The sequence below is a fragment of the Pantherophis guttatus genome, chromosome 3, assembly GCF_059756535.1.
Source record: "Pantherophis guttatus breed Tessera chromosome 3, ASM5975653v1, whole genome shotgun sequence".
Lineage (NCBI taxonomy): Eukaryota > Metazoa > Chordata > Lepidosauria > Squamata > Colubridae > Pantherophis > Pantherophis guttatus.
Window position 1 is genome coordinate 180,033,768 of NC_142065.1, and position 72,089 is coordinate 180,105,856.

Sequence of the window (72,089 nt, forward strand, 5' to 3'; positions counted from 1 at the left end):
TATGGTTATTTGGTATATTCCGTATCTACATGTGATGGTTTGCTGTTAAACCCCGGCAGTTCTGCTCTATGCAATACAATAATATTGACAATAATTGCGCAGTGGCAATTTCTTTGTATCAGCTTGCATATAATATGATCAGACCAATCTGCCCTGTATAAGTGTTCTGGGAATTTTGGTCCCAGTATATCTGGAGAGCCCCATATTAAGGAAGGTGGCTCAGCCTGAAAATCAAAAACATCTGCAAATAAAACATTTTATGTAAATGGAAGTGCGACTTCAATGATGATTACTGGCAATTCTAGAAACTCTAATCTCAACACATGTGGAAGGTGCCAGATGAGAGTGGAAATTGGGGGACATTAGGAAGATTCCAACTCAGAAAGTAGATTAGAATTCTTCCTTGTGTATTAAGTTCTGCAGAAGCAGACGGATTGGATATTTTCAAATGAGTAAATCCTCTGTGGATTCCTAAAGTAGAATAATAATTTCCTTACACATTTAAAGAAAGCAGGAGTTTACTGGATGGCTAAAATAATGTTTAGAGTTTAAAAATCACAGTCGTTACTAGAAGACATAATGAAATGGATAAAATGCATTACTTCTCTTGTTTTAGAAAAAAGACAACTGAATGGTATAGAAATAAGCAGGTTTATTAGGAGTTTTACTAAAACAGGAAGATGATTACAATATCTTTATTGTGCTTCACATCTACACAAACCATAACATCATTTTATCTGTTGAACAATATGTATTTTATCAACAAAGCCAGCCTTGGGTTAAAACTAAAAGAAGCATTAGTTAGAACTTCTTCAATACAATAGTTTAAATATTTTTATTCTAATATTTTACTAGATAACAGTGCTCATCATATATTTAGACTGTTTTATCTTAACAAGTCCACTGAACTTTATGGAATTTACATCTGAGTAGATCTGCAGTTGTAATTTTAGCTAATATATGATACTGACTATAGTTTATTTCTGTTTCTATAAGGCATAATGAATGTACCACTGGATAAAGAGACATATCGTTTTATATCCTTTACTCAATTAATTTCCCATATGATATAAAAGCAATGATTTCGCATGCAGAGCATTTAAAAGCATTGGGCTGTGATGGCGCAGTGGTTAGAATGTAGTATTGCAGGCTAACTTGCCCACGCACCAGGAGTTCAATCCTGACATGCTCAAGGTTGATTTAATCTTCCATTCTTCTGAGGTCGGTAATATGAGGACCCAGATTGTTGGGGGCAATATGCTGACATTTGTAAATCACTCAGACAGTGATGTATAGGGCAGTATATAAGTCTAAATGCTATTGCTATTGCTAAAAGACGTGCTTTTAAAGTGTATTGACATGAGCAAAGCACTCTCTTTCAAAGCATTAAAGCAAGCACATCCTTTGGAAGAGTTGAATCAATAGAAGAGAATATCTGCAGCTCAGGACTGAACTGTGAGCACTTGGTGCTTTCTGAGGTTAGTTGTTTGATTTGAGACATTTCTTTACCCAACTTGTAATGCTCAAAGAGCAGCAAGGATTCTGCAAGAGTTGAACCAACATACAAGATCAATCCTTCCACTGTACAGTTAATGCTCCCTCTAGGAACATCAGCAAAGCAAATCAGATACACAGATAACTAGGAAAAGCATAAACTTTCCAAAAGACACAGTTGCTTTACTACTACAAGGAATGGTTCTTCTCTCATACCAACATTCTTTGTGAATCACTTCTTTCAAATACTTTGCACAGGCCTATGGATTTGTTTTGTTTTAAACTGGACCAGAGGTATTTAGAGAGTTAAGTTTCGTTTGGCAGTTAAGGCATCAGGCTAGAAACTGATACACGGTAAGTTCTAGTCCCAACTTAGAAACAAAGCCAGATAAGTTATCTGAACAACTCATGTGCCTAGGGAGGAGGCAGTGGTAAACCATATGCAAAATCATGCCCAAAAACGGCAGGAACTAGCCCAGGTAGTTACCAGGAGTCAACACTGACTCTTAAGAGTGTGCATGCATGCATATGAGCATGCACCCCACCCCCACAAGACACTGCGTTTCTCAGTAAATTGATACAAGCACAACTGGAATAAGCAGCAACACCCAACACCTGACATTTTCTAGATGGGTTTATATTCTGGTGAAATGTAAAATTTGTTACTACTGGTTCCGTGGGCGTGGCTTGGTGGGGGGTTAATGTGACTGGGTGGGCATGGCCAACTTTTTTTTTTACTTTTAAAAGCATTTTTTCTACGTTGTAAAAAAAATGCTTTTAAAAGGCTCTGACAATCCCAGATGAGCTGCCCGATCATCAGAGGCTTTTTTTTTTACTTTAAAAAAAATGCTTTTAAAAGTTTTTTAAAAAAGCCTCTGATGATCGTGCGGCTCAGCTGGGCATGGAGGTGGGAGCCAGGGATTTTTGCTACCAGTTCTCTGAATCACCCGTCACCATCACCACAGGATCAGGTCATCCAGTCTGAACCGGGAGCATTTCACCCCTGTTTATACTCTAATTTTCAGAGGGAGTTCTACCACCTTTGAAGAATATTGTGGGGAAATGCAAGTTGAAAGAATCTTGAACAATTTTAGAGGTGACAAAGCAATTGCCCATCCTAAGCACAGAAGTATTTGTTAAATATCTGAACAAAAATATTTATTTATTATTTATTTATTAATTAATTTTATTTCTATACCGCCCTTCTCCCGAAGGACTCAGGGCGGTGTACAGCCTAATTAAAAACACAAAGACAGACAATATTTAAAAATTTAAATTATTAAATAGTAGGCCCAATTTATAAAACCCCGAATTTAAAAACCCAATTTAAAACCAATTAAATTTAATTACTGGTAGTTGATGAATTAAATGTTTAATCTGCCAAAAACATTTAAAATTTAAGCTTTACTTATCAAATTCATTTATGTATAACCCACCTTTATTATTTTTACAAATAACTCAAGGTGGTGAACATATCCAACACACTTTCCTTCTCTTATTTCCCCCACAACAACAACCCTGTGAGGTGAATTGGGCTGCAAGAGAATGACTAGCCCAAGGTCGCCTAACTAGCTTTTATGGTTAAGGCGGGACTTGAACTCATGGCCTCTTGCTTTCTAGCCCAGTCCCCCGCATATAATTATTCCCTACAATATGCATAGAGGTCAGACTTCAATATTTCCTATTACCATACTTTCAGGAAAACCACTTTAATGTAAATGAGATTGTACTGACTCTGAGAAGCCAACTATCATATTAATGTCTTTGACATTCCGAAGAGATAAATTTGGCTTAGTTGGCCTGAATTCATCAGCAAAGCTGCTACTGCATTAATTATGCTATGTGTTAATATTTAAGAAACTAAGTCTTTTATATATTCCCATGTTGGAAACATTTTAATATATGGTAATAACTAAATTAATATTATACCATGCCTCTATAGAAAAGCTTCTAAATACAGAATACAGAAACTTATGGTAGTTATGCTGAAATAAGTTTTTGATTCAGCCAGTCCTGGTTAGCCACTATTGCAACATGTCAGTGACCAATCATCTATAGGGAGGCAAGCGGAAGGGAATATCCAGCATTATATAGCCCAGTATTTGCTTATTAACCAGCTTGACTGGAATTGAGGGGACTTGCTAATCAATCCGTAAACCACATTGACGTACTATTGTCCCACAATGATAACTCCTGTGCCACCTTAAAATGCCACAGTGTAAATGTCTGTTTCCTACTAGGAAGCTATTTTATATAAAAAAAATATGAGGATAGTTGTAACCAAATTAAGCACATTTCGATTTCACTGCTTTGAGCACTGTATCCCATTTACTGTTCTTATGTTCCAACTGCTCTTTCCTAAATTTGTTCTGGAATAAATCATTTGGATCTTCATCCTCTGCCTCAGACATTATTTCCATCTTTTGTGCAACTAGTTTAAGGAGATTGTGCTGTTTTTCCACCAGAGTTGCAATGTCCTTAAGCCTGGAGACCAAAACATACATTTGTTATAGGACAAGTTGGTAAGTTATACAAGCTACACCAGGATTGACAATGAGGACATCAGAACTGCATGCAAAACCTTATATTTTGGTCACACCCTCTGAATCCCTCTAAAACTTGTTTGCTACTATTTAAATTTAAAATGAAATAAAATGAAATAAAATGAAATAAAATGAAATAAAATGAAATAAAATGAAATAAAATGAAAAGATATTTATTTTTTTGTCTTAATTCCACTGACATCACTCAGAAAACCTAAAGAAAGTGTACATTTTAATACATGAGATTATATTATGGATGATATAATAAATAAATATTAAGATATATTAAATATGAAAAGATGATTAAGATACTTAATCTTTTCTGAAGATGACTTTAAATTATTTTGACAATAAGATTTCCTTTTGTGGACTTCTGGTTTGATGTCGTGGTGGGAACCGACTGGAAAATAGCGGGCTCTGATGAGTCCGCAAAATCCAGATGGACAAACTACTGGCAGGTGGCTTTCGAGCCATAGCCATCTTGTAGGGACGGTGAAGAAAGGAGAGGCGTTTCATGGACCGCGAGGAATTGGCAATTTCCTTGCTGGAACAGAAACAGCTTTTCTGATTGGCAGCGGAGGGGGGGGGCAGCCATCTTCTAGTGGCCACCTTGAAGCTGGGACAACTGGACCCAATAATTGATCTGGAGCAGTGTTTGGACAGAGTGATGGAACTGGGTGAGATAATTGCCAATTTATACTTAAAGGAAAAATTGAAACCAGAGTTTTAAAAGAAATTCCTGAGCTTGGATTAGTGGCTATCTGGCACTTGGGGAAAAAAACACACATACGGGGAAAAAAGCGGGAACTGTAATACAAAAAGCCCAAGAAGAAGTTCTATACTTGGAAAATTGGGGAAAGCAAAACATTTTAAAAGGAAAAAAAGTTACTTTGGGGAGAAAATAGCATTTTGTATGAGTACTTTAAAATCCCTGGATACTTCGACAATTAGCTGGTTTTAACAGACTATTTTGTATGGAATAAGAAATGGAGAGTGCCATCTATTGGAGGAAAGGAAAAGTACTGTAATACTTTATTTAAATAGACAAAAAAGAAGTAGTAATAGCTGGAAGGCCCGACCTTGGACATATAGAAGAAGATAATTTGGACATTGTGAGAACATTTAAGGAGTGATTGGGTTTTGCATTTGGTTTTCCCTTCTCTCTTGGAAGACAGCCTTCTAATTCGATTTGATTATTTCTGGAGTTGGATTAGTAATAATTTAGGAGAACATTCTACTTCTGAATAAAAGAGGAATAATTGAAGCAGAAAGGAAGAAAAGAGGAGAAATAAGAAAATTAAATAGACTCTAAAACTTTGGCTAATTGTGAAGAGATATAATTGGGGATGTTTTAATATTTTTTTTAATTGTTATAAAATGGAGTTGCAGATGTATGAAGAGCTACTTCTGATGTTTAAAAATGTGCATGAATCTTTAATAGGTAACAAAGAAACAGAAAATTCATTGAAATATATAAAAAAGAAAAGTGAAGAGGATTTGGAAGAGAGAAATTTAAATGAGATACAAGAAGTTAAGAACATAGAAGAGAAAGTATTAAAAAATAAGAATCAAGTAGACAATATCACAGATATTTTGTGTAATGTAGAAAGGGGAGAGAGGAAAGAGGGGAAATCTCTCCTAAAAAAACAAACAGTTAAAAGGGAAAAAGGGAAATATTTGGAAGAGACAAAGGAAAGTCTTGGTGAGGAATGCTGAAACAGTACAACAAAAAGAGATAAAAGAAATTCAGAAGATAAAATGTAACACAAAAAATAAAAAAATAGAATTGAGAAGTTAGAGCATGATAAAAGGCTGAGCAAAAAATTATTTAAATGGGGGATTCTAAAAAGATTGAGAGATGATGGATTGAGAAGTTAGAGCGTGATAAAAGGCTGAGCAAAAATTATTTAAAAGGGGGATTCTAAAAAGATTGAGAGATGATGGATAAAGGTGAATAATGCTATTGGAAGGAAAAAATGATAATGGGGTAAATATTAGTAAATATATATAACAAGGTAGATTAGTAAATGGGAATGGGAAAGTAGATAATATAATAATATTAGTAATTTTGATAGTTTCTTAAATTAGAGGGCAATTTAAAATGTATTTGTAAGAGAGAAGAATTATAGGGCACACTGTGATGTTATTTATGTGAAAGAATTGAACATGAAATAATAAATGTAGTATATAAAGAGAATAATAATGTTAAAACTGGAATAACAAAGTCATGAAAGCGATTATTTTGTAAAGATGAATGAATAGAATTTGTTTAAGATAAAACTCAGTGGATAAGAATGTGAAAACAAGTAATTTAATAACATTACTAATTTTGATAACAATGCAAATTAGGATGGAAATTTAAAATGCTAATGATTGAGAGATGCTTCAGGAAATGAAGAAATATGGTAAATAACTGGTGTAATTGCAAGAGAGGAGAAATATAGGGCGTAAAGTAATGTTATTTATATGTAAAAATTGAAAATGATAAAGAATTATGGAAAGAGAATAATATGGCAGAAGCTGAAATAATAAGATATGGCAAAAAATGCCATATGGATAAAGAATTATATAAAAGAGATGAATATTGAAAAAAGGGGAAGATTAGAATATATTAAAATTATGATTATGTATAAGATATATAAGATGTGACTCGGTCAATGCTCTGTTCATAAAATATGTATGATGAGAGAAAAATTGTAATAAAACTTGTTTTTTTAAAAAAAGATTTCCTTTTGCAGAAAAATTTTACTTTTGATTAAAGAAATATTTACACCAATTCAAAGTAACAACAGATGAAAAGAAATTGTACATTAATTGTTTTAAAAGTATTTGATTTGAAACAACATTTTGTAATTCAAGGGTTATGACCATGAGCATTTTATGGCTTATTCCCCCGGAGAAGGGAATTTTTCTTCCTTTTTTCTACATTCTCTTCATATTTTGGAATATTTTTGTACTATGATAAAAATTGATGTTTTTCAACCAATGCAGACTAACGATAATGGAGAACATCAGCTCCATTTTTCTTGGATACTATATTGAAGTTGGTATTTACTAAAAGTTAACCCTATACAGTACATGATATGGTGACTAATAACACTTTCTTTACATTAGGTCGTTCTTTTTTGTTTCAAGTCAAATTTGAATCCATGCTGTTTGTAACAAACCCAGTTTGTCACTTGATCACTGTCTTCTCAATACATGAATAACAAAGGCCCTTCAATTTATATATTTCATAATATATAAATATTATTTTGAAAATTGAAAACATTAGAAATTTTATATGTTGTAAGATTGACTTGATTGTAGTGAGGAACATAGCCCAAGATGCATGTCAGACTCTTTCACTACCTCCAGGTTTCTTAGAAATATACTATGAAAATTATTGAAAAATGGTTCAGTAAATGCTTGCTTCTGCCTACAGTAAAAATAAAGTCCACAGTCATTTGTATTGTTTTAATAATACTATTGAAAATAAAATACTGTCCTGCAAATAAAAATACTGTCCTGCAAATAAAATCCTTAGCCTGCGAAATCATAATTGATTTCCTACTAATAGAAACTTCATTACTTTATTTCCTTAGCATAGAACTAACAAATACCTGTACTTCTGTTTCAATACTTCTAGTTCTAATGTTGTATCAGCACTCTGTGTATCAGCTGCTGTATTATCCCATCCAAAGCAATACTGGAACACAGTCTATAATAAAAAATAGGAATTAATAGAAATGATAAAATTCTTATAACTTAATAAATTAATTAATAAACTTAATATTTAAGTTTAAATACACAGAAATTTAAAAAAAATCTTTGAAGCTTGTAAAGTGTATTAAATAGACTATTTTATTTATTCTTTATTCACCTGAATAAAGCACCTGAACACAGGACAAGAAGCAATGAATGGAAAGTAATTAAGGAGACAATCAACCTAGAAGACGAAATTTCCTGACAGTTAGAACAATTAATCAGTGGAACAATTTGCTCCCAGAAGTTGTAGATACTCAACACTGGAGGTGTTTTTAAGAAGATATTGGACATTTGCTTATAATGATTGAGCAGGAGGTTGGACTAGAAGACCTCTAAGTTCCTTCCAATTCTGTTATTCTGTTATTCTAAAACCAGTTATGAGTCTGGTTTGCAGTGGAGTTATTGTTCTCTGGTTCTCTTGGTGAACTTCAGACATCTCTCCTTTTGGTTTACCTGTTTGCCAGACCTTTCTGCTTCTTAGCTCCTCTGATACTTTGGCAGGAGACTAAAGAAATGCAAAGAGCAAACAGAAGGTACCAGCATCTTTCCTCCTTGCATTCACTGCCAAAACAACAATAAGAAGTAATAGAAAGTAGATCATGAGAGGTCAATTTCTCTTTGCTTTGAGTTTTATTATTAGCTTAGCCCTTGGCAGCCATTACAAAATTGAAAGATTGAAGAAGAATTACATTAGTCTGGCCCTCTCTATTCTTCTCTTCTGGTTTCTGGGGCTTGGAAGATGGATAGAAATCATAAAGTTCAGTCATTTTTGTTTTTAACTTACCATAAAGCCACAATATCTAGGTTTATTAGGATACACAACAATGGATTCTTGATCAACTCTACTGAGAAACCAATATGGTAGTTTTTTTTCCAGGTTTGTATGAAGATTAACCTAAGAGAAATAAATATATCTTTAATAAACTTGCTAAAAGCATAAAACTAAATTATTGTGCCATCAGAACTGGGCTATCCATTCACTTCCTAGATTAATTCTACATGCAATATAGAAAAATTGTTATAAATTTAAGGTAAGGTTGATTATCCTATTTGGATAAAAAACTAAGTTAAGGTTTTCCATCTCCCCTCACAAAAAGATGAATAGAAAAATTGGTAAATTAATCTCTGGTCATGTCATTTCTCATAACAGCATATTAAAAGTTTATGTTTTAAGGATAATGTTTCATATAGTATAAAGCTTTAAAGTAATTAGAAATGCTGACAAAATTTTCAACCCTGGGAAATCCAAGCTTAATCCATATTTGGATTAAGCATTTCAAAGATTAGCTGGGCATCATAACAGGCATTGTTAGAGCACGTAAGTAAAAGGCATATATATAGGCTGGTAGCATGTCAGCAAAAGTGTGTTGGATAGCAACATAATCTTTAGATTGCGTAGAGTAACATTAATGTGCCCAGGAAAAAAATGGACTTTAGTGCAATCTTGTGCAATCCTGACCAAACTATACTCAAACTGACTGATTTGGTTCTTATCATTAGCTGGAGATATTGCACAGGGACTACTAATCTTTAAATCTACTGCTTTACATGAAAACTTCAATTAACAAGAGGAGTGGCAGATGTCATTATCTATTAAATATCTATGGGCAATCTGGCAAAAACTGCAGCATAAGAGACTGAATTGGAATGTGAGTGAAGCCAATGTTAAAGAGCATGAATAGAGCTGTTGAAAAAAGAAAAAAAAGAAAAAACTGAAGAGAGGAAATACTATACTACAATGTGTTTTAGAAATAACAGTGATGTGTTAAAGACTGAAAAAAAATCTGAACTGCATATACCATAGACTGGAATAAATTTCTAGAAAATCAAGCTATAAATGATGTGATATAATTGAGAAATGGCAAAGCTGCAGGTGTAGATAGTATGTCTGAAGGAGTATTGAAATACGCATGTAGTCTCTTGTGCATGACAGGTTTAATCTGGGTGCAAATTGGAAGAATGCTATTATTGTTTCTCTATATAAAATAGCAAGAATGTAGACAAAAGATTAGAATTAGTTATGCCTGGGAAGAATTCTGGTGAAAGGATATGATGGTGGCACTGAATAAAATTCAGGAAGTAGAAGTCAGTTTGTGCAAGGTAGAGCATATATAGACTGCATTTGTACTAGTCATTGAAAAATATATAAAAATGAGAAAGTTTATTATACATTTGTTGATTTAGAGAAAAATCTATGAAAAAAATTATAGGTTACAATTTAACGTTTTATCACAAATATTGATGGTTACTCAATGGGATAAGAATATATGATGGAGGTAAAGTGTGTGGGAATAAATAGAGAGCTTAGTGAATTTTTTAATATTTTTTAATATTTGTACTTGATGTTTTTTCCTATCTGTTCACCGCCCTGAGTCCTCAGGGAGAAGGGCGGTATACAAATTCAAAATAAAATAAAAAAAATAAAAAAATAAAATTGTTCAACACTGAACAGGAAGCAAATAAAAGATTTATGATGTTTCTTGTTTAATACATTTATGATAGAAAAGCATGCTTATATTTGCAGCAATGACATGATGGTTATGGATGTGAATATATGCCAATTATACTCATTAGATGAGAACATCATTTGCAATGAATATTAAGCTAGACTGAAACAACCAGAAAAATTCATCTGAACATTAATGAATCAAATATCAAGTTAATTGTGTTTGACAGGAAAAATGGAATTAAAAAATGCATGTAACTTGCATTACAAGTTTGCTAGAAGTGAAAATGGATGGACAAGTTTTAAGATGGGCAGATGTTGGCAGAAAAGTAGTAGTACTAGTAGTATGTGATCTGTTGCAAATAATAAATTTGTCAAAAGAAATAAAGCTGCAAATATAAGCATGCTTTCACCACTTTGATAAATGGAAACGTGAGTTACATTTGGCAGGGGAAATATAAAAATTGAATTTAGTTGGAGTGGGTTCTTCAGAATGCGATAAAGCAAAGACCAAATGGTTGGATGGATGAAGTCCTCAGGAAGGGAGACATAGAATAGAATAGAATAGAATAGAATAGAATAGAATAGAATAGAATAGAATAGAATAGAATAGAATAGAATAAAATAGAATAGAATAGAATAGAATAGAATAGAATAGAATAGAATAGAATTTTTTATTGGCCAAGTGTGACTGGACACACAAGGAATTTGTCTTGGTGCATATGCTCTCAGTGTACATAAAAGAAAAGATACGTTCATCAAGAATCATAAGGTACAACACTTAGTGATAGACATTGAAAATTTTAAATAACGGAAGGCAATGCCTGAAGCAATATGTGAATATGATGAGAGTAAGAATGATTTTTCAAGGTTTAAAAAGTAAATCTTGAAAAGTGGAAGTTTTTATTTTCTGATAATGCACCTTTAATTTCTTTGGAACACTATTTTTATGTAACATCTATGCTTTGCATAATGTTGCATATTAATAAAGGGCTTAGTGTGATGGGTATGTATGTACATATTCATTCCTGGATTTTAATACATTAAAGTTTCTTTATTTTCCTTATCTTTAGGTTTCTAGAATGTCACATAACTTGTCAGAAGAATAATTCAGGCAATTTCCCAATTATTTTTCAATTTACTTTCCCAGCAGCAAACAGAGAATATGAACTGCTATATATACCGTAATCAATATAAAATCGATCATGCACTGCACAAACCTGCATTGCTATTCTTTTCATTGCAGCGAACTTTTGCACCTCTGCAATGTCACCAACAGCCAAACCAATCTACAAAACGGAAATCAGAATTAGCAAGGATTTTTTTATGCTTTCCAAATATCTCAAGCCTGTTCAGTTAAATCACAGTTTTACTAAAATTAAAACTAAAAAGTCTTACCATCATAACAGGAACCTAACATATATTCTCCCAAAGGTGCTTTTTCAAGAACCAACTGGACTTTCTAGTTTTTCTTTGAAAATGTTTCGCTTCTCATCCAAGAATCTTCTTCAGAGTTGAAGAGTTCAGAGTTCACAGCTTAAGAAGCTTCTTGGATGAGAGGCGAAACATCTTAACAAAGGAAGTCCAGTTGCCTCTTGAAAAAGCACCTTTGGGACAACCATGACCTGGATGACTGAGAATCTCCATAGACATCTAACATATATTCAATAAATCAACATATTCGTTTGCATACAAATCCAGGCAGAGTTTTGTACAATACAAAAAACAAGGATGGCATACAATAGCACTTTAAAAAAATTAATGCAGTAGTTCAAATATAATTAAAATAATGAATTTCTTCGTATCCTAAAAAAAATCAGAAGTACCAAGGGAAATAATCGAAATAATGGATGTCCACCCATCCATTATGAGAAAGAGGTGCAGGTTCAGACACTGACTTAATATTTCTCTTTTAACTTCAAAGGTCACAGCCATCAGAAATAGACTTTATAGTGAATTGATGGTCCAGGTAGAATAAGTAGACCCTTGGATTCCTTCATCTGTAGCCATTAAAAGCTTTTCATCTGCCTAATTCACTGTATCCCCAATAGACTAAATTGAATAAATTTGAAATAAAATGCAAATAGGTGTCAATTCCATTTATAATCAACCTAGATACAATATTTTGAATCACCCAGTTTTTCAAAAACGGTCCCAAGATATAACATGCTACAATAATCCTATATGGAAATTATTAGAAAGCAGCTTTTTCTGGTGCCTCTGCATTGAGTGTGTAAGAGATAATGGGACTTATTATTCAGGTATTTCAGGAATGATAATAAACATTCTCATAATACCACTTGAGCTGTTTCTGGATGGCAGTCATGCAGTTTTGTTGTAATTTGTTCAGTGACTACAAGCATCCTAAATAATACATTAAAGGAAGTACAGGTACAGCCAGCTGTGTGATTTGCCTGCAGAAATTCCCATGTGCCATCTCTTTAAAATTTCTTTAATTAATCTCTTAAGAAATGCAGACAGTGGCTGATATTTGTTACTCAGAATAGCTGCAATGGGCTAAAAGGAGGATTCTTCCCATATTAGGAAAAATACAAGACCTTATTATTTCTGCCTTCAACAAGCCAAAAAGGAAATGTTGCTGATGCCTGTTATTTATTCCTAATAAATTGCAGCAACTGCTCCCTCCACTTTAGCAATGTATTTTCCATAGACAAAAAATAAATAAAATAAAATAAATTTATGCAAGTTCCAAGTAATGCTGTCAACATCTGAACTTTAATATAGTTCATTCTTACCAGCAAGTTCATAAGAAGAATCGGAATAAGCATAGAAAAGATAATGAGAATTATAAAACTCAGGAATGGAAAAGGGAGTTTATCAGCGAGCATTGGTTCAAGGAAAGCCTCACGGTAGTTGTTATCTCCTATCATCATGGAAAATGTTTGCATTACTGAAAGATATGGAGTGCCATAGGTTTGCTAAAAGGAAAAAGAGGAAAGATAGTAATTTATAGTATTCTGTTTTCAGACTCACACATAATTTCCTGGTTTTTCATAGGTGTTCTATGATCTAAAATGTTACTATTCATGTTCTTTTAAATATACCTTTAATTTTCTATTTAACAGACCTAACAGAGATTGCAATAGATTTTTAAATGCCTTCAGTGCTCACATTAAGCAATCCAAAGAAAATTCATGGATATAATTTTTTAATCTGCAAGCATTTATCACTGGTAGGAAACAAGTATATTTTGATTTTTAAACAGTAGGTACATTTAGTTAGATGCCCTCAAAAATAGTCATTTAACCTCTCCTTTTTATGGCTCAGGTTATCTATGCATGTTGAGGCATATCATTTCCAACAAAACAGTGAGCTGTAGTCACCTACAACTTAATTTTCTATTAACAGCTATTTGGTGCCCAGAAACACCGAATTTATTAAGAGAATAAATATGATAATAAAGAGTGATGATTTATTTCTGATTAATTGTAGTTAGCAGAATTTTTAAAATCAGGTGATAGACACTAGTATGTTTATGCATTAAAGTTATTAAAAAACACCTTCATGTTGTCTAAATTCATGCCTCAAACTCATGAAACAGTACTATCATACTCAGTTAATGAAACTTTGATTTTGTTAACAGCCACTCTTCTGTTAACAGAAGCCACCACCTCACATTTTAGTGTATCCATCAAGATCTAGAGAACATCAGCCCCAAGATGCTGTTGTCTTCTTCTGTCACATTTAACTTGGCTTAAGTAATAACAATCCTTTTGACCAACTCAGTTATTTAATAACATTATTTTTTCCTTTAAAATAATTTTGTAAAGTATTTAATATGATATTTCAAACCTGTGAACCAAGAAGAACATAGAAGCTGAGCCCAAATGCTAACATCAAAAAAAAGAAAACAATAACGATCCGTATCAGAGTCCTCAAAATTTCCCAAAACATCACAATATATATTCCATAATTTTCAAATCTGGGAAGAGAAAATACAATATTGAATTTAAAAAGGTGTATATATAATTTTTTTAATCTGTTAATCACATGACACATTTGAGAAGTCCTCTATTTATAAAAATCATTGCTATTTTATTTGTCTTTATAATTCCCCTACTAAGAAATGTTTCTCGATAAGATTCTCATTTTAGTAACTGCTTTTTCATTAATTCTGATTCGGTCCCCATTCTCTTTTATCTTTTATGGGAACAGAATCTGGTCCTCATGGATGGAAACGACAATATGATTGCCTTGTATTAAAATATGTATTGGTTACGGTAACTATTTATGTATACTGTAAATCTCACATTTTCAAACTGAAGAAATATTAAAGAAGAGTTTTCTCCTTTTGTTGTAATATGAGAAACTAAAGTACTTTAGTTGAATGTTAAAAGATTCAGAATAATTAAAGTATTTTTCGTAAAACTGCTGCTGTCATATAGTAATGGGAAAGATAATGGCTAACAATGGCCTCTAATTATACTCACTATTATTTCATTATTAGTTGAGAAAAATGGTAGTTCCTGGAGAACATAAATACAAGTACAGTATGATTTAATAACCTTGTCCTGTTTATGTATGTCTAATAGGCATTGCGGAAAAATAACTGGATTACATAAGTCCTTGAGGTGAATATCTAGAAGTCTTCCCTGTCTTCTTTTGATGAGCTGCACCCAAGAAAATTGGTATCATAGTGAAAAGCCCTCCTGTCCCTTAGGAATCATTTTAATACAACTATGAGTCAAAGGATTGAGATTAACTTTCTCTTTTCCCACTATCCCAAAGGTGCTTTCTCTGAATGAGAAGCAGAATATCTTCAAAAAAACCAAGGAAGTCCAGTTGTCTCTTGAAAAAGCACCATTGGGACAACTATGACCTGGTTGAATGAGAATCTCCATAGACTTTTCCCACTATAATGGGATATTTCTTCAAAACTTGTCTCTACTAAAAAATAGTCTTTCTTTCTTTCTTTCTTTCTTTCTTTCTTTCTTTCTTTCTTTCTTTCTTTCTTTCCTTCCTTCCTTCCTTCCTTCCTTCCTTCCTTCCTTCCTTCTTTCTTTCTTTCATTTCTTCGACTGCATGAAAGGAGAGGCCATACTTAGGAAAAAATTGGATAGCTTCAATAATGAACAGAGTTATTTGATTTGATCTCACACCAATCTGATTTGAATTCAGCAACTTTAGCAACTTAATTTTTGGATATCATATTAGGCTCATAATTTTCTAAAGCTATGATAATTGTATATTCTTGAAATATAAATTACCATTCACTAAAAACAAGACACATTCATTTCTATACTTACAAAAACCTATGAATTTAAATCATTCTACAGTGGCTCAAAACTTAATATAGAATAATTTATTAATTTGTAACTACATTCTTGAGGATTCTAACTTACCTTTGTAAATAGAGCAAGAAGTTTGTCCAAGCCAAGAGTATAGCAATTGCACCACAGTCCCACTGTAAACGAATTGGTAACATCACAAATAAAGATGACACGAAAATGATACTTGTAGTATAAATTGTCCAGTCAAGAAGATTAGAATAATCCAACAAGTAGTTTAATTTCTAAAATATAAAAAAGTTAAGTATTAATATTGTTGAAAATGAAGCAAATCAGATAGCATATTATTATTTCTAAGCAAATCAAGGTTACTAGGAGTCAAAAACTAACTCCAACGAATACATCCACAGGGGAAAAAAAATCATAATGAATAATGATTTTCTTCATAAAAACATTATTTTATGTTTAATTGCACATAAAATAATTCACATAATATTATTAAATAAAAGCCACAACATTAGCCAATACCTGTTGGAATAGTTGTATTATTTCTTTGCAGATACCAAATAAACTCATGATAAAAACTAAAGACATACAAACTTTAATGAAGTTTGAATCCTGAAACGAGAAAAAAAACAAAAACAGGACATGATATTAATGGGTAAATGGAAAACAATTTTCATTTTGCTTTTAATGTATTATATTGATGGGAAAATTGCCCAATATCTTGAGTAATTAGTAATATATAAACTTGAAAGCTGAAGTTTGATGCCAGATGGTAGAAGATTATCTTAACAAATATTGCGGAACTACAGAAATAAAGAATCATGAAAGTATTCCTTAGAAAAATAAAAGTAGGTTAACAATACTCAAATTTCTAAACTAAAACTATTATACTAGTTTTCTATACTATACTATATTAGTATTCCAATATAATCCAATATTATATTCCAATATAATTCCAATATAATAAAACTCCCAGTATCACCCAAAATCCTTACTGGGAGAGAAGAGAGGTTTCTGAGGGCAGAAGGATTTCCCAGCTCCGGCTTCAAGTACAGAGGAAATAAATTATACTTATTACCCTATGAGGGATTCTTTCTTACTTTCTTCAGCTTAGTGAATTAACTCCCTGACTATTATCCAAGTAGGATTTGTATAACATGCAAGCTATGGAAGACAGTAGCCAAAATCCTTAACAAGTTATGTAAATACAGACCCAGGTCTTTAACCAACCTTACTATACATGTTATGTGAACTCAGCTACTTATACAGCACAGTAAATATGCTGTAAGGAACAAAATAACATGCAATGTAAGTTCCACCACTTCTCCCAAAGTGATGTTTTTGTTTTATCCATAATACACAAGCATTATTCGCTCTAAAATTGCTGGGCAACAACATGGACCAATAGATAAGAACATTTGTAGCTCAGGGTTGAAATGAAAGGTCCATGGTGGTCATGGAACTTGCTTGTTTTCTTACAGATTTTTTATTACCAAATTAGGTAACATCATCAATGCTGGTTTAGGTTGGTGGGAGTGGTCTTGGTGACCAACACTGACAAAGTGTCTAACATATAAATGAGAGTAAACCCCACTCCTTATTACCACTGATGTTATTATCTAACTTGGTAATGAATGGGAAAACAACCAAGTTCAAAGAGTACCAAGGATATATGGAACAATGTTGAATAAGCATCGTCTTAGTTATCACTTGTTTTTTGACCTTTCCTCACTTCCATTAAAAACCTTGTTTCTTGAATGTCTGCAAATAGATACAACGAGGAACAGAGGTTCAATCTGTGAGCCTACATAAGGTTACACAATTGTGTGCCTAGGCCTTTATCCCCAATAGACTAAATATTGGTTAGTGTCATCCCAAGTACCACTCCAGACATTGTTGTCAAATTGTCCTTTTTAATTATAAAAGGACAAATCTTAATGGTTAGCAACATAAACTCAATTAATCAAATTTAAATTTAATGACATTTATTTTAGTCTTGATTGCTCCCTAATTTATGCCTATTGTCATTTACTTTTTTTGGAATATGTCTGTTTACTTCATTGAAAGGACAAGTATGGCAGCATATCCCTGATTTAGGATCCAATCAAGACCAAGGTAGCCTCAGGAAAGATCATATTAAAATATTTATTCAGAATTCTAATGATTCTATAGACTTCCCTAGATTCCTAAGATGCATACTGTAAGTAAATGCAGATATTGAAAGGAAACATATTATTTTGACCTATTCCACATGAAAGTCCTGAAATATCTATCTGAAAAGAGGTGGTTTCCATGTCAATAAAATCAATCAATAAATGCAGCAGAATGTACTTTAAAATGTTAATGTTTCTACAGACTTGAAATACTGCTTTACAGTTCTGTTTACTACTACTGTAAAAACTTATGAACTGTTTTTCTAGATCAAATTAAGATCTTTCTTTTCCAGAGTTGTAACAACAATGATTCTTGGAAGATCACAAAATAAATGAAAGCAAATGCATTCATATGTGCTACTTAATCCCAGGTTCCAGTTCATTGCTTTATTGATAAATTCAACTACAAGCCAATGTAATGAATTAAAGCCATACCTTATTATCAAAAGGTCCATATTTAAGTGTTGCATTGAAACAAACATCTGGCTCTAAATGGGTGACCAGGAGGGTAAGAGGTATTAAGCCAAGGGAATACACAGCCAGATTCAAAATATGTGCTCGGAAACCATAGGCCATCCTATAAAGTAAAATTGTATTTAGTATGACTTTCATAATATAAATCGTAGCATTTTCTACTTCAGCAGGAAGAAATGTAAACAAGGAAAGGCTCTGAGAATAAAATCTAAATTGGGACATCTTTTTAATAATTATGTTTATATTTACTATATTTGCAATTGCTAGTTACTAAGGGATATCATAACTGTCATGTGTTCTTTCCATAAATCATAAATTTATAAGTCACCCATCTTACCAACATCAATAATTAAAATAAAATGAAACCTGATTTAAGAGGTCAGATTTCAAAGAACCCGAATTAGAACAAAATGTGAAAGATTTTTTTTTTCAAATGGCTACCTACCATTTCATAAGTAAATATTCTGTACAAACAGGATGACTAAGCAGTTCAACACGGTTGTGACGTACCATGCCCTGGGTAAGATAGGAAAAAATACAGATACGTCATTTTACATCCAACCTATTATTTATATTAAACAATAATATGACTTGGGGTTATTATTAATTGTGGAACAGTTTATAATATTCTTAAAATGTGTACTTTTACATGTATTGGCACAAAGATGAAAGCTATTCTACATCAGCAAATAGATGTATTGTAAGCAGTGGTGGGTTTCTACCGGTTTGCCCCAGTTCGGGCGAACCAGTAATGGCAGTGGTGGGAGGCTATGCCCACCCGCCCGGACATCATCATGGATGCTTTGTGTCTGCACATGCACAGAAGACCATGCATGTGTAAAGCGTGCGCACACACTCACTCACAGTTCCAAACTGGTAGCAAAGGTAAGTGGAACCCACTACTGATTGTAAGGCATGCATTCTGTCACCAGTTAAATATGATTTTAACAATTTAGATTATCAAAATGGATAACTAGAAAATATGTGATTATTTGGGGTGGGGTGAAAGGAAAAGTGAATCTCAAGTCAGTTCTAATGAACTGCAAATTTAAGGATAGTACAGTGGATCCTTACAGAATGTTTCAAATGGTCCTAGATTACACTTTCAGTCTCTACAGAGGGGTCCCCAACCCTGAACCCTGGCTCACTACCAGGCCATGACCTGTTTGGAACTGGCCCACGCAAGCAGAGGTGAGCGCATAAGCACGGATGAATCTTCCATCATGGGAGCAGCGGCCATCTTATGCTCACACGTGAAGCTCCCCTAACCCCCTCCAAACACATGGAACTATCCCTTTCCCCCCTTCCAGATCACCAAGCCAGAAAGGTTGGGGACCTCTGCTCTACAGTATTAGGTATGATTTCACATAAGCATAACTTACATTTAAAGCAAGAAGCGGCTCATAAATTATTCCCTCATTCTCTTTAAATTTCTTCTTAAGTTTCAGTGGACACTGAAGATATCTGAAGTTATATTCAATCTATGCAAATATGAACCAACACAGTTTATTATTTCAATAAATATATTCAGGGTACAAGCATATACACAGTTATGTACACATGCACCTACACATATAATCTTTGATATTATACTTTCAATTCAGGGAAATTAAGGAATTTAAGGTATTTGGGTGTTTTATAAAATGTTGATGCAATATTTACTATTGACAGTATATATTCCATTTTGGACTTTAGTGCTAAACTTAACTTACATTTTGGTGACAATTACATGTCATTTTAAATCATGGTCATATAATAATCCTGTAAACTATTCTTCAAAATTAAACAATTAATTTTAATTAAATCAACATTAGTTAATTAAATTTAATATAATTTCTCCTTAAACTTATTTTTATACCGTATACGGACACATGTACATATGTACATACACATATACACATACATAATATTAGGATCCCTCACTCTGCTTCTCTGTATTAAACACAAAAGAACAGAAAACAGCATGGAAGTACAATGTTTCTGTGGATTTAATTTATAATAAGCTATAGTTTAATGTAATGTGCAAATTCAACTGATTTTTTTCAGTGAATTCCGATTAAATGGTAGTTAAAACACATTATCTAATATATAACAGCTGACTATGTTTCTTGCATAAGAATCATAGGACCATTAGTACATCAAAATGCTTTATTAATTCTAAAACTCCTTAATAGATAAAACTGCTTGCATTTTACTTACACAGAAGTCTTTAGATCCTTTTTCATCAGGTGATTCAATAATGCAATTGTCTAAAACCAACTAAGCAAAAATAGAGAAACATTTTTATGTTTTTTAAAAAATTACTAACAAAGTTATGCCATCATATTATACATCATTCTGAATGATGAAAGCACATAAAAGATTTGTTTTAGGTTCAGAGACATGTGGCAAAGACTATTCTATTTAGAGGACATGTTTAGGATTTCAAAGTTTTATCATGACATTAAGGGCAGCCTTAATCTTTCTCTATTGTTCACAAGGGTAAGATGCACTCCTATTGCCTCCAGAATTTAAACTCCTATTAACACTTAGGATAGCTTTTCCATGGCCAATAGCACAATGATGGAGGCAAGTTTTAATGCACACACTCATCAATGTGTTTCAAAATTTGTTTGATCCTAGTCAACCTAGTCACCAGAAAATGGTGATTTTGAAATTTCTTATTCATGTCAATCTATCTAACAGTATGAATCAGTGGTGAAATCCAAATTTTTTTACTACTGGTTCTGTAGGCATAGCTTGGTGGGCGTCGTGTGGCTTGGTGGCGTGGCAGGGGAAGGATACTGCAAAATCTCATTCCCACCCACTCCAGTGAAAGGATACTTCAAAATCCCCATTCCCTCCCCACTCCTGGGGGAAGGATATTGCAAAATCTCCATTCCCACCCCACTCTGGGGCCAGCCAGAGGTGACATTTACCAATTCTCTGAACTACTCAAAATTTCCACTACCGGTTCTCTGAACTGCTCAAAATTTCTGCTACCAGTTCTCCAGAACCTGTCAGAACCTGCTGGATTTCACCCCTGGTATGAATTCACTGATTGTATCTTAGAATTATGAAAATAAAATAGCCTGATAAATGGATTTGTTCAAAATGGGCATTCTTTCTTCTCTGCCAAGAACATTGTCTGGTGTTTTGGAATCATTCTTCTTTATTTTACTATCAGAAGATTTGGACTTGTACATGTAAAATTAGTTCTTTTTGTAGTGATGTTCAAAACATACTAACAAATGTAGTGACTGATAGAAATAATTATATAAGAAGAAAACAGGCCATATTTAAAGCTTAATACATGGCATAAGGAATATCTATAGGTTGAATCAAAAGAAACATGAAGAGAGATGTACACAAATATACGCTAATTTCACACAATACTACTGTATTATCAGTCTTCTCCAACTTTATGCCCCTTTGGGATTGTAGTTCCAGAGACCCCCAAATTGGATTGTAGCTCCAGATTTCCCCAAACTAGAGGTATAATGGGGTCACAAACTGGAAAAATTAAAAACAACTTTTTTTGTAAATTCAAGGGTTAAACTCAAAAACACCTAGGATTTCATGGACAGAATTCCATGTTGTTTTTTACATAACAATAGAGAAGTAGCTTGACACTGCCTTAATTTTGGGGGGAGTGGGATAACCTCCCAGTTTTGACTTTCTTAAAAGTTACATTACTTGCTAAATATAAACTTACTTTTAAACATTCGGGAAGATATTCAACCATCTCTAGTATTGCACATTTGTTTATAGAAGAATAGTGAGAAAATGTTGTTATAGATTCTTCCCATCTGAAAAAGAAAATAAGTGAAAGGATTCAGAATGGGTATTTGTAGTGATCAAAGAAAAAATATATTGCTGTATCTTCGATAAGGATAAAGTTCATTGAGGTGATTCCATGCAGTTTTCTTAGCAACAGTATAGAAGTAGTTTGCCATTGTCTCTCATCCAAATACTAAGCAGACCCTACCCTGCTTAGCTTCCAAAGCAGACCACTACGTGCCACTACCCAATCAGAACTTCCATGTTTTTAAAAGGATTACTGCAAAAATGTTGATGTTCAGCTCAATTACAGACACTGTCATAACAAAGTAAAAATGAGTAGGCTAGGCAATATTTAGCATGTTATATAATAGCAAGTTCTTGAAGTTCTTGAAGTCAAGTGGTATGTCACAGCTTTATATAGTTATGTAAGCATGACATGTTATTGCTATTACATGTTATGTGGGGAAAATATCTTAAATTAGCTAAAAATTGGCTTTCCACTTCTATATCTAGCACTTTGTGAGTATACTCATTATAAATGTAACAGGAAAGTTAAAAAAACCGATATAGGTATATTAAGCTGACTCAAAAAGAGAAATTAATACTCTGAGTTGCCTGTCTGAACAAGAACTAATGTGCGTTCTTTAAATTGATTTGTATACCAATGGGACTATAGCAACAGCACTTAGACTTATATATGGCTTCATAATGTTTTTACAGCCCTGTTTAAGTGGTTTACAGAGTCAGCATATTGCCCCCAAAATCTTGGTCCTCCTTTTACCCACCTCGGAAGGCTGGAAGGCTGAGTCAACCTTGACCTGGTGAGATTTGAACTGCCGAACTGCAGCTAGCAGTCAGCTGAAGTAGCCTGCAATACTGCACTCTAACCACTGCGTCACCTCGGCTATATTGAAATATAGCACAAAACTCATTTTCTTATAAAATGAAAAATGCTTATTAGTTTATGCTATATTAGACTAACATTAAACCATAAAACACAATGTAGGATTTTGAATTCTACAAATATTTTCCATCAAGATTATAATAATGCCTTCTAAGATTCCTCACTTATCTGGGGGTGGGGGATGTGGTAGGGAGGGAAATATGATAGGCCTTTTCAGTAGGGACATGCCTTCTGTGGAAGAGCTTGTTCCTTTGAGTGGCCTTCTGCAAGTGGAAAAGTTGCAGAGACCATCAGAAATTGACTTGCATTAGCAGCACCAATAGAGTTTAATTTTTATTATAATTTCTGATGTTAACGTAATTTTTATAATTATTGTTTTATTAACTATATTTACTTATAATCACACCAAGAATATGTTAAAAACTGAAATGTGGATAAATTTTATAAATAAATAATTCCTTTCAATTGTCTCTTTTGGAGACTAAATATTTTTCAACCATTTTTCATAGTTTCCAGATGCCTTACCATTTTAGTAGTTCTCATCTGAACTTATTTAATATCCTTTTCAGCTATGGTGCCCAGAAACAGACTAAATACTGCAAGTGATATTCAACAAGGGTAGAGCGGAATGGAAAATTACTGTGCATGATCTAGATTTGATGTTTCAGATGATGAATGCACAGAAGGTAACATTTGTCTTTTTAATACCGTGTTTCCCCGAAAATAAGACCCTGTCTTATATTTTTTTGAACCCAAAATAAGTGCTTGGCCTTATTTTCGGGGAGGTCTTATTATTTTGGGGCGTGTGGAGCAAGATGGGGCTCCTCTTGCCGTCTTACCTGATTTCCAGCTCTGCGTTTAAATATTTTCAGGGAGGGCTGATTTTCAGGGGGAGGCTGATTTTAGTGCATGCGCTCAAAAGTCCAATTGGGCTTATTATCAGGGGATGTCTTATTTTCAGGGAAACAGGGTAGCTGCTTTTAACTGCTGGCTCATGTTTAATTTAACTTTCGCTGCAGTGAATAGAATTTAGCAGAGATAAATATAAAGTTCTGCACTGGGTCAGGAAAAATATCCTAGGTCAGGAAGAAATATAATATCAGGACCTCTGACTTTCAGTAGTAGATGTTCGCTAGTAAATAAAAGTTGTGGTTGACCTCTTGACCACCTTCTCATTTCATGAGGGGAATTAGGTAGGACTGGATTTTACAGAGTGGCTAGTCATTTGTTAGGAGAATCAGCCAATGATACAGGACTGGGAAGAGTGACCAGAACTTTAAAAGAGAGAAAGAGAGAAAACTCCTAAACAGATTTAGGAAGGCTTACCTTTTATGTAAAATGACAGCATTTACAACATCTTTTCGGCCATTGTGTATGGCTTCATGAAGGAAAGAAGCTTCAGCGCTGTTCAGGAGAATTTTGGCATTGTCATCAAGAAGTAATTTCACTGCTTTTGCGTGGCCTTCTCTGGCAGCAAGATGAAGAGCTGTATTCTTTCCCCACATCCACCCCAAGAACAATTCATTAAAATAATGCCATTACTCTATGAAACAAACATCACATGGAATTGAAACTGCTGTAATTTTTTTCCTCTGGTACATCTGTTTCTATCTTTTCCTCTGACAAATTTCAAGCTGCAAGGATATTCATTCATTTTGCTGCTTGGTTGTGCAACAATCCCTCCAGAATGTCCACAATGCAGGGAGGTGGGTCAGAGATTCATTTTGAAACCCATTTTTAAAAATGAAACTCAGAATTATTGATATGATCCGTAGCTTCATTTCTGTGCATACCAAATAGCATTTACTTCTGAGAAATGAACGATTATTCAAACATTTCATTTCTGATAAACAGGAAATTCAATATTCTACTTTACAAAAAGTTAACTACATACCAAAAATATTATGAATATTTGGAAACTGATGTGAAATCTTATTCATAAATATTAAAAGATAGACAAAAATCTCATTGCACTGTTAGGGTGTTGCCAAATCTTATCATAATTAATAACATTTGGTTGATATATATTTGAAGGGTAACCCAATATTCATTCCAAATAGGTATTTCATGCATATTTATATTTGATGGAAATATAAATGGAAAGACAGGCACCAAGAATCTTACTAGCTAAATTGATGAAGGAGGTTTTATCTTACCATATTTCCAAAAATGGAATTGAACATTTATTGAGCCATGGTGGTACAGTGGTTAGAATGCGGTATTGCAGGCTAACTCTACCTACTGCCAGCAGTTCGATCCTAACCAGCTCAAGGTTGACTCAGCCTTCCATCCTTCCAAGGACAATAAAATGAGAACATAGATTGTTGGGGCCAATATGCTGACATTTGTAAACTTCTCAGTAAGAGCTGTAAACCACTATGGGGTGGTATACAAGTTTAAGTGCTATTGCTATATTTATGAGGAATTAGAATTTAACTGAATACCAACCTCTGCAGGCTTCACTTGAAAGTTATTATGTATCTTTTATTAAAATCTTTGCTATTAACATACAGTATAGCAAATAAATTCCCGGTTTACAAGTAGCTAGATATATTTGGGGCATACTGAGTATTATTTTAAGAACTTTCAACAACAATCAGATTTAGAATTGTATATACAACAATGGCAATGTAAGCCTATCGGATTCCTCAAATAATGTATCATTTTCAAAAAGAGGAAAGTTGGAGGGACTCCTGGGGATGCAGACAACTAATAAAATAAAATACTTGGGAATTTGGTTGACCCAAGGTGCTCTTCGGTAAAGGAAGATAATTATGTTCCCCTTTATAATCAGATAGTCAGAGATTTGGAGAGGTGGAAAAATTTACAACTATCTCTTATGGGAAGGATAGCTGCCATCAAAATGTACGTCCTCCCCAAATGGTTGTTTTTGTTCCAAACTGCCCCGGTTAAGTCTGGATAGGGAATTCTTCAACACCTTGAACAGAGTTATTTCTAAATTTATTTGGCAAAGTAAAAAGTCAAGGATTAAGTTTAGGATGATGCAGGAACCTATACATAAGGGGGATTTGGACTCCCAAATTGGAATTTTTACCATCAGGCAGCCATTCTGATATGGGTGAAGGACTGGATCGCCTTGAAAAGGAGGCGGCTATTGGTGGCAGAAGGCCACAGTCTTCAACATGGTTGGCACCACTTTTTATGGCTAGGACAGTCAACCCGACCGAGGTATTTTTGCAATCATTATTTACGTAAGACCCTAGGGGATACCTGGGAAAGACTTAGGAGAAAGTTGTACCTGAAGATACCATGTTGGATTTCGACTCAGGAAGCCCTGGTATACCTGACGTTATCTAAAGGAGAGAAGGTCTTGACCTATGAAGACATTTTGGATACTCAGGGCAGACTGAAGACACGGGAACAACTGAGGTCAGAGCGGTGTAATATAGACTGGTGGGCCTACACCCAAATACATTCAAGGTGGAAGAAAAATCAGGAAAGCGAAGGGATATATCATGGGAAACAAGAATTGGATAAAATATTATTAGGTAATGACAGGAAAGTTTTATCGAGATGCTATTTGTACCTATTATCATTGAAAGTGGGGGAGGAAGTCGTTAAAGACTCCATGATTGCCTGGGGGTGAAATATGGGTTATTCATTGGATTTTCAAAAATGGGAGGAGATTTAAAAATTTAAAATTAACTATGGCATCCTCTTATAAAGAGAATATTTATAAGATGGTTTATAAATGGCACCTACCTCCAGCAAGATTAGCTAAAATGTTCCCCGGGACATCTTCACAGTGCTGGAAATGTGGGCATAGCAATGGAACTTACTTCCACCAATGGTGGACATGTCCGCTGGCAGCTAAATATTGGATGAAAATAAGACGATGGTTGCTTGAAATTACACACTGTAGAGTGGAATTGAAACCGGAAACCTTTTGGTTGGGGGGTTAGACCCGTAAATATTGGATTGACTAAATGGTATCTGATGCTGCACATAATCACTGCAGGGAGACTGGCATTCGCACAAGAAGAATGGAAGAATGAGTATCTACCAACGGACTTACAAATAATTTATAAAATCATGGAATGTGCAGAGTCCGATAGACTTACAAAACTGATCAAGGGTAAAAGAGACTCAGATTTTTATACTAGTTGGAACATATGGTATGATTGGATCCAGAAACGATGGGAAAGTGACAAAGGATAATGCTGGATTATAATTATAGATGATGGTATAATTATGGTAATCAATAAGTATTGGAAATGTAAATTTGTATATAAGAATCTGTAAATATTTTCTATTTTTACTTTCTGATTATTGGTGTATATATACATGGACATTTTGGTGATGTTACACCGTGATAGAAAAACTATTATATATTTGTCTTTGTTTTTCATTTGTTTTTGGTTTTTTTTGAACTATAATACAATTTTTTTTTTTAAAAAAAGAGGAAAGTTGATTTTTCTCTGTTAGTAATGTAAAAATTTGAGGATGTATTAACTCATATGGGTTAGTTATGTCCAGTTTTGGTTTCTTTTGGGAAGAATATAGTAACCTATATAAGTATGTGTTTGGGTACATGCTTTCAAGTTAAAGATGTCAGTGTTATTTTGAATTCTACTGCAAAATCCTGGAATCTGACTATTTTGCAGGAATATTGGTTACAGTATATTGGACTGTAGGAATAGCTAAGAAAATAATATTGTAGAGATTGTAAAAGTACTATTAGCTCTGATATTAATGACTTAATTTAATAAATATACAACATTTCAATTTTGGAAAGCCTACTTTTTCTGATATAAGTAATTTTCATCAATTTAGTATATTAATTTTTCCCAGACACATTATGTGAACACCTAGCTCACTAGACAAGGCTCTAATAGAAATAACTGGAAATAGTGACATAGCCATTCTTGCCAAAAGAATGACAAGCAACTACAATGCTTTGTGTTCAGTTATCCAGAATAAAGGCAAGTGATAGAAAGCACTCCTGTTTCAGTAATGGCTAAATGCACCCTTGCAAGTATGAGATAATAACAATTGAAACACATTCTTTGAGTTCCAATATTATGTAAGAGCCCACTGAACTACATAGTATCTATGTAGTATAATGTTACCATTTTAACTAAAAATTACAGAGACACTTACCCCTTCGTCATTTACTTTATCAGTGGCTTTCATATTTGTGTTCAAAATAATTTGCATTGTACGAGTATATCCACCAAAAGCCGCATGATGCAAAGCTGTCCAGCCTTTATAGTCACTTATGGGGGAAAAAACAGAATAAAATATTCTCACTTTGTTACAACAATTGAATATAAGTCCGTGTGTGTGTGTGTGTGTGTGTGTGTGTGTGTGTGTGTGTGTGAAGAAACATATACTAGTGTATTTTTCGGAGTATAAGACGCACCGGAGTATAAGACGTAACTTAGTTTTTGGGGAGGAAAATAGGGGGGGAAAAATCTGCCTACCCGGTATTCATCTGGCTAGAGTCCTTAGTTTGGTCAGCTTCAGCACATTAGTTTGCTGGTTTTGAGCCTGAGCGCACATTTTATATCACCTGCTTGGGGATATAAAATGATCTTTGGAGAGAAAAGCAATGAGAAAAGCAGGCAAAGCACAGAGATGCTTCACTCGCTAGCGCCTCATTAGGGCTGAAAAAAAGCTTCTAAAGCACAGCTGAGCATGGGGAGCAGCAAATCACTTCACTCGCTAGCGCCTCATTACGGCTGAAAAAAAGCTTCTAAAGAACAGCTGAGCATGGGGAGCAGGCAAATCACTTCACTCGCTAGCGCCTCGTTAGGGCTGAAAAAAGCTTCTAAAGCACAGCTGAGCATGGGGAGCAGCAAATCACTTCCCTCGCTAGCGCCTCATTAGGGCTGAAAAAAGCTTCTAAAGCACAGCTGAGCATGGGGAGCAGCAAATCACTTCACTCGCTAGCGCCTCGTTAGGGCTGAAAAAAAACTTCAAAAAAGCTACATTCGGAGTATAAGACACACCCAAATTTTTAGCCTCTTTTGGGGGGCAGAGTGCATTTTATATTCCGAAAAATACAGTATATACAAGAAGTGGCATGTAATAACATGTAATAATACTTTTAACAACCGCTAAGTGACAGATGATTTTTAACTATGTCCTGAGTCCATGGCACTCAAAAGAGGATGTACTTTCTTTTTCACATGACTGTATTTCCTGAATAATTTGTTCCTTAATAATTCAGATTGTTATAAACATATGCAGGGGTGAAATGCTCCCAGTTCGGACCGGCTCGGGTGAGTAGGTAGCGATGGCGGAGGGCAGTTCGGAGAACCGGTAGCAAAAATCCCTGCGCCCCCCATGCCCAGCTGAGCTGCATGATCATCAGAGGCTTTTTTTCTTTTAAATGCCTCTGATGAGCCAAGCTCTGACGATCCAAGCTCTGACGATCCCAGCTGAGTTGCCTGCCAGTCAGAGGGTTTTTAAAAACCCTCTGACTATCAGGCAACTCAGCTGGGATCGTCAGAGCCTTTTGAAAGCATTTTTTTACATGGTTTTACATTTAAAATGGTTTTAAAAGTAAAAAAAACTTGGCCACGCCTACCCAGTCACATTACCATCACCACCACCAAGCCACGCCCACAGAACCGGTAGTAACAAATTTTAGATTTCACCACTGAACATATTTATATCAAGTATGTACATTTGGGGACCGGATGTATGTCAGCCTTACTTAAGTGTAAAAACCAGGAAGTCAAACCCACAGAAAGATCAGACCTATACTTTATTGAGATAGGCTATAATAACAGAATCTTGCAATTTACCTACCAAAGAAAGAGGGCACCTTTCTTTAGGAGAAACTGGACTACCTTCTCATGTCCATTTTGAGCAGCCAGATGTAAAGGTGTCATCCCCTTCTTGTCTCCTTCATTCAACAGTCTGGTATCTTCCATAGCCTCCAGAAGTCGAAGACACGTGTTGATTCGTCCATAGCTGTATGAAAGACACATGTCCCATTATGAAGGATAAAGTTTGGAATAGAAAATGGCCAATGAGGAAAGATTTTCAGTCTTACCTAGCTGCAAAATGTAATGGAGATTTCTTGTCTCTGCTCTTAGCGTATACAGAAACATTCATTTCAAGAAGGATATTCACAGAAAGGGGTACGCCTTGTTTGCATGCATAATGTAAAGGAGTGCATCCTTCCTGATCCTCCTCAGTTATAAGATCGCGAATATGTTTCATCTGTCAGATATAAAAGTGGTACCTTTTAATAGAATTCTAGAGAAGTTAGAAAGTTATTTTGAACTTATATCCTAACTGATATGTTACTAAAGATCACATGTTCCAGGATATAACAGGCTGATGTTGTATTTATAACATGTTTTCAATGCTTTAGGTTGTTATAAATCAAAGTTCACTTTTAGAATGAATGAATATAATTTAATGATTGAATATTCCAACAGTGTGATTTGCCATAAGGAATTCTGATATTGTTTGCTGCCTTGAATTCGGAATATATATTGAATTCTGAAACTTCCATGGTATAGCTCTAGGGAACACTTTGATTTTTCTGCTGAGAGGTGTTGAAAAGTGATATTCAGTTGAAAAAAATAATTAGAAAAAAAAGCTAAAAACCACAAAAATGTTTGCGATTGAACTTTAGTTTTTATATATAACTGCAATACCAGCAGTATTGCAAATTATATAAATCCATATTATTTCATCCTATGTATTATTTATTTATTTGTATCCCGCCTATTATTTTTACAAATAACTCAGGGCTGCAGACATATCAAACACACGTTCCTCCTCCTATTTTCCCCATACAACAACCTTGTGAGGTGGGTTGGGCTGAAAGAGTGAGTGGCCCAAAGTCACCCAATTGGCTTTCATACTTAAGACAGAACTTGAACTCACGGTCTCCTGCTTTCTAACCTGGTGCCTTAATCACTAGACAAAACTGGGTTTAAATAGGTATGTTAAATTCCATGAAGAAAATAAAAATACAGGTCCTTGACTTATGACCACAATTGAGCCCAGAATTTATATTGCTGAGTGAGAGCTTTGTTAAGTGAGCTTTGCCCTATTTTATGACTTTTCTTGCCACATTTGTTAAGTGAATCACTGTAATTGTTAAATAAGTAACACGGTTATTAATTGAATCTGGCTTCCACATTGTCAAAAAGCTGCAAAAGATGATCACGTGACCCCAGGATGCTAGGATGCAACTGTCATAAATATGAACCAATTGTCAAGCATCCAAATGTAAGTCACGTGACCATGGGAATGCTGCAACGGTCATAAGTGTGAAAATGGTCATGTCACTTTTTTCAGTGCTGTTGTAACTTCGAATGGTCACTAAATGAACTATTGTTAAGTCAAGAACTACCTGTATTAGTTCTTAAAATATTATTAGACAATTGGTTATTAATAGTTCCACAAATTTTCTTTACCTTCAAAAAATCTTCATTCAGATGCTGTAACCCTCCAGGTTGTAGGACAGTTAGATGTAAAAAATTATGCCCAAGGAGATCTTTTAATTCTACATTTGCTCCTAATTTGAAAAAGAGATTTTGATTTCAAAACTACCGACCAACAATTTTAATTGATCTTGCTCATAAAGTGTGTTTTGTTCATTTTGTACCTTTTGAAAGTAACAGATTCACAATTTTCCATGATGCACAGGAAGTTGCAAGGAGTAATGGTGTTCGACCCTCAATGTCAACACTATTAATATTTGCTCCCTGAAATGATAAGTCCATCAAAAGTACAGTAATAGATAGATATTAATGATAACTTAGGGAATTAGACTGTATGTATGTATGTATGTATATGTCAATCTGCAAAATGACTTCAGCTGAAGCCATTCTCTCTCATGCTTACTCCTGCTTCATTTCTTGGTTGTCATTCATGGGGGAAGGGATGGGGAAACTTAGGAATGTGGTGCCTCGACTGCTAGTCAAAACATCTACCAGCCAGCATTTGAACCAAGGCCATGTGAACAGACACCTGTCAGAGCTGAGCGGGAAGCTGTGACAGATTTGATTGGCCCATATAACCTAAAGGACATAGGGGTGGGGTGGGGGGTGGAATTCTATTCTTTTAACTATCCCTGAGCACGGGAGCTATTTAGAGCTAGCTTCACCTTTCTAAATGCCAACATGATGTACTCAACTAAAGGGTTTCTTGAATCTGAGCAAACTATAAGAGTCTTGACTGCCCTGAGTTCATTAATCGGAAGGATGACAGTTTGTATGTATGTATATACACACATTCAAACATATATGTATATACACACACCAGCTTTATTTATATATATTATATCATCATCATCATCATCATCATCATCATCATCATCATCATCATTTTAGCCATTGGCTATCCACTGCAGGAAGAAGGCCTCTTCCACATGTTTCCAATCTATTCGGTCCTGAGCTTTCTTTTGCCAATTGGATCTGCAATACTTGCTGATGTCGTCAATCCATCTTGTTTTAGGTCTCTTTCACAGACACTTTTTATCAAGTGGGATCCATTCTATCACTGCCTTGGTCCACCTGCCATCAGTTCTGTATATATTATATACAGTATTATAAATAAATGTATTTATATATTATGTATTTGTCTATGTGTTTGTGTGAAAATGTTCTTTTTTTGAATGCCATAGTCTATTTCTCTATTTAAATAAATCATAACAGCAGACATGTTAACGAAGGATGACATAATATTGTATTCAAGATGTTTTTACTGACTTCTGTTGTTACTGCTTTGGTCAAACTACTTAATTGGGATACTGTAGCAATATAGTATAGTTTCTTAGAATTGATACACTGGCAGCATTTAACCTGCATTGATACTAGAAAAGGCTATTAGCACCATTGAACTTATATGTTCCTAATATTTGTGTTCCTCTTGTAAATTTACTGTATCAGCTAAACAGGAAATTAATTTTTTAAATCATGCCTTAATGCATGTTACCATGCAAACTTGCAGTAAGTTTAATTCCAATCTTTATTGCTGTTCATTTAAAAATTCAATTAAAGCTAAATGTTTACCTTTGAAATGAGATATTCTGCCAGTTCATAGTGATCAAACAATGCAGCCCTAGCAGGAAAAAAAGGAAGAGCAAACCAAAATGTCAAAATGAGCACATAATAGTGAAATAAAAAGTTATATTTTGTCTCTAATCTACTAGGACGACTCTCACCCTGTCATCACTTCTTTACCCTCCTACCATCGGGAAGGAGATATAGAAGCATAGCCAGCCGCACAAACAGACTGAAGGACAGTTTTTAGCCGTGGGCTGTCAGACTCCTGAATGAGAAATAACATCATAACTATGTAGTATGATGGACTGCAGGGCCGGTGCAATGTGTAACATGTTCACACTGGTGCAATAGGACTGGGTGTTTTGTTAATATGATTTATTGGGTTAGGGATTTTCTGTCTTCACTGTGAGTTGTATTGTGTTGGGAGGGGGTGCACTGAGGGAGCTCAACCAATCTCATTGTACATATGTTGTGCACTGACAATAAAGATTTGAATTGAATTGAATAGTTTTTATCAGTTGTAGTCTCCAATCATGATACACTAAAAGCTCTTCCGAGTATAGAATATATGAACTTCTAACTGTAATATTGTTTCCTTATTGTTGTTCAGCATGATAAAGGAGCTTTTCATGATTACCATAACTGAAATCCATGAGCTGTTTAGTCCCAGTGACTTAATAGTAATACCAGTGTTCCAGGGGTAGGTTGTTTTGTTTTCGTTGTTTACTTTTAAAAGCATTTTTTCTACAACCTTAAGGGGTTGCAGAAAAAAATGCTTTTAGGAGCCTCTGACAATCAGGCAACTCAGCTGGGATTGCAAGAGGCTTTTAAAGGCATTTTTTTTTCTATAACCTCTTCATCCGAAGAGGTTGCTGAAAAAAATGCTTTCAGAAGCCTCTGACGATCAGGCAACTCAGCTAGGATCGCCAGAGGCTTTTAAAGTCATTTTTTTTTTTCTACAACCTCTTCGGACGAAGAGGTTGCAGAAAAAATGCTTTCGGAAACCTCTGACGATCCCAGCTGAGCTGCGCGATCATCAGAGGCTTTTTTTTTTTTACTTTTAAAAGCATTTTTTTCGGCCGAAGAGGTTGTAGAAAAAATGCTTTTAAAAGTAAAAAAAAAAAAGCCTCTGATGAGGAGGGCGGGGTAAGCGAGCGGTGACCGGGCCGGGGACCAGTTCGGGGGCATGGCCAGCCAATGTTATTACTGGTTCTCCGATCTACTACAAATTTTTACTACTGGTTCTTGCGAACCGGTGCGAACCGGGAGCAACCCACCAGTGCAGTGTTCTAAAGATGCCCAATTATTATTATGACTGGTTGCCTAGTTGGCCAGATGTTTAGATTGGATTTGTATCTTTATGCAGCCTTCCAGTCCTTCCCAAGGATCTGGACAGGCAGATGTTATTTGAGGGCCTTAAAAGTATAATTGCAGAATGTAAGCTCTTCCAAGTAAAGTTGCTTTTAAACAATTGACTGATGGTGATTTTATTAAAACTGATGTTGCTCGAGATGGTTTGGAATTACCCCCAGGGTGCTTATCATTATTGGTACTAACTTTGCTTTAGTTGTTCTTCTAAACTTCTGTTTGTAGGTCTTTGTGTTTTGAAATTTTTTACAATTCTTTTTCTTCTATTCTGTTATACAATTATTATTTGTTAAATTTGCATACTGCCTGATTCTCAAAAACTCTGGGCAGTTCATAACAATAATAAAAAAGAAAATTCAATAAAATCAATAAAAGATGGCAATGAAGTGAGAGGTCTCATTCACCTTTGCCAAAGGCCTAGATCAGGGTGTCAAACTTGTGGCCTGCAGGCCATAGGGCGTCACGCGCTGGCCATGCCCACCCCCATTTTAGTGAAGGGGAAAAAAGTTCTGATACGTCACATGACGACGTGACGAGGGGAGTTTGACACCCCTGGCCTATATGATGAGTCCAGTGAAACTAGGCTATTGTAACCAGTGCAAATAACTTCATATTGTTGAGAAAAATTAGTAAGAAAATACCATATCATAAACAATATAGGGAGTCTAGGTAAAACCCTTACCTATGGAGCAATGTTTCCTTATTTCCATCTAATGCATTAATGATGGATTCCTCTCCTGTATAAGATGACATCATTAACTTGAGAATTTCAGTAGCTCCTTGGGTAGCAGCAAAATGAAGAGCTGTGCAGTTGTCATTCTATTAGTGGAGATATAAGCCAAAAGAAAACTTACAATTATTCTCTATACCAAATATTTCTGAAGTCTTATTAATTATATAGAATTCAGCATAATAGAATTCAGCGTAATCAGGATTTTTCCTTTTTGATTCTTCTCAAATTCAGTTTTTAGGCAACATTTTGCCTAAAATAAATGGAGAAAATATTGCTCTTCATATCTTACTGAATTACAATTACAATTACAATTCAAAAAGTTCCAGCCATCATGCAGGATACTTAGAGCTGTAATTAAATATCTCTGGTTTTTTACATGAAACAGAAAGCAGGGAATGTAGAAAAAAAGAAGAAAGAAACACGATTTCTGTGTATCAAAAAAGAAATATCAAAGAAATATGATTTTTCCTATTGCAGAAGCAGCCAAGAGTTACTAAATTATGAGGATAGAATTTGAATAACTAAACATACAATAAAAGATTGCAATGCATGAATTATGTGCAATATCTAATTCTTTCAACAGGAATTTAAAACTACATGTGTTTATTACAATCAATGTAGTGAAATAAACATTTATTTCATTAGATTTTACCTGTTTCAGATCAATCTGTGCTCCATATTCAATGCACATTTTAATCATTTCCAAGTCTCTGCTTTGGACTGCTAGATGAAGAGGACTACATTTCCCATTATTAGTAAAATTAATATGATTTTCAGGTGAATACCCAAGTTCTACACCTTAAAAAAACAACAACCCTATGATATAGTTTTATAAGACAAGAAGAATTAATTAACAAATTTACTGATTTGGTTGTTCCTATTAAAATGTTTAATAATAAATATAAAAATTTAATTAAATAAAAGTTTATTCAAATAATTGTCAACTTCTGTTCATTTTACAAGATTTTATTCAGCTCACAAAGCTTATCAAAACTGTAAGCATTCTAAAGCAAGGAATTCTGACGGAGTGCTATGTCATCATAAAACCTCTATGTTGTTCCTTCCTTCCTTCTTCTGTTTATAAAATCATTTGTACTACATACAAAAAATACGTTTTAATTCAGGATCGGGCAACAACTGTCCACTCCAATCTAGAGCTAACCAACATTGGGTTTAAAATTCCAAATAACCACTAAAGTGGAAGCAAAGTGTTAAATTTTTCTTTATGTCTATCTGCTACCATCTAGTAGTATCATCTACTTCTTTGCAATCCAGCTCTCTTACAGGTAGTCCTCCACTTACAACAGTTTGTTTAGTGACTGTTCAAAGTTACAACAGCCCTGAAAAAAGTGACTTTTTCACACTTACGAGCATTGCAGAATCCCTATGGACATGATTAAAATTTGGATGCTTGGCAACTAGTTCATATTGATGACAGTTGCAGTGTCCCAGACAGTGGTGAAATCCCAATTTTTTTACTACCGGTTCTGTGGGCATGGCTTGGTGGGCATGGCAGGGGAAGGATACTGCAAAATCTCTATTTCCTCCCTACTTCTGGGGGAAGGATATTGCAAAATCCCTATTCCCACCCCACTCTGGGCCAGCCAGAGGTTGTATTTGCCGGTTCTCCAAACTACTCAAAATTTCCGCTACCGGTTCTCTGAGCTGCTCAAAATTTCCGTTACTGGTTCGCCAGAACCTGTCAGAACCTGCTGGATTTCACCCCTGGTCCCAGGGTCATGTGATAACCCTTGGTGACCTTCTGACAAGCAAAGTCGGTGGGGAAGTCAGATTCACTTAACAACTAGGTTACTAACTTAAAAACTGCAATGATTCACTTAACAACTACGGCAAGAAAAGTTGTACAATTGGGCAAAACTCACTTAACAAATGTCTCACTTAGCAACATAAATTTTGGGCTCAATTGTGTCCATAAGGCGAGGACTATCTGTAATCCCATTCCAAGATATTTTGTTGTAAGAGAGTAACTCCTGAAAAATCATTGGAATTGTTTTTCATTATTTTGAGTCGTAACAGTAACATAACTCTGATAACATTTTAATACTTTTTAAAAGTAAAGTATTTTATCAATAGCAAAAAAATTATGTGCATGAGGCAGCATTTACCCCTTTGTATCACCCCCTTAGACCACAGCCTTATTCCTCCTCCTGTCTCAGGAGCCTTGCAGTATAACACATCCTATTATTATCTGTTGCCCTTTTCATATTAATGGCTATTACACTCACATACTTTACAGCCATTTAAACTCTACAACCCTATAATATTTTAAGGAGTCACGTCTGAGTGCTATTTCAATTGTAAACAATGTTAATGGATGGTTTCCTAAATGTATTTACCTCGCTTTATAATAATCTCCAAACATAATTTCGAACCAGAAAAGGCAGCTGCATGGACTGGCATACAGCCCATATTGTTCGCTTTAGCAATGTCACCGCCATTTTCAATCTGCAAGAAAGAGAGAACCAGTTATGAAATGACAAGAACACTTTTCATACACACTCACTGCATACACTACCAAAATAGATTGTAAAAAATGAAAATATTAAACACTGGCTAATTGATACAAATGCTGGTTTTAGCTGGCTATCTCTCCCAATTGTGTAATTGTGGCCCAAAAATCAGAAAGAATGGAGGAAGTTGTACTTCTCAGTCAGCTGAAGTACATCTTCCTCAATAGAGAAATATTATCCTAATTTTCCCTGGAATGATTATTAGAGTTCCCATATAGTCGATCTCTTCCCTTAGAGGATAGATAAAGTGATCAAAATTTGCAGGAACAAAAGAAACAAGACAAATGTATAACTCATTGCAATAAGATGCCACTTGATTTACTTCCAGCTGTTTAGAAGACTCAATTTAGATCTTTTTATTTACTGGGCTTATATGCTGCTCCAATCATTATCTGCACTGAGTGACATATGCAAATCAGGTTAAAATAATAATTGCAGTAATAAAAATATACCACAGAAAATACAATAAACCTCTAACAGCTATATTATACTTACACACCAAGCAACACAGATCATATTACAAATAATCCTTAATTTATAATGATAAGTTAGCGATCATTTGAAGTTCTAACGAACCCATCCAATGGATTCGAAGTTCCAATGATCATGTGATGGCAATTTATTATATTTTTCTGGAAACTTAACAACAGCTGTGTTTGTTTAACAACTGCCACAAAAAAGATTGTAAAAAACGAGCCATGGTGGTGCAGTGGTTAGAATGCAGTATTGCAGGCTAACTCTGCCAACTGTCAGCAGTTTGATCCTGACCGACTCAAGGTTGATTCAGCTTTCCATTCTTCCAAGGTCTGTCAAATTAAGATCCAGATTGTTGGGGGTAATATGCTGACTCTATAAACTGCTTAGAAAGGGCTGTGAAGGACTGTGAAGCGGTATATAAGTCAAAGTGCTATTTCTATTACTGTTGCCAGAACTGATCTGGCCATTTGGTGACTCACTTTACAACCATTATGAAATTCTGGGCTCAATTATGGTAGCAAATCAAGGACTATGTCTAATAAAATGGATATTCCACTATGAGAAGGAATAGCATTACAACATTACAATCCTCAAGAACACGAAGTTATAAAAAGATAGTGTAAGTAGTAGACAAAGGATAACTCAAACACACTGACAAAAATATATACATTTGTTATACATACCAGAAGTTTCAGTGCTTCAGAATTATCTTTGTAACATGCTACTAATATAGGCGTATTCCCACCCTCTCCTTCCAGATTTACATCCGTAATGCTGCATTCAAGGAAAATCTAAATATTCAAATAAAATGTAAATGTTTTCTGTCAACTATTATACTATTCTTAATGAGGATATACTATAACTGTAACAAGCACTCATAATATCATAATTGGCAGGCTTACTCTTGTTATCCAATTAAAGATCATTGATGGTTTCTGACCAGATTTGTAATTTAGGGCTGTGCCTTAAAGCTAGTATGCAATTAGTAGAGTTAATGACAACCTGTTTTGATATGTTTTACACCCCATTTCCAATGCTCACTGCTGTATTGTATTACTGCAATATTCCAATATTGCAATTTTTTTAAGTCTAGCTGTTAAAATAAATTGTAGCACTTGTTTGTAAATTGAATGCATATACTCTAGACTTCCCAGGATCCTATAGTAATCCAGTGGTGTTTAGATATACTTTGTATGTAAGCTACTATATAACAGTGGCTTCAATTAAGACTGAGTCTTCTGTAAAGCACAATTAAGAAAATCAGAAATCATTGTGCTAAATTCAGAATTAGGGCCTGAAGGTTTATGGAAGCTACCAGGGAGCATCAGAAATCTTCCTGCCTGCCTGCCTTTATCCCACTCAGCCTACCACCCTTCCTTCCTTCCTTCCCTCCCTCCCTCCCTTTAATGACTACCATGTTTCTTTAATGGCTGACACAAAATAGGTCATAAAATCCATAAAATCATATGGTAACATGCTTAATGACCGCAATGACTTGTAACTGTAATTTTGGGCTCAATTATGATTGTAAATTGAGAACTACCTGTATTGGCACATTTAATTAAATTCTTCTCGGCTTAGAACAATTATAGTTGTAAATTGAGAACTATATGTATATATATAGATTAATAACTGCAAATAAGACTGTCCAATGTAATAATGACAACCCTGGACAAGTCTCTGGAGTTTTCTTAAAACATTTTTGAGAGTGGTTTCCCATTTCCTTCTTTCTAAGGATAAGAGAAAATAACTAGATGTTTTGTGCCTAAGGCAGAATGAGGACGTAGTCTCTCAGTTTCCCAGGCTGGTACTTCAAACCACAGCATCAAACTAACTTTCAACTCTACGTATACAATACCAAATGGTATCATCTTTGCTCATCAGAAAATTTCATTAAGGAAGAAATCTTACCAGGATCCAATTGCCTTCATCTGTGAGAAATCTTAGTTTCCAGTTTGTGCTTGTTAATCCTGAGCCCTACACCAGTGGTCTCCAACCTTTCTGGCTCCACTGACCAGCAGCAGGGGCAGCAGAAGGGGGAAGGGGATGGTTTCGTGTGTGCAACCTAGATCTTGTGCATGCACAAATGAAGCTTCGCTTCCACTACCCAGTTCCCAACAGGCTGCGGACCGATACCACTCCGCGTCCCGGGGCTTCAAGACTCCTGCCCTACACTTTCCATCACTTTAGCTTCATTACACTGGAACACCCACTATTTTCAATATAATTTCCTGATAGAGCTATTTTGGTGTAATGGTTAATGCATCAGGTTAGAAGGCTACCAAGAGACTGTGAGTTCTAGTCCTACCTTAGGCATGAAACCAGCTGAAAAAACTGTCCAGGCACTCACCAGGAATCAATAGAACTCAAAATATCAAAAAGAACAGAAAACAAACCTTTTCCTGAAAGCCTAAATGTTAAAACTAGTTTTAAACCATCCTCTGTATTTTGCCTTCAATGAATAAAACAAAATTGTTAATTTCTGTTATCTGGTTGCTTTTAAAAACTGAAGAACAATATCAGAATTTGAAAGTTTAGCTTAGTTTCCACTTGGGAGATAATAAGATGCAGCATTTTTCATCTGTGTAGAGTTCAGCATCTCCAAAAATCAAGATATGTAGCATATTAATCCCCATTTATTCACATTAACTCCTATAAATATCCATGAGATCAGTGGTGAGATTCAAGTAATTTAACAACCGGTTCGCTGCCCTGATGATTTCTTCCAACCACCAGTTTGCCAAACTGTTCAGAAAGTTAACAACTGGGTCTCCCGAAGTGGTGCGAACTGGCTGAATCCCACCTGAGATGGGATTGCATGAATCCCGCATGAGATGATCTTATTTTTTAACTTCACTAACTTACATACATATAAATTTGGAAATGGAGCTTTACCTTAACTAAATCATTGCAAAGATACTGCACGGCCCAGTGAAGTGGAGAAACCATATTGGAATTAAGGATGTTTGGGTTGGCCCCTCTGCTGAGAAGTAATTTAACACTTTCAGTCTGTTGTTTTTTTGTAGCCCAGTGCAGTGGTGTATTTCCAGACGAGTCTGTTACGTTTAGAGCTATGCCAAAGACAGGACAATTGAGTAAATGTTACTTCATATTTTATTTCACATAAAATGATATTGTATTTTATATAATACTACTGTAATGAACTGTAAATGGAAATATAAATTTAATGAAGGAACCAAGCTTTACAGCAGAAACCTTATTCTGTATGTATTCTCTAGAGCTATGATGACGAACCTATGGCACGCGTGCCAAAGGTGGCATGCAGCGCCCTCTCTGATGGCACACGAGCCATCGCCACAGTTCAGCTCTACTACACATGCATGCATGCCTCCTGCTGGCCAGCTGGATCTCTGCCACGCATGCGCAGGGGTGGGGCACGTGCAGGGGGAGCAAGCAGGGCACATGTGGGGCATGGGGCACATGCAGGGGGAAGGGCACGTGCACAGAGCGCTGCATGTGCATGCATGCAGAGGTGGACCGCATGCAGGGGGAGCACGCGCATTGCATTTTGGGGGTTCAGGTGTGCTTTGGGCACTCGGTCCAGAAAAGGTTAGCCATCACTGCTCTAGAGTCTGCATTTAAACCATCAAATGTAGATGCATGCTTGTAATATGCTCTCAAAAGATCAGTAGATGCATTTCATACTGCATAAATTTGAGTTGTAAATTGAGTAATTTTTGATTTATGACCTCAATTGGAACCAGAACTTCCATCAGTATGTGATGTGGTAGTTATGTGACTTATCATGTGATCATGCCTGATTTTATATCCTTTTTTGCCATGGTCTTTAAACAAATCACACTGTCATTAAGTGAATTCAAATTTCCCCTTTTCCTTTCCCCATTGCCAGGAGCTGGGAAGGTCGCAAATGGCGATCACATGATCCCAGGACACTGCAACTGTTATAAGTAAGTGCCATTACCAAGCACCCAAATTGTGATCACATGACTACAGCGATGCTGTGACAGTCATAAGTAGGATGACCAGTCATAAATCACTTTTAGGATATTGTAACTTTGAATGGTTGCCAAACAAATACTTGTGAGTCGAGAATTGCCTGTATATGTATTTGTGAATAATACAGAAAGTGTGAATAATAGAGAAACTGTGAATAGAAATTGTGCATTTCTAATTTTCCATCAAGAAGCTATTGCTATGTCACATCAAATACCAGGAGTGATACTCTGTGAGGTGCTTCACAGATGTCAACTATTTTCTTCTTTTGCAAAACTGCATGTATCACATACAATGAATTCCATACAGTCCTCCATTCTATTAAGGAAATATTATCTGTCTCCTACAGTCAGGGGCGGGTTCCAAATCCCTTCACTACCGGTTTGCTTGTGCGCGCGCATATGCACATGCACAGAAGCATCCGGTTCTGCCCACCCACCACCTCCGCTACCAGTTCGCCCAATCCAGTGCAAACCAGTAGCAACCTACCACTGCCTACAATCCCTCTCTAATAGTCAGCCTCCTCCAATATTATAACCCCAGTAGATAATCAGAATCTAAAAAGCTATTTCCTGAGTGCTGCAAAATATGCAGACATTTAAAATGGAAGGGAAGACCTCCCGGAATATGCTAACAACTGGACTTCCACTAAACACATGGCTTTGATTATAGAAACAATTTACCAGGTTCCTTAAATTTGGAGCAATAGCAAAAGCAAGGGCTAAAAGTATCTTAACGGAGAAACACTGCACCATCTCTAGCAATAACATATACAAAGCATGCTGATTACTCAACAGATTGATCTGTTTGGACGTTGATTTCCTGTCAGATGGGAGCTTTTCAGAAGATTGAGATAACTTGCATAGTTTTCCCTTTCGTTATCTAAGCTTTTGTTCTCTCCTTAACATATTTTTCTAAACTGAGATGCTTTACATGGATCAAACTATGATTGGTACAAATCACTGTTTCCTATTTTAGTAGTAGCCATCTCTCTATGTGCACATGCAAACTCATATTGATTTGAAAAGTTTTGTGATTAAAGAAACTAATTAGAAGAAAGCTGCTTTATCTGAACATGGAGTGGTATGCACCAACCATCCTTCCCTTGCATATGTTTCTGATAACTTTAGAATGTCTGCAATGGAAGAATGCTTGGAGAAAAACATATCTGTCTGTTTCAGATGAAGCAACTTTCTTCTAATTAGTTTCTTTTATCACAAAACCTTTCAAATAAATATAATAATAAGTCTGCAGGTGCACATACATGCATAAATAGGCATTTTTGAGTGCAGCAGGATGATGTTATTAATGATGTGTTATTAATGATTATCATGCTTTATTAGGTCGCAGCACTCGGCATGATACATGACAAATGGTAATTTACTCTTTGCTGTCCTCCTGAGTTACTGAATTTGCATCCAGCCTTAACCACAATTGATTTTGGCACCTTCAAATGAAGAATCATCCATGATCATTTGCATTAACTCAAGTTGACCTTTTCCTGCAGCATGGTGCAACGGTGTAGCATTCAGCTTATCCAGTTTCTTAAGTCCTTCACGATTCTTTTTAATGAAACTTCGAAGTCTGCAAGTACTTCCATCTGAGATCACCTAATTGAGATTTAAGCAATTTTAGTCTGGTACCACAGAAATTCCAAATTATATAAATGTTTCTCTTTATTTGGTAACATGTTGGCAGTGAATTATCACTTAAATATTCATTCATCACTACAAAGGTTCATTGACTATGCTAATAGCAGAGCTACAGTTATTTAACATGACCTTTAATCTAATTACTACAGTTTATTTTATTTAGGTCTAAAAGAATCCTGGGAACATGAAAATAGTTCTGCTGAGTTAGGCCTAGCCCACCTAGACAGCCTCTTTCCCAGAAAGTATTAAATTTCTATGCTGAAAAATATTTGAAGGAATATTAAGTAATACAACAATTAGATTGTAGAAAAAGCTATATTTTAGCATGAGGCTGAAAGTGTATTAAAGGACATTAAAGTGTATTATATTAAGAAAACAAAAATTTCAACTGTTGTAAATGGCAAAAATATGTAAGTAAAGTTAGTTTTAGATTAAATTTTGAAAAAAAATCTTTCAGGACTTTAGCTTTAGGTCCGACTTTATAATCCAAATTATAATCCACTCTCCTAACAATGTTATATATGTGGTTGAAATCTTAAATGTGGAAAAAAATCTTAAATCTTAAAATGTGGAATACAGACACATCTATTTATCTATAAAATTGGAACAAACACTTATGAAGACTATCAGAATTCTCTAGAATATTTTAATAATCAATTTACTATTGAGTATAGTTAATTATTTAATTTACTATTAATATTTAATATTAATACTATTCTGCAGAAGACTTGGTACAAAAATTAAATACACTTAGCTTTCAACAATTAAAATTCAAAAATGTTAGCTAAGAACACTAGAAGCACAATGGGAGATTAGAATTTTGGCTTTTGAGGCTACTCAGCATTTTGAATAAAAATTATACATGAGTAGAAGATTTTAACCAAGAAGTTATTTTAATTTAAAGCAAGGGTTTGACAGATTTTTAGTGAATTGCACTAGTTTTCAAAAAAAAAAAATGCTAAGTAAATATATTTTTTTTGCTAATTGTTTAATTCCCTGCCTCAGTGTTTCATTAATGTACAGCACATGCAATCACTGAGTCATCTTCCAGCATTTTTTTGCCAGTTTTGAAGTGTTATGTTAGATTCAGTAGATGCAGATTTTTCTGCAACAAATCATTTGTACATTTTGCAGCTCAGTGAAAGTTTCACTGTCTTTATTAAAGCCATGCCAAAAGTAATGGCTTAAGTGAAAGATCTCAACATCAGACTCCAAAACAGAAAACTTATTTTGGAAGCCTAAAATCTGATTTCCCATACCTAACCCAGAATCCCAGTATCTGTGCCCACTTAGGTCACCAAATCCAACATCCTTCATCTACCTGTGTAAGGACTGGATGGTCCACCTAGAGCCGTGGTTCTCAACCTGTGGGTCGGGACCCCTTTGGGGGTCGAATGACCCTTTCACAGGGGTCGCCTAAGACCATCGGAAAACAAATCTTTTCAATGGTTTTAGGAATAATTTTATGGTTGGGGGTCACCACAACATGAGGAACTGTATTAAAGGGTCGCAGCATAAGGAAGTTGAGAACCACTGACCTAGAGCTTTCCAGATGAGCTGGGCATCAGTCCCCAAGTCCCTACCAAACTGGGAAACGGAAATTTTAAAAATCAGAAAAGAACTGAAGAAGCTGATTCTAAAGTGGAGGGGAGCGATCAGGACGAAATAGTATATAGCTAAACAACCCTTCCATTTTCTCCACGATCCTACCTTAAAGACATCCTGCGAGGCCACTGAACAAGCGTCGGCTTCGCACACCACCCCTTCGTAGGAAGAGGGGTACTGCTTTTGGTCGCGGCTCTGAAACCACTTCAGGATCGAGCGCTTCATGGCGGGACTTCAAGAGACAACCTGAGAACCAGGACGCAAAAGGGAAGAAGTTGTGGAAACACCCTATGCTCGCCTCCCGAAGTGAACCCCCCTCCCTGCGACTCCTCGTTTGGCGCGACACGCCCACGGGGGGCGGGGAAAAAGAGCGGACGGCGCGTGGGAGAAAGTTGGTTTCTTCCTTAAGTGGCGGGCGTCTGTGGGACCATGAAGAAAGTAAGGTTAGAAGAGTGGGCAAGCGAACAGCGTTTGGGAAGCATTTCCTTCTACCGGAGTTACCTTCTTCAGGAGGCAAGTAGCGACCAGGTGATTAGGAAGCTAGAAATCCCATCTAGACCTACAACTCCCATCCTTAGTAGGCAGTCTTGCCAGGGAGTTGAAGTCTCAAGGCAAGGAGACGAACATCTGGTGAAAGGAGGAAAGAGACCCCGCCAGAAAGAAAAAGGCTGCTTTTTCTTAGACCTTAAGTTTCAGCATTCTTCATATTTAGCTTTAATAGATGGAACTCTGCAACCAGCAGCAAAGTGGCATAAAACTATTGCTGCCCAAAGACCAGCAACTGAGAATGATAGTTTTCGATAGTTTTTAATTGGTTCCCTTTGCAACATCTATTTCTCTTCCTTTACAAGTAAATCCTTTCTTCCGTCTATATAACAAGCAGGAGGATTCTTTGCTACAAACAGCTGTCACAATATAAACGTTAATACCAGATTTATTATTTTACTTTGGATGCCTTCAAGTCAGTGTTGACTCCTAAGAGCTACCTGGCGAGTCATTGCAGTTTTCTTGGCTAGATTACAGAAGTTGCCTTCTTCCTAGGGCTGAGAGAGAGTGATTGGCCCAAGGTTTTGTCCCAAAGATGGGGCTGGAACTTCCAATCTCCTGGTTTGTAGCTCAATAACTGCTACCTGCCTCATAGTGCCTGAATTAGTTGATTTGTTTGTATTTTTTTTTAAATTAATGCAGTTTTTTCCCATTTTGGTAAATTCCAGCATTACCTATGTGGTGCCACCCAGCACATTTGAATGGCAACAAGCTGGGGAAAAGAAGCCCAAAAGTTGACTGAAGTAGAAAAAAGTAGAGTCAAAAAGAATTTGCCCACCATCCATTTGTCTAGTCAAAATTCCTGTTTTAGGTCAAAATTATCTCCATAAATTTTAAAAATGTGGGAACCTGTTTTTCCTTATGTCCACATCTGGAAATAAAAAAAGTAGTTTAAAAGAAAAAAATCTGACTTCACCCATTCACTTTTTTTTCCTGCAGTCCAAAACTGACAGTCAACCCTGATATGATCCAGCTACTTTCATAGTCTCTGGAGAGAAACCAATAGATTCTAAAAATGTTCATTCAATGAAAATTATAGGGTTCAATGAAATGCTTTCAAGAGAAGCAACACTGATTTGAACTCTTCAGTTCTTCATCATTGAGGAGTCTTACAGCTGGCAGTTCTGAAAACCAAAAAAGATAGAATAGAAAGAGAAATGGGTGGAACAATTAGGATGGAAAACAATAGTCTCTGTCTTTCCATGTTTAGTTTGGGATAGCATGAATATTTCTGTATATGTTCACATGTAATATATCTTTCATTTGCATAATTTGTTTGTTTGTATCTCACCTTTATTATTTTTACAAATAACTCAAGGTGGTGAACATACCTAATATTGCAGAATCCAATCTGAGTCGGTCACCTAGACCAGAGGTTTAGTCTTCCGACCTTACAAACTCATCCTGATTAGGGAACTTCTTTCTACCAGAATGTATGCTTTGGGCTATTCTATGAGTAGTATTTATGTCATGCCTGGTTGTGTGTGGCTCAAAGGGACATGGTGGCTCAGTCGCTAAGACACTGAGCTTGTTGATTAAAAGGACAGCAGTTCAGCGGTTCAAATCCCTAGTGCCGCGTAACGAGGTGAGCTCCTGTTATTTGTCCCAGCTTCTGCCAACCTAGCAGTTCGAAAGCACATAAAAAAATGCAAGTAGAAAAATAGGAACCACCTTTGGTGGGAAGGTAACAGCGTTCCAGGTGCCTTTGGCGTTTAGCCATGCCGACTACATGACTACGGAGATGTCTTCAGACAGCGCTGGGTCTTCGGTTTTGAAATGTAGATAAGCACCATCCCTTAGAGTCAGGAACAACTAGCACATATGTGCAAGGGGAACCTTTATCTTAACCTTTATGCGTAATATTTATGTGGTGCCTGGTTGTGTGTGGCTTTTTTATTGATTGATTGGGATTTTGATGGCTGCCTATCAAATCGTATTTCTTTGTGCTGCCTAACACTAAATACCCAATACTCCTCTTATTTTCCCCACCACAATAACCCTATGAGGTGCGTTGGGCTGAGAGAGAGTGACTGCCCCAAAGTCACTCAGTTGGCTTTCATGGCTGAGGCAGGACTAGAACTGACAGACTTATTCTTTCTAGCCCAGGGCCCAATCCTATTCACCTCTGTTCAGCAGTCTGTCCCACTGAATCTACTGGTGCTTACTCCAAAATAGAGAGCCAGTTTGGTCTAGTGGTTAAAGGCCCTGAGCTAGACAGTGAGAGAATGTGGGTTCCTTTCACTCTGCCTTAAGCAAAAAGCCAGCTCGGTGACTTTGGGCCATCTATCCTCTCTTAGCCCTAGGAATGAAATGGCAAGCCACTTCTGAAAAAGCTGGTAAGAAGATTATGTGGACCTGTATAGGTAGTCACACAAAGTTAAGACTGAGTTGAAGGCATACACAGACACAAAATTTCTAAAGTAAGAGTCTATGGGGTTAAAAAATCTTAATGAAAGTTATGATTTAAGATTCACTATCTGATTAATATATGTATTATTTTTTAAAAAAATATAACTGTAATTGTAGTTACAAATAATAACTTTTGCTAGTATATATGTGTGTTTGTGCATATCTGCATGTGTTATTTCTAATTATTTTGTGATTTAGTACAATTGAACACTGTCTGGAACAATAAGATTCCAGTTTCCCAGAATAACAAACATTGGTATATTTGTAGGCTCTTGATTAGGTTTTTTTAGACTGCAGTTTTTAAAGCTTTGTGAGACTGCAACCTTAAAGCACTTGTTAAAAATTTTGGAAGGACATTTTGAAAGGAATTGGTTCTTAAGGGATACTAGAGAGAATCTGAAGCTTAATGACAAAACTTCATATATCTTTTTAATGTATTTACATAAGATAGTAAATCTAATAAACAGATTAAAAAATAGAATAGTTTTCCCCAGAGTGGACTGAAAAGGCTTTTATATGTGTTCGTGCAAAATGAGCTTGATAATGGTAAAAGAATGAACCCATTAGGCGAAATTAGATTCATTGAAGATAACCTCAGAGCAAACCTTTGATGAAAATATGACTGTTTAATAAATGCAATATATTGAAAAAGAAGAACGCTTTCAAAAATTAAGATTCTGACAGCATGATCTAAAGCATATTTATTTAAAACTAAATCCCATTGAATTAGTGGGAATTACTTCCAGGTAAACTATGCATAGGATTACAACCATAAAAACCTACTTAACTAAGTTAAAAATATGACATCTTAATGGAAGACTAATAGGAGTATTTATTATTATGTAACAGAAGGCATATGTGGCCTGTTTCTAGGTTAAAATATTCTGATATTTGATTAGTCATAATTTATTTTTATTGTGTTCCAAATGAGATTTTCGTTAAAAGTTCTTCTCTGAAACATCTAGAGAAATTTATCTGAGAAGTTCTCTATCAGTAATACCTTGGAAGTATTTATTTATTTGCAATAGTTCCGAACTTCTATTTACATATTGTTTTAGCTTAATATATAGCTTTTCTTCAAGAGAAAAATGGAAGATTTGTAAAAAAAAGGATGCAGAAAATTAATTATAAATTGAATAGCAGAAAATAATTTGTCCTAAAGAATGCTGAGTAAATTGGTAGACCAAACACAACTTTAAAACAAAAAGGAGATTAAAAAGAGCTTTCCAAACATGGCAGGATTGTGAGAAAATGTTAAAAGAGAAATTAATATATATTCACATGGACTAAAGAGAACAATAAGGAAAACAAAGATACAAATAAGGCCAAATGATGTTAAAGAAAACATTAAATTTAGGAATTAAAGCAGTTGACAAAAGTGATTACATCTGTTCAGGTTTGCTGATTTTCTGAAGAGAACAATTATATCAAATGTATGTCTAAAATATAAATAAAGAAATAAAATATTTCTATGGCCAAAAAAAATGTTTTCCAGAAATAAATTAAGAGTAGCCCACTAGATTACAGAAAGCAATGTGTTGCCTTACCTTCTGAAGTACTTTTCAAGGACACAGCTCCTGGTCATTCATGACAAACCGAATCCTGCTTTCTGTCTTGTTATCTGCTGTTCCTTTCAGATAGTTCAGAAAGTAGAGTGGTGGACCTCTTCTCCCATTTAATAATCTCTGTTCCTGGGAGAGTCATTTATGGGAGGGATACTTGGCCAATGAATAAAGTGCTAAGACCTCGTTTTGATTGAATCCTTGAGAAGCCAACCCATTTTTATGATGAACAAGCTTTCTATAATCCTTCCAAGATAATAGAGCTTCAACTTTGTTAGGGAGCCATGGAAGGTCACTTCCTGAACTTTTTGATGAACTAATTGCTTTTAATGGATAGTCTAAATAGCAATACAGAAATGAGGTCTGTACCATAAGATGTGTTCTGATATTTTTTTTTAAAGAAAAGTAGAGGGGAATATAATCAACATGCATCTTAGTTCATCAAAATACATTACAACTTGTCAGAAACCTTAGGTGTTGTTTCTAGTTTACCCTGAAAGTAAATTGTTTCCTTCTCTTGAATTCATGAAAATTATGTTTAAATCCACATAAGTAGAATTATCAAGAAAAATGGGCACGAAGCATTTTACTAATTTAGTCTCAAATAATAGCATATATCACAGAATCCCTTTTTAGGGACTTTTGCTGAGAACACTGTAAACAATTAACAATTGCTTCTTCCTTATTTATTTGTTGATCCATCTGGTTTTTTTTCTCTGAAAGATGCTTTGTTTACATACACCAGGATACTTAAAACAGAAATGGGAAACATTGCATAGTTTAGGTAAAGATAAAGGTTCTCCTCACACATATGTGCTAGTCATTCCTGACTCTAGGGGACGGTGCTTATCTCTGTTTTAAAGCCGAAGAGCTAGCGCTGTCCGAAGATATCTCCGTGGCCGGCATAACTAAATGCTGAAAGTGCACAGAATGCTGTTACCTTCCCACCAAAGGTGGTTCCTATTTTTCTACTTGCATTTTTTATGTGCTTTTGAACTGCTAGGTTAGCAGAAGCTGGGATAAGTAACGGGTGCTCACCCTGTTACACAGCACTAGGGATTCGAACCACTGAACTGCCGACCTTTCGATCGACAAGCTCAGCATCTTAGCTGAGCCGCCGTGTCCCTTCTGCATAGTTTAGAGGATGGTAAAAAAATACTTTGCACAATAGAGTCAAATATAGCTTCCACTTTTTGAATCATGTACAGTATATATAAAAGACATTCCAAATGGAAAAATAGCCTTTACAAACACCTTACTATGTATTTTTCTGATTAATCCTGATTCATGCTGGTAATTAACGTAAGAGTGAATGATTGATTATACCTAGAAACTGAGTAAAATACAGTATTCTTGTATTTTGTTAGATTTGTGTTTTGTTCAAGAGCATAAGGTTGAACACACAATGTTTCCTTATCCCATTTTTTTTATAACAAACCACCTGTGAGTTAGGTTAGGTTGGGCTGCTTTAGAACAAAAGATACGTCTTTTATTCTTACTATATGTTAAATTTATTTATTGCCTACGTGCATATCATCATGGGCACATAGAAATTAGAAATTTGTCTGCATTGATAACATGTAGTACAAGTGCAAAGGCTAATGCTAATTATTTACTAACATTAGCTAAATCTAATACTTTTCTAATATTAGCTTATTCTAATAACTATGTTATTGCACATATATATATGTATATGTGTGTTTATGTCCGTGTACTATATATACATACCAATTCATCAGGATGGACTATAAAATAGTTAGTTACTAGAGAAAGGGTGAAAGACAATAGGGAGAAGGAACAAATGCATTGAAAGCACTGAAATTCTTGTGTAATGGTGCAGATTTAAAAAAAAAAACCCAGAAAGTAAAGGATTCTCTAGAAACAACTGCTTTTTAATAAAAGTAAGTGGGCATGCCTGATACAAGCTAGTGCAGTCATCTAATGGATTTTTAGCAGCCCTATAATATAAAGATCAAACTATGACTGATGTTAAAACTTAAAAGCTGCAAAAGAGACTCAGAAAAATGGAAATGCTAATTTAAAAAAGTATTAAAATGGATTAGAGATGATTTGGAGCAAGCTAAAAATAAGTAAGAGGAAAAAAATATCATCTGATTTGAACAGAATGTTCAGAGTACAGCAAGACAAAAACATATAAAGGAATTAATATCATTTGTTCAAACATATTTTTAAAGGTGGCACTTGGCTTACTTATAGGTTAGTTAGTTCAAGGATTCATTTGTTGAATAGTTGAGTAAGTATTTACTTTGGGTGGTTGGATTTAGTGAGAGAAAGGTAAATATTAGAATGGAAGGAAAAGCTGAAGAAAATGCTAGAGAATTAAAGACTGAACATGAGAGTTTTGTGTAGTCTAATATGGTGGAGATAACACCCGCATATAGGTTGTTTTGAGAGGCTGTTGTTGAAGACGATGAGGGACTGGTAACTAGATGAGAGAAAATAGAGTAAGAAGAATGGAAAAGGACAATTCCATTCTGCCCTTAAGGTAAGAAAAGGGTGTCTCAGCTACCTTATTGGAATGTATTTCATTGTACAAACTTCCCACCACCACCACCACACACAAACTATATATCCCCCAAAAGGGAGAAAAGAGAGAGAGAGAAAATCTTTATCATCTACTGACCAGATAAGAAAAAAGGGCATTGCAGGATTTCAAACAGCTCTCAGATGAATCACAACTTTCCAGTGCTCTGCTTCCAACTTTTATATTCAATGGACCATGATATCTGTGCTGATTCTCATCATAAGTGTTTGTTTGCGCTCTGTTCCAGTTTTGTACATTTTCTTCGTGTTTGAAGTTTCCAGTTTCTTTTTCCAGTTTATTTGTACTTGTCATGCAGTCATGATACATAGATGTTTCCTACAGCCTATTTCTTTTTGATCAGTTCTTGGTTGTGCCAATTGATAGTTTAGTCTTTATTCTTCTGCATTCATCTTTTGTTCTTCCCTTTGCTCCTCTTTTATGATTAATCAGTTAATAATTAATAGTAATTAATTATTTAATAATAGATAATTAGTAATAGAAATATACAGATAGAATAGAATAAAAATAAACTGTGAATATTATATAAGCAATGAATAAAAATGTAAACAGAAAACAAGTATACATTTGGTGCTCTTGATAAATGCAAAATAATACTGTATCCATTCAGAACATGCTAGCGGAAGAATCCACAAATTTGGTATGTATTATGAGATGTGGCTGGACAATTCTGAGGATATATCTTATCCTCATTAACCACTGGATTTCTGGTTCTACACCAGCTGCATCCCAAGACGGAGAGAATGGGTGGTTGTGAAATTTTTGTGAGTATATGGTCTCCATGGTGAAGATTGGCTTTACACAGTGAATTGCAGCCCTGACTCACAAGAGAGATCATACGCTTGAACTGGTCCTTCGTTTAGAGCATATGAAGTGATAATGGAAGACATTAACATTTCTCCTTTGCCATAATAAAATAGCTTACCCCGTTATATAATACTGTGAATGGCCCAGCTAGATTTGTTAAAGTCCTGAACTTGAATCTGAGTCTGGAAACTGCAAGAATCTGTATAAGGTAAAACAATTATTGTTTTTTAATTTGATTTATATGCCGCCCTTCTCCGGAGACTCAGGGCGGCTTACAATGCACTAAGCAATAGCCTTCATCCTTTTGTATATTTATACAAAGTCAGCTTATTGCCCCCACAACTGGGTCCTCAATTTACCTACCTTCATATTGCATTTTACTAAAACAAAATTGCTTGTTATAAATAGATATAAGGGTAATCTGGTAATATCTGGTCTGGGAGATTACTCATGATGGGGTCCCCATGCTTCTTCTTGAAGAAGTTGTTTTGTGACTTGTGGAGGGGACATGTTTCCTTGAGTTGTGGCTCCTGCTTAAACCAGGGGAGCCTACTTTCAGCATTGAATAATGCATCAGTTATGACCATAGCTACTTAAGGTCTCCTACTTCTACTCCAAATTAGCAACCAGTAACCTATTTCACTTTTCCCACCATATTGGCCAAATGATGAGAGATTGCAAAATACAGGAGGGCTGCTATTGTTTCTACAAGGTATTAACAATCACATCCATTTGCCTCTGTTTATTCAAAAGGGAGTAGCATGGTGTTTGTATATTATGCACTTCTCTGTCAATACATCCTTGTCACACCAGATTTTCCTCTTGAGCACCTGCTCCAAAACTGACCATTAATTTCTTTTCCAGGTTTGGAACACTGACTTACCAGGCTGGATCCTAGTTGCAGTTTGCTTCTGAGCTTAGCCAACATATCAAATAATCACAAGTATGTAAATAGATGATCACTAGTTTAGGTCACATGGAAAGTAAAGAATCTTAAGAAGTGCAGGATAGCACAAAAAATAATCTTTGCTTCAATCATGATTTCCCAAAAGAGCTCCTTGTTTGCTAATTGTTATGATCTACTTGGGGACGCTCATAAATTCACTCAAATATAAATTGTTAAGTGGTGTTGATACAAAACTAACCATAAGCTTCATCAAATTTTCCTGTGTCTAATGACAGGAAGTTGTTATAGCTCTCAAGTGTAATTTCATTCTATTGCACATAAAAGTACAATTAAGTGACATCCAATCAACCTTATGCATATTCATTACTATGCAAATGTCTCTCTAGGTAGATTGTGGGATTACCATTTGTATGTTTACTGCAATTTGCTACCTTCCTGTCACAAAACAATAGACCAATCTGTTTTCTTGCTATTCCAGAGTGAGTTGTCCATATGGGATGAAATAACAAAGTTTGGCATGAGAGAATGACTTTGTCAAAGTCAAGAAAATGTCAATAGCAAAGGAAATTTATAACTCTCAAAATGTTGCTGAACTTTGACTCCCAACATTCTTTAACCCATTCAGGCTGGTTGGATCTGCTGGGAACAATTATTTGGAGGGCTACATGTTCCCAATCTTTGAACTGTAAGAATGAACAACTTAGATCAATTACAGGGAAATAATGAAATAATGAAATGAATGATATTTATTCATTAAAAGGGAGAAAGGGATCCACAGGACAGAGAGAGTGGAATGATAAGTTTTTAAAATTTCTCTAGAAGACAGGTTCCTGCAGTTTTTTGCTCTTACTCAATAGTCATTTTAGTTTTAGGACTATAAAATTGGGTCTCAGGTAGAAGAGATGCTCTGGGAACAATAAAGATGAATATGTAGCAAAAGCTCTGGGTGTAGATTAGCTTCCCAGGAACTTAACTTGGCCTCTCTAGTATTTTTTTAATGGCTTCTTATTTAATCGTTCTTTAAAACACTCATTAAAAAAAGATTAGAAGTATGAGCTAGTAGCTGGTCTCATTTTCCTTTTACTGATAGAAAACTTTTAAAATTTTTGTTTTACTGTTTTGCTTAGGTATGCCATATCTTGGCTGAGAAAAATCAGAATGACTATTAAAAGCAGCCAAAAGTAAATGCTTTCTCTATCTGTTTCCTATATTAAGTGGCTCTCTGGATTTTTGTAATATGGTGCTTTCTATTTTTTTTATATTTTTATTATTGTTTTGTATTTATCATTGTTTTGTATTTAAAAAAACATTATTTGATCATCTGCCAAGAGAACATGTTGATGATGCCTATATAAATATTGAACGTATTGTGAAAATATAGAAAAATGTATTGCTTGTCAGAATCTAGCATGGTCCTACCAAGAATATATCATGCCAAAGCCTTTTTTTGGGGGGGGTGGGATACATGACCAGATTAACTGACCACAAGAGGAATATAGAGCTGACTGAACCTAATCAAGGTAGAGGAAAAAGTTGAGTGGCGTCTCACTAGACTCTGTTCTAGGCCTTGTTCTCTTGAAAATGCTTCTAAATAACTTCACAAACTGTAATAAAGAACAAAGAAGAGGAACCAAGGTAATAGCTTGAAAAGAAAAAAAATTAAGAGGAATGTTAAAGTGCAGTGATATATTTAATCTGGAAAAGACAAGACTATGAGAAAATGTCCTCAATATATCCATTTAAAGGAAAAAATTAATAGAAATAGTTAAAGGCACTGATATATTTAGTCTGGAGAAGTCAAAACTATGTGAAGATGTCTTATCGTCAACATGACATTTTTAAAGGGAAAAAAAGGAATGGTTAAATACACTGATAAATTTAGTCTGGAAAAGACAAGGCTATAGGGAAATGTGAAACCTATACTGAACAGCTGTCATGTAGAAGGCGAGGCAGACTTGTAAAGAGATGTTCCAGAAGATAAGAAATAATGGGATTAAATTACAAGGAAGTAGATTTCAGATGGTATCAGGAAAAATGTCCAAACAGTAAGAACTATTCAACAATGAAACAGACTGCCTTGGTTGACAGATGGATTCTTCTTTGCTGGATATGTTCGTTTGGACCTCTCATATTTCTCTGTCCTATCTAACCCCTAGGATTATCCTAAGGATGGTAAAAATACATTTGGTATTTGAAACATCTTAATCTCAAAATGCCTTGTGCCAGTTTTAAAGCTTGTTCCAGAAGTATTCTGAACTTGAAATGGCCATGTTTTTGAACTCAAATCTATTGGCAACCCATTTCGAACCTGGAACAAGCGCTTCAAGCTCAAAATATAGAACTTTGAATTTAAAACATCTAAAATTCAAAACATTTTGCACATATCTAAAATAAATAAATAATAAAAAATATGACTGTCACCTGAGCTCCCAGAAAAAGGCAGGATTAGAATATAAAAGTTAATACAGAATCAATAATATGAATATTGAAGCTCTGAACTTTTCATTGTTTTGATTTGTTTACATAGAATTAGGAACTGAGACTCAATTGCATTGTTCTGTTACATTTTCCAGCTCATAGAAAGAATATTCAATTTATACTCTAAACATTTATATTAATAATTTATAGACAAAAATGGAATATATAACGATTGAATTCCCTGTAAAGTAAAAGTATTTATATATCCTTTTCTGCAACTATGCTGCAGCATGGTTTGGTCTTGTGTGTAATAGTTATCACCAGGATGTGTACACAAATGATGGATCTTGGTTTGATTTGCCATTCTGTATAGACATAACCTTTAAACATTTCTGTTTGATTAACGTGAACATGTTTATAAAACTTGCAGGTGCTATGTGCTAATGGATTCAATTAGAAAAAGAAAGGCACCGGTTGATCTAATATGAATAGTAAAATACTTACTTTAGGCAGGTGAGCTAAAAATATTTGTTGCATGAAAAAAAAAACCACAATGTGGTAAATTTTAAAAGATTGCCTTTTATATTCCCAGGGTCTGTCTTTTCAATGAAAACTTAAAAGTTCCAAATTGGAGGTATATCTTTAAAAGTTATATTACCAAGCACTATGAAAAATAAAAATAATATTCTATATTGAGTGTGACATGCACTCAATTTAGAAAGGCAATCATGATTATTTCAGTTTGAAATTAGAATGAAATGGATCATCCAAGAATTTACGTTCACATTGTCCAGGAAAGATATATTTGCAACCCACTGAATTTAGCACAATTCTAGGAATATTTTAAGTTAATCCTTAAGGTTATATTCTTCAAGGTTACTGTTGACCACTGTTTTAATAAAGAAATATTAGCTATATCATCTAGCATATATTATGTAATTTCCCATACTCTTATTGTATTTAGACTAAAATTCTGCATTGGACAAATGAAATATAAACTTTTAAAATGCATTTTTACAACATAAATGTTTTAAAACTAAAAATGTTTTTAAAATGTTTTTTTTAAAAAACAAATGTTTTAAAACCTCTCAAAATTCTTAATTAGTAGGAAATATAGGAGCTGGAATTACTTTTAATGGAAAATGGGTGAAACGTTTAAATAAATAATAAAATTACCTATAGAAAATGTTTCACCAGGAAGCCATCTACTGCAGCTGGTCAACTCTCTTACATTGCATATGGTAATGTATGACATGGCATGAGACAATATGATTTGCCAAAAATGAAAAACAAGCATGACTTTAAATGAATTTTTCTGTTGTGGGGAATGATAGCTTCTCCCTGACTTGTAGTTATTTTTAAAAGAGTGGGGAAAAAATAAAGGGTAATTAAGTTCTTTACTGAATGTTTTCTAGAAAATAATCTAGATTTTAAATTCTAGAACAAAGGAAAATGAATGGTGGTTTCCCACAAAGTATGCTTTATTTTAAAATTTTAATCATTTTTATTCTTTATGTTTTAATGGCTTCTGCAGATACTTTTGGTTGGGTTTTTTTCTTTTTGGATTATCAGTTTTGCAAGCCATCCAGAGCTACAAAAGTGATATGGGCAGCTGTATTTAAATACATAGATAAATAAATAGATAAATAAATAAATAGACAAATAGTCCCATATATTGGTTTGCTTTCAGAATATTATAGAAGGCAAAATTCCTGTGGATATTTGTTTTTGTCTATAATAAAAAGATTAATCATGCTGTACTGTGACTATGAACTATTTCCAGTTCATGAGTGTCTTTTAAGGGGTTGAAAAAGTCAAGATTTAACCCATGAACTTCCCTGGTCCAGAATAAGGGGTTGGAAATATAACATATCAAGACTGCCATGGCTGGTGTAAAGCAAATTCTTCTCTTTTGGTAGCATAGTGCCTTAGGCATAGACATTTATTATATTCTGTTTATCACTTTCTCAAAGAACAAGCTAAATATAACTAGCTCAAACATGGATTGTAAATTGTTTGAATTTATAGGACTCTGAACTTGTTTTTTCACAAGGTTCGCCAGTATTTTTTCAGTCAGTCCCAAACATTTCTGCTAGAATTACAGTTTTCTTCGGATGAAAGAATGATTAATGTCAGGGTTTCAAGTAACAGCCCCAACGGGAATCAAAACTCTGGGCAGATGTTAGATATGCCTCAAAGTGTAGATTTATTAGGCATGTGATATTGGCACATCTGGGAAAACCCGACTCTAAAGTTCCTCGGGTTTGCTCCTAGTTAAAAATACATTTTCTCCCTCCTGCCCATGCAGACCATCACATGACCCAATCACATCCCGCCTCCTCACACCTGGTGGGAACGTCCTTGGTTCTCAGAGGAAAGAATCTTGCTTTGGTTACAAAGCACTCGCTATCTCTACCTCCCACCTCTTGTTCCCAAGCTTAACCAGCCTCTGCTGTGGCAGTCCTGAAGACGCCAATGAAAATGGCTCCAAGGCTGACAACTATGTTCTAATGGTTACAATAAAATGTTTATAACAAAATGTTTATAATAAAGTGTGAGAGTTTGGGGGTGGGAAGGAGGTACTTTAAAAGAAATTAAATATCAAACCCCCTGTCAATAACCCCTGGTTGTATTTCTCCCCTTCAGCTCTCTTGCACTTTGGGAAAGAGAGACAATGGAATCCATGCTCAAATTCCACATTTTCTGTCTATTTAGTCATCACCTAATAGCGAACTGGGACTTTTCTCTGACTCCATTCTCCATCCAAGGAAGCCAACAATTTCCTAATATAGTGGGAAGAAAGGTTAAGGAAGTCACTGCTAATTAGATCTAAACCATCTGAACAGTTCCATTTTCAAAAATTTATTCCACCTGATGGCAACCATAGAGACATCAATTCCTTTTAGCTCTTAATATTGGCATGAAATTTTAAAGCTTTTATTGCTAGAGGATTATAAAGCATACCATATCTTACTGTTCATCCCTTTGCTTCTGAAAATGCTTTTTAAATAAGAAATTACAGATTTTAGCAGGTTACATTAATGAGCACTTAAAAGTCCACTTCTCCAAGCACTGGTGAATATAAATATCTGCCTTTCCCATTCTCCTGACTGTTCTGAGATTTGGCTTCTCAGCAAAGATTCCTTATCACAGTATTTCTCAACTTTAGTAACTTGAAGATCTATGGACTTCAGCTTCCAGAACCCCACAACCAGCTATGGGCTATTCAGAATTGAGAAACCCTGTCTTAGCATCAGATTGCCTTTTCCTCTGTGGGTTTGACCCACAGTTCTCAACAAATGTTGAAAAATGGAGCCACTAAGTCTAAAGCACTAAAACTGCTTTTCTGAGTACAATGCTTTACCCACTGTCTACCTCAGACTCTTTAGAAAAATAATATAACTATTGTTCTAACTTTTGTAGAATAGGTGATAAACACGTTCCACTCTCATGCTCATCATGCTCTGCTAACACTTCATAGAGAGCAGTGAAGAGCTCAAATGTGAACTTCAGGGTATCCAGAATGTTCCCAGGCACATTTTTCCTTCAGGATGACTTCTCTCTCAACCATGCCTGTCCTAATAATATGGTGCAGTTGGCAGATTTGCTATGGTCTTAAAGGCCTCTAAATTATCTTGCAGGGACTAGCAGACAATGTGAGCATTAACATTAAAAGCCACCGTCAGCATCTATGCTGTTATGGCATGGTCACAACTTCATCAGGGCTGTACATGTTCACTTGTTGTTGTTGTTTTCTTTCGTTCAATCATGTTCAATTCTCAGTATCTAACTGGACAAGATCTTGCACAGGTAGTCCTCAACTTACGATCACAATGGAACCCAAAATTTCTGTTCTTAAGTAAGACAGTTGTTAAGTGAGTTTGGCCCCATTTTATGACCTTTCTTGCCACAGTTGTGAAGTGAATCACTGCAGTTGATAAGTTAGTGGTGGTTAAGTGAATCTGGCTTCCCTATATGCTTGTCAGAAGTTCACAAAAGGAAATCACATGACCTCGGGACACTGCAATGGTCATAAGTATGAACCAGTTGCCAAGCATCTGAATTTTGATCACATGATCATGGGGATACTGCAAAGGTCATAACTGTGAGAAATGCTCATAAGTCACTTTTTTTAGTGCTGTAACTTTCAACAGTCACTAAATTAATTGTTGTAAGTCAAGGACTGTAGTTTCCTTGGCAAGGCTTTTCAGAAATGGTTTGCCATTGCCTCCTTCCTAGGGCTGACAGAAAGTGACTGAGCCAAAGTCAGCCAGCTGGCTTTGTGCTTAAGGAAGGACTAGAATCCATGGACTCCCAGTTTCTAGCCTGATGCTTTAACCACTACACTACACAATGGCTGTAGTGGTGCAATATCCATGTTATATGTGGATATTTACTTTTATAAATTGCTATTTCTTTTTCTTTTTTTAAATCATGCTAATTTCCAGGAAGTAGTGTTTAATGTCAGGATAAGTGAAGCAGTTTCCACATTATTCCTATTGACATGATGATCCCATTGTTTGAATTAACAGTGTGAAAATGTACGGCTCAGGGTGCTCTTTTTAAAAAAAAAAGTAGTATTAACAAACTCACTTGTTTTGGGGGATTCTATTTACCATTATATGGAATATAGTAGTCCTTGACTTACAATCACAACAGAGCCCAAAATTTCTGTTGCTAGGTGAGATATTTTTTAAGTGAGTTTTGCCCCATTTTATGAGAACTATGACATGTTATGTTATACATAGCTTGACTTTATTGGCTGTCATTTTGCTTCTGAGTTCAGTTCAGTTGCTATTGATGGCCCCAAAAGGGATACTTTTTTCCCTATACTCCAGGATACTTTTGAAGAACTACTTGTCCCATGAGGTTTGACCAGTCCTAATATACAGGCCAAACTTTGTTAACTGCACTAATCTTAAAAAATCCTTTGTTGTGTTGTAGATGAAAATGGTTTTTAAGGAAGCATTTGGTTAAAATTAATAGGGTTTCTGTGCTCTTTCCTTTTTGTTAACCACCAGTTTTCATATATTTACTCTTATTTGGATTTTTAAGAACATTTTTAAAATTGTTAACCATCACATTTTTTTGAGGAGCAGGAAAGACATGAGCTTTTAAAAATATATGCACATTCACATAAAATCACACATCTCTTATACATATAACATTTTTATTTTTATAAGATTTAGGATGTTGTAAAATTTAGGATTGTGTTCTTATTGCACAAAGTCCAAAGAAAACAGATAAAACATAAAAAAGAAGGAAACCTATGTTTGGTTAGGACAGGTGTCAGAAATGGTTTACAATATGGGGCAGATAACAAGGGAAATATGAACATGAAATCCCAAAGAATTGGCAAATTAAATACATCATAGTGGCATCTGCGTCACTGATGCAAATCTGTCATGTTTGATTGCCAACAATTTTAAAACTCTGCTACTTGACTTGAAATATTGAAATTACCTCTAATGGCATTAACTATTTTTATGAAAATAGTTAATTGAGAAAAGAAAAAACTATTTTTATGTCTGTGTCCCATACCAGCCAATTTTATAATCTCATTATGGAATTAAAGAAAAAGAAAAGGAAATATATTTTATTCTCATATTTTCAACCCAGGTTTTAAAACCAAACAGATGGCTAAATAGACTTTGGAACAACTGACTCATGAGATGATCAGCTATATTTAAAAGAGCAAAGCCAGAGCAGATTATCAGATGATCATCAGATTATCTCTCAAGAAAGTCTCCATCTGCCTCTAAGTAAGTAATTATTATGATCATTGATGAGCACATAAAACATAGAAAAGAAACAGTAGATTATGTGCATTGAATTTTTTTATATATTGAACATGCTTTCATCCGCAATTTTCTCATTCTTCGTGAACATTCATAAAACATATACTGTAGTTAGTATACCTTCCTGGATACTTGTCCGGTGTGGACACTTACCTAAAAGAAATGTCATACTTGCTCATTATAAGTCTTTATAATATAATTAGCACAAATGCCACACTGGCTATCAGTTCCATGTGGCCAGATATAATTCTAGTGTGTTACATACTAGAACTGCTGTCCAAAACAGTCAATAAAAATACATGTTATGACTACTGTTCTTTGATTTATTATAAGAAAGTGTAAGCTGTCTATTTGCAGTAAAGCAATAATATTTTATTTGCACAACAGTAAAATTAAACTACGAGTGAATTTTTTAAACGTAAATTCAGTTCAAATTACATATTGATTTTCAACTCTAATAACCAATATTATGTCCTGAAATGTATAGAAATGAATAGAATCAAAAATATTTAGTTTCTTTATTATTAACAAAGAACTGAATGTAACATCAGTCCCAACTTCTTAACTGATAATATAGATGTACAATTCAGCAGTAACAAATATTATTATATAGATTGATAAATTATATAGATTGCCACTGATGTTAAGTGCTCTTGCTTGGTATAAATAATTATACATAGATTTTGTGGTGGTTGGGCATAGAATATGTGGAATCGGAACATTCTACAACTGAAAGGTGAAAAGGCAGATATACACTTGGTAAGCTACCATTATCACTTTGCCAAGTTGCTGTATAGGGTGTCAATTGTGTAGTAGTTACTTCCCTACTATTTTTCCTCCCATCTCTTTGCTGCTTATACAGTATGAGTAGATTATAGACGTAGGATATAGCCACAAATTGCTTCCTAATAATACATAAGAAAATTACATAGTTGTAGATGTGCCACTCCTTCATGGAAGGTGTATATGTACTGTATAGGTCCAAACTTTCTCAAAAAATATTCTCTTCCCAGTTTGGATAGGGTTTCTAATTATCTAGCATTTTAAAGCAAATAATACAGTTTTGAATAAGTAACATTTTATCATCTGCATTGGCTATCCAAATGTGATCCCTCTGGATGTGTTAGAACTCCCATTCTCCAGAGCCACGATGAGACAAATAGAACACACTGTGAAGAAAATACAAGATAATTGTATAGCAGATAAATACAGTAATTGTATTTGAAAATATTCAGTTTGCAATGAGATTGCCTATAGTGTCTTAATTATTTTTATCTTGATTTGTGGAACAAAACTTCCAAATAAAATTTTAAAGTGATAAACACTTTCTTTTCTTTGTATTACATTGTTTTGGATGGTAGAGTCAAAGTATTGGCTTTTGAAATAATTTTTTACTTACAAGAAATGTTATTGTAAACCACTTGATGGCAACCATGCAGTTCAAATAAAGACTGAACTATGAATGTTGACATCAGATCTCAGCACACAGTGCTAAGCCATGGAAATCATAAATCAAAGTGCAACAATACAAAGGAAAAATCCCTCAATAAAAAAGGTAGGATGATACTTGCTTTTTGTTTTAATATGATACTTATGAAAACCAATAACCTTCAGAAATACTGACTGCATTACTTTGCCTCAGGAAATCAAAATATATATTTTAATTTTTCTGTCTATCTGTCTCTGTTTTTCTCTATATATTTCAAATCATATCCTTCTAGGTATTTCTAGGTATTTCTATTATTAAAAAGGATATGGATTTTTTTTAAAGTATAGAAAAGGAAAAACACTCATATGTTTATGTAAACCATAGCAGTAATACCCAGTACAATGTTTCTTAACTTTATTCTCTCAGGATCCTTTTAACATTTCTAAAAATTATGGAAGGCTCCAAAAGAGTTTTGTTTGTATGGCTTATAATTATTGGTATTTACTGTATTAAAAATTAAAATTGACTGTAGCTACTGCTTTTCATGATTGTTTGATGGTTTGATTTTAATTTTGTATTATTTTTTAACATAGCCTGGCAAATAATTTTAATTTTGACAATCCCTGAGAGGTCTTGGGAAACTTACGACCATGTTGGGAATCAACAGAGGTCCACTTTAAAAACACTGACCTAGGGCTAACTTTGTACCTTTTAAAGTTGGGGGACTAAAACTCCACAACTCAATCTAGATTATTAAAATGTTTTGTCAATCACAAACACTATAAATAGTGATTTCGTAAAAAACTGAATCTGTATAACCAATATGCCAGGGTCTGGAAATTTATTGAATACATTCTCAACAAACGAGGAACTTTCCCGTTTATAGATTTCAGATGCTACTTTTTATTGTTTGGAAAGAGCTATAAAATAGTCCTGGAAAATTTCATCTCCTTGCAAATATATCTTGTGTTATCAAAATGCATTTTATATCCATCTATATGTTAAACTTGGTTCTATACACTGCTACCTATCAAATTTTACTTTGCAATACAAATAAATGAGGAAGGGAGAAATCACGAAACACAAAGGTTCTATGGACTGCTAAAGATGTTTCTTTTGTGAAGTGTGGGAAATATCAACTAGACTTTTAAAATTTGTTAAGGGGATTATTGCCATAGCCCCCACCCGAAAATACTTTGAATATTGTTACATAAGTTACAGGAACATGACACATTAATATCATCATAGGGTTCAGAATATGTGATTTTCTACTTCTTGCATTTCCTAACAGCAGTGTCTGAAGATGGCAGGTATGGTAGCCTAAACAAAGTGTCTATTTTGGATATGTGTCCATATCATAAATGCATGCAAAAGGCTATGACTTCATTGCAGTATAGTACAATGACCGCCCTCTTGACTTTTTCATGCCCACACAGAAAGATACACCATTGTTTCCTAGAATCATTTCGGCAGGAAGGAGGATTTAGAGTCACATATGGCTTCAATGCTGTTGCTGTGAAAACTAAAGTGCGGCTTATGTTCTGTGTTTAAAAGAATTTTAGCAAGTCTAATACCAGATCATACACTTCAGGAAGATTTGAAAAACATCGATCTTAAATGAAAGGATGCAGAGACAGAAGCTGCGGATCGAGAATTGTAGAGTACACTTGTAGCCCAATGTGCTTAGCACAGGACGTGATGATGAATGTCAGATCAACAGTATTGGCCTGCTTTACAGAATGTTTTACAGAATGTGAAAGCCAAAATCTTTGGGAAAATTGTTATATTGCTAGATCAAAGGATGTCTTCATCTCTGATGTTCTTAGTCTAGCCAGCAAATCATAAATTATCTAGCAGTGAAACCCTTGGGAAATTATTAAAGGCAAACCCTTGTTTTCATCCGTTGTGCCATGATATAAATCGGATTTACAGGGGAAGTCTTTACCACGCAACAAAAAACAGGATTGCATTTATTTAGGCCTCTCGGCATGAGAAAATTTATTAGGTGTTTTCAGGGTGCATGTGTGTCACTGTTGTGCCATACCAAAATCTGATGATTTATCACAGTTTGATTGATCTATACTGGGGAAATCAGGGGGAGAGAGAGAGAATAACAGAAAACTGCAGCCTTGGATGAGCATTTAAAGGATGGATAATTTCCATGTACTGCCTGTGCCTCAAGCCTGAGCTCCTGAAGTACTGAGCATGTAGTCTCAACAACAGGATGCTTCTTGCTATATTTGCACATCATCAATTCATTGATTTTATCTTTTCTCATTTAATGAGTAAGAGCCGGATAAAATACAAATGATTAATTTGTAAATCAAATTTCTTATCATTTCCATTAAGTAACAATTACAGCTAGAGAGGAAAACATCTTCCCATGCTGGCTCATTTCTTTTTTACTCTGGTATTCATCTTTTAACAGATCAAAAGGTCACCAGTGCAACCACAGTTTTATCCTAAATGGGAAGGGAAAACCTCTTGCTACATACCAACATATACAGGTAGTCTTATGACCACAAGAGAGCCCAAAATTTCCATTGTTAAGCAAGATATTTGTTGAGTTTTGTCCCATTTCTTGTATCTTGTCTTTTTATGTACCTGAGAGCATATGCACCAAAGACAAAATTCCTTGTGTGTCGAATCACACTTGGCCAATAAAGAATTCTATTCTATTCTATTCTATTCTGTTCTGTTCTATTCTGTTCTGTTCTGTTCTGTTCTGTTCTATTCTATTCTATTCTATTCTATTCTATTCTATTCTATTCTATTCTATTCTATTCTATTTTCTTTCTTGCCACAATTGTTAAATGAATAACTGTAGTTGTTATGTCAGTAACAAAGTTGTTAAGTGACTCTGGCTTCCCCATAGACTTTGCTTGTCAGAAAGTTGTAAAGGGATCACATGAACCCAAGACACTTCAACCATTATAAATATGAACCAATTTCCAAGCATCTGAATTTTAATCATGTGACCATCGGGATGCTGCAAAGGTTGCAACTGTGAAAAATGGTCTTAAGACCCTTTTTTCAGTGTCGTCGTAACTTTGAACAGTTACTAAACAAACTATTGTAAGTCCAGGACTACCTGTAGTTCCTGGGCAGTTTTTTCCAGCCTTCGGAAAGCTTTCTGGTCCTGCTTGCTTAACACAATAACTTCAAGATAGAAAACACCTAAAAGTTAAACTTAAAATAGATTTAACAAACAAATAAAAGCCAGGCAACAACAACAACAACAACAACAACAAAACCCCTCTTAAGGTCCTTACCATATAATCAAAAGGATAAAGAAGAAAAGAAAAGACAATTTCAAGTCTGTCGGTAAGACATGTCACTCAGGTTGCAGCTCAGTCCTACCCTGCTACAAACCTTCAACCACCTCCCAGCACTTCCCCAAATTAAATGCATCTCTTGGGCACCAAATATTGCCGACTCCTTTTATAAAGGAAGATATAATAGCTCCAGCATAGAGTTTTTCTAATCCCAGCAGTATCTGTGTAGGTATTCCAGAGCAAGTCCCTGACTTTAAACAACCAGCAATCAAAACAAGCTAAAAATAACAGGACAATGTGATAGTAATTATTCTTGACATAATAAGATGTGTATGAATGGCAGATGCTGATTTACAGATGATCTGTGTAAATCCCCATTTACTCTGTAAACGCAATAGCAGGGGAACAGAATGCTATTTATATACTAGCCCCAGATAATCTCGACTTAATTTTAACAGTTGGGCTTGCCATTCACAAAAAACATCCAGTTCTTGGAATCACTTCACAGCAGATCTGTGCTACTGATGTTTGATATCTCTCACAGGACTCTACTGATCTCTGCGATGTTTATGCCGGCATCTGGGATTCTCTGTGCAAATGTCAGTCCATTTCCTGACTGCTGAGCATTTAAGAGCCTTCCAGGTTTAAGTCCAGAGGCTGCAATGAATTAGCCCTGTCACAATAGAAACATTTTTTTATATATGAACAGCTCTTCTGAGGGCAGCAAGTTCACTTAGGGACCTTTTTTTTTTTTAAACACAAAATCTTGGTGTGACCTCGCTTCATCTGAAGTGGTCCTCTAACCTTTTCTACCACACAAAACAGCATTATTACAAATTACTCAGTAAACAGGCAAACATATTAAAGAGATAAATGCACCTGACAATTAGTCCAAAATAATTTAGGGAAAAAGAACATTAAAATAATCTTATTTCTGCAACTTCAAGAGAATTAAATATCTTTTCTACACGCATAAGAGATTTGGCAGGTTTTCATAGGTGTGAGATGGCACATACAAGAAAATTTAATTCTCATGCTAATAAGGTTTTTTTAAAAAAAAGGAAAAAGAAAGAATTACAGGCAGAATAAATACAGCTAGATGGAAAACATTGAAAATGAAAGAGTATGCACTCTTTTTAAATTTTATACCATTACTAATCATTAATAAAGCAAATGTTTATCTTGTTTGGCTGAATTTCCAATACTGACCCCTGTTTTTGGTGGGGATTTCTCTAAGGGTAGAATGCAGGACAATTGCCTGACCTTAAGCAATGTTTGGTTGGAGTGCAATTCCTATAGCCCTGTTTATAGGTAATATAGTTAAGGGAAGAGGGTGTGATGGCTCAGTTTATCAGCTGGAGAACTGACAGCCTGGATTTGAGACCCAAGGTCCACCCAACAAGATGGGTTCCTGTTACTTGGCCCAGCTCCTGCCCACCTAGCAGTTCTAAAGCGTGCAAATGTAAATAAATTAATAGGTACCACTTCAATGGGAAGGTAACAGTATTCCGTGTGCCTTTGGCATATACCCGTGCTGGCCAAATGACCACAGAAATTATCTTCAGAAAACAGTGGCTCCCTTAGCCAAGAAACAGGGATGACTACCATGCCCTAGAGCCGGACACATCTGACAGAGAAACCTTTACCTTTAGAGTTAAGAGAAGACTGTAGTAAGAAATGAGATAAATCCTGCTTCACTGAATTTAACAAGCCCTTATTTCCATGAGCAAATACTTTATTTTAATTCCCCCCTTCCTCCCTCCCCCCCTCCTGTGTGTGTATGTGCACTCACACATATTTAAAACATATATAAAACCACTATATATGAACTGATGTTAATTTATTTTAAAAATACACTGTTGGAATTTTCTTTAAACATTTTATATATTAATGACAAGCAATAGAGATTACAACTATTACATAATAAATCATACACTATTATACTATTATATGGTAAACTATCTGTTTAAATAGAAAGTTGGTGACATTAGGAAGAAACCATTACAAAACTGTTGATGTTGAAACAATCAATTTAATTTAAAACTACACATAAAGTGATGTCCAGATTTTGTTTCTGCTTCAAAACAAAGCCAGTTCAAAGTGTAGTTTTATTAAACCAACTTTTAGTTTTATCTGTTGTACACACACACACACACATGCTTCCTGGAATGTGTAATAAAAATATTAGGCTATTTAAGTGCCAAATATATATTATTTCATATTTGAATTTTATTCAATTTTATTTATTTATTAAATTTCTATGCTGCCAATCCAGGATTTTAGGCTTTTCTGGAAGGCCAGGAGTCTGGGGGCAGAGCTCACCTTTGATAGGAGAATATTTGGGAGGGGGGGCACAGCAGAAAATGGTCTTCTCCTGGATCCTGCCACCTGAAATTTCTTGCTGATCCACATTAAACCATTTTATTTATTTTATTTTATTTATTTAAATTTTATCGATTTTATTCAGATCAATTACACTAAACCTAGACTGTGCACAATTTAAATGCAGCACTAATTCAAAACCTGAGAAATAATACATTTCATTAAACTAGTTTGCATAATCTGGCATAATATGTTTTTTCCAAAGTACATAATCACACCTTTCAGAACAATCCAAACTCAAATGCAATACATCCAAAATCCTTCATAAATTGAGATAACATATCCCAGATAATTGGAAAGTAATTTAGGAAAACATTGACCTTCTAAATCTCTTACTGCCTACCAAATCCTAATCCATCAGATTAATAATATTTTAACAATAAGGAATCTCAAGAGAAGGCACCATAATACGTAGCAAAATTCCTTCAAATTTATTACAACTTTAATAAGGATGACAGCCAACTTTTAAAAAGGTTCTTTTAGAATCTCTTAGAAAGATTTGCAGATCTGAATGTTTAAATTAAATGAAACATGTCTAAGATATGTCTAACAATGACTGAGGAATATAGCATGCTTCAGTTCCTTAAACCAAGTTTCCAGTATATTGACCTCATTCATTTTTGTAAAAAAAGAAAAAAAGAAAAATTGTTAAATGTACCATAGTGGTAAAGACAAGAGACAGTTTGATGCAGTCAAACTAGAAATCAGGAAACCATGAGTTCTCATCCCACCGTAAGCACAAAGCCAGCTGGGTAAGCTTGGGCCAACCACTCTATCAGCCCTAAAAAAAAGACAGGGGCAAATCACTTATGAAAAACCATGAGAAGAAAACTGCAGAGATCTGTCCAGGCAGGCTCCATGAATCAATGTTGACTCAAAGGCACCAAAGTAAACTGAAGTAATGTAAACTAAACTCAATGAAAGTAAATAAAATTAAATGCTTAATGTCAGTGAAAACCTTCTCCAATAGTGAACTCAATGTTCTCCAAGAACATTTTTGAAGCCACAAGGCAATGGAAAGAAAACATTTTCCAATTTATATATGTCACAACATATTCTCTGTTGTACCCAAAGATAAATTACCCAAAGGTAATTTTTCAAAAGGCAACTGGATTTTCAGTTCAGAACTGAAGAAGCTTCTTGGAGCAAAATATCTTCAAGGAAAATCCAGTTGCCTTTTGAAAAAGCATCTTTAGAACAAATATGACCTGGATGACTGAGAATCTCCATAGACATCTCTGTTCTAGCACTTGCCTTATGGGACATTGCTCTCCCCAAACTCCAATGCTATTGGCTTTTCATAAAGAAAAGACCCTACAGGTCTATCTGTTTCCCCAAGCCTTGGGTTAAATGGAAAGTGAGCCTGGTTCCTACAGCTTCTATGTTGGGGAATTTTTGAGTTAGACTACATGCCTTTGCACTATATTGATGACTGTTACCTATGTTTGTTGATGGTGTTTTAAATTATTGCTAGATACCTGGAGTCATTTGCTAAAGGAGATGGCCTAATAACTAAATAAATTTGGTAAGCAACTAAATTGAAGAAGGCAGAAATAATGTTTTCCTAGTGATTTAATACTCAGATCATCCATTGACTTTCCCCAATTTAAGACACAAGTGACTGGATTCACACATTGCACTAAGTACATCATGGTTCACAAAGATCTACAGCTTCTTTACACAAGTGAAATCAATCTGACTGAGCACAGGGTAGGTACCAGGCCAATAATTTGTAACTAATCTAGATTATATGGGGGGTAGGCTTCCAGCTTCTATGACCTACCTGTACTTTCTTTTTTCCCCCTCTAAAATGTCAAGAGCTGATAACCAAACCTGATAAGATTTAGAAACTTAGAAGAGTAAGAGAGAGGGAGGGAGGGAGGGAGGGAGGGAGGGAGGGAGGGAGGGAGGGAGGGAAGGGAAGGAAGGAAGGCAAGAGAGAGAGAGAGAAAGAAAAAGAAAGAAAGAAAGAAAGAAAGAAAGAAAGAAAGAAAGAAAGAAAGAGCCCATGAACTTTTTTGAGCAGCAAAATTAAATGAAGTTTATTAATTTCCCATGCAAAATTCTATTCCTAATTCTTCTTCATTGAAGCAGTAGGATAGTCAGTGGGAGTTGTGCTATGTAGTTGTTGCGGCCTTTGGAAGTTAGAAATTGATGAATTACTACAAATTCCTTAGAAATCAACAAAGTGCAAAATTGAACTTACACTGTTCATATCCTATGTTAGCTAAGATGAATATTGATAGATGCTAATATAAAATATGGATGCTAATGAGCAAAAAGTTAAGGCTAATATAAAAACCCCAAACCCAAATCAAAACCTCCAACACCATTCCAATAAAAGATAAAATGATATTTGGATCAATTATTCACTTTGAAGCCATTGCATCAGACATGGATGTAATATTGGTGTAGAAATTTATTATCTGTCAGGTTTCTTTGACCTAGCATTTGCTTTTCCCAACTATATTTGTCTCTTTATTGATGATTCTGTCCTCTCCCACCCCAAAATTATTTAGTCTTAAAAGCTAAATGCAACTTCACATCAAGTAATGTATCTATTGGAACATAGTTAAAGGCAGTTATAGACTTTCTTGAGATTTATCAAATCGATACTAGAAAACATAACTACTGTACATCAATGAGGGAATAAATGGCTTTTCTGTTTGCACTTCCTTCAATAATGGCCACCACTACTCTGAATCAGCTTCAATTCTTAAATCAAAAAGACTTTTAATCCTGTATTATAGTATTTTGTAGGACAGAAGCAAGCAAATAAAGTAACCTGTCCTTACCAGAATTTTAATATTCTGTCATAGTGAAAAAGAAAAAAAAAATAACCATCTCACTTTTCCAGATAACTATCCTGATCATAG

The 72,089-nt window shown here is 35.0% G+C and overlaps 1 protein-coding gene across 1 annotated transcript; it reads right to left on the reverse strand.

The window, feature by feature from the left end:
• Positions 1–637: 637 nt before the first annotated feature.
• TRPA1 (transient receptor potential cation channel subfamily A member 1) lies at positions 638–45,369 on the reverse strand. The gene is made up of 27 exons (XM_034429966.3): positions 45,223–45,369; positions 43,308–43,470; positions 40,781–40,956; positions 38,569–38,676; positions 37,235–37,343; positions 35,530–35,675; positions 34,827–34,963; positions 32,783–32,831; positions 31,375–31,474; positions 31,184–31,284; positions 29,803–29,972; positions 29,556–29,720; positions 27,900–28,014; positions 24,105–24,271; positions 21,807–21,900; positions 20,312–20,371; positions 19,495–19,593; positions 18,558–18,628; positions 18,074–18,215; positions 16,008–16,097; positions 15,594–15,763; positions 14,044–14,173; positions 12,987–13,169; positions 11,451–11,519; positions 8,569–8,679; positions 7,640–7,737; positions 638–3,978 (listed from the first exon to the last, which is right to left on the reverse strand). Exons 1-27 carry the CDS (start codon positions 45,340–45,342, stop codon positions 3,780–3,782), a joined length of 3,342 nt encoding a protein of 1,113 aa, XP_034285857.1. The 5' UTR covers positions 45,343–45,369; the 3' UTR covers positions 638–3,779.
• Between the last annotated feature and the right edge of the window lie 26,720 nt (positions 45,370–72,089).

Bases quoted from the DNA above. Each gene is read 5' to 3' on its own strand.
- TRPA1 (XM_034429966.3), bottom strand. From the start codon at position 45,342: ATGAAGCGCTCGATCCTGAAGTGGTTTCAGAGCCGCGACCAAAAGCAG. The intron at 15,764-16,007 runs GTATTGGCTAAT...TTTATATTTTAG, and splicing joins TAATACAACTATTCCAACAG to AAATTAAACTACTTGTTGGA. The intron at 3,979-7,639 runs GTATTTGTTAGT...TTTGGTCTCCAG, and splicing joins GTATTGAAACAGAAGTACAG to GCTTAAGGACATTGCAACTC.